Raw genomic sequence first — 72,089 nt, forward strand, 5'->3', positions numbered from 1 at the left:
AAGAAGATATACACACATGTGAAGAGAGAACACTGTCTGACATTGAAGGCAGAGATTGGTGTATGTATCTACAAGACAAGGAACGTCAAAGAGTGCCCAACACCACCAGAACTAAGAAAAAAGCATGGAGCTGACTTTCTTCTAGAACCTTCAAGACAGCATGGCTCATTTTCAGATTTAATAGCCTCCAGAACTGTGAGAGAATAGATTTCTGGATTTGTTAAGCCATCCAGTCTCTGGTACTTTGTATGGAAGTCCTAAAAAACAAATACACCCTCCCTCCTAGCTCTGCCTTTAGGACTGCATATCAGGAGCACTCCAGAGCTCTACAAAATTTACCAAGTGAAAGGCAGTTGACTTCTGAGAAAAGGCTAACATTATATTTTGAAGACATTTTTACATAATTTCTTCTCTGAATTTTCTATAAGGTCACGTGCTTACATAAATATGGTTTTCTAAGCACCCAAAAATATTCATAAGTTAAATCTCACATCTTATTTGCCTGCTTAAATAATAGCGCATGAAGAAACACTCCCTGGTCTAGTGACTGATTCTCAAGATTTTGTAAGGAGGCTGTGATGGTACTAAGAACAAATGACCCACTGCATGTTTATGTGATTGTAAACTGGCAGCCTGAAAGCAGAATCTGGCTCTCAGTCATGTGTTATTTCATTAACACACGTGTTTCTTAGATTTTTTAGCAAGCATTTTGAATGAATTTAGACAGGTAGCCCAGTCCCCACATTCCCTCATGCTTTCTAGACTCAAATTTGTTTAACTTGAAGGATCTGAGTGTTTTACCATACATCATCCACCCTGCTTTGCATGTATGTACCTATCATCTTGTCTGTATTATGCTTATTGAGGGCCAGAAGGGTGTGCACTAATCTGGTCCCTTTGTGTAGAACTTTGTGTAGAATATTCACAAAGTTCTGGTCCCTCAGACCTCTTTCTTTCCTTTCTTTCTTTCTTTTCATGTCTTTCCTGATTCTTTGGGCTACATCCTCTATCTTTAGCCCTGAATTCATTAGTTGGATCCTATACATTATTGGCTTCTCTAATTTGGCTGTGATTTACATGGCGCCTGAGTTTAGGCAATGCATTTGGAGTGGAATAGAAGAGAAGTATACAATGCCATGGCCATTTATATATCAGGAGGCTTAATTTCTCTTGGTATCTCAAGGCTAGTCTTGCACATAGAATAAATAGGGAAATACGTACATTGTGGTTTGATTTGTAAGGATTTGGGAAATCTTCAAGCTTGCAAAAGATCATCTTCAGCTTTTGGAGGATACCTGAATATAATGACCACTTAATATGGGCCAGCAACTGTGCTGAGCATTTTAGTTTATTACATTCTTTAATTCTCATAATACCTAGAGGTAGTAGATACTATTACTAATCCCACATTACAGATAAGGAAACTGAGGTTCAGACTGGCTTCATAAATTGTTCAGAGTTACACGACAAGAAGTAGTAGAGCTTATATTAAGAAAAAAATAAATCTGAATCCAGGATTAAAGTGTCATACGAGGTCAGACAATTAAGTTTGAGAACTCATCCTGGAAAATGTTCTACCTACTTTATTGGTGAATATCACTATGGTCGCCTTCAAAGTACTCTCCTTGGGAAGCTATGCACCGATGACAGTGGTTAATGATACTTCAAAGCAATTTTGGAACTCTTTCTGGAATGGCCATCAGAGCTGTCGTCATATTAATTACCCTTTATGTCCTGAATGCCATCAAAATGTCTTCCTTTCAATATTTCCTTTATCTTCGAGTAAAGAAAGAAGTCACTGGGGCCCAGATCAGGTGAGTCTTTGTGTGTGTGTGGGAGGGGTATTCCAATACAGTTATTTGTTTCCTGACTAAAAATTCTCTCACAGACAGTGCCCTGTGAACTGGTACATTGCCCTGGTACAAGAGCCATGAATTTTTGGTGAAAAGTTCAGGTTTGCCTAACTTTTTCACACAGCCTTTTCAGCACTTCCAAATAATAAACTTGGTTAACTGTTTGTCCAGTTGGTACAAATTAATAATGTATAACCACTCTGATATCAAAGAAGGTTAGCAATATCGTTGTGATAAGTTCACAAACTTAATTTTCAGATCTCGTGTGTGAGTGTGTGTGTGTGTATAAAATGTACATAAGAATATTTACATATAGCCTCTCATACTCTTGGAATTTATTTGTAATGAAATGTTATCCAACTTAAGAACTGAAAAAAGTGACGCTGCTTTAGTTGAATAAAGAGGGGGGTGGAGTAGAGTAGAAGCCCTTTCCACTGCCTCCTCCCCCACACCCCGCAGGGCTCCAGGGATTACAGGTGAAACTATCTGTCAAATGGTAGTTGCCTGTGTGGACAAAGCCCCATAAAGCAGTTTCCAAGCTCTCAGCCTCACATCAAAAGGTGCTGGCTCGGGTAGTAAATGGCCATCAACTGTGATCAGATGGCCATCAGCTGTGGCTAGTTGACTGTCAGCTGTAACCCGTAAGCCACTGGCCACTAATATAACTGCTGTGGCTACGCTAGCAGAAGAGTTGGGGGCTAGCAAGAAGATGGTGTCTGGCAAGCGCGACTGCTGTTAGGACGGCGGGTTGCAAATTATGTAGATCCTGCTTCCTGTGTTTCCAGCCCAGCCACCAGCGAGAATGTATCGGTTTGACTCCCCTATCTATGGCTCCGTGGGTGTTCCTTTTTGGCCTCACCATGTCCTGCGTTCTTATGTGGGGAGCGGGACCAGAGACCCCGCAGGCCGCCCGGTGCGACATTGCCTTTCACAGTGGAGCTAAAACGTAAAACTTTTATTAGTCATTTGCACCTTGACTAATGGATATGAATTAAGGAGAAATGGGAGGAAAAGAGCTGAACACTTGTCCTGCAGGATGGCCTGTGGGGTCTCAGCTCCCGCTCCCGGACACAAGAACACAGGATATGGTGAGGCCAAAAAGGAACACCGACGGAGCCATAGGTAGGGGAGTCATACCACTATAGTCTCACTGGAGGCTGGATTCACATGACGTGTGACCTGCTGTCTGCTTTTCTGCCAACTGACCGACTCGACTCTCCTCGACTTAACTCCCCATCACAGCCGCGGCAGTTATACTAGTGGCCAATGTCTCAATGGTTACAGCTGATGGCCAACTAGCCACAGCTTATGGCCATCTAATCACAATTGATGGCCATTTACTACCCGAGCCAGAAACTTTCCACATGAGGCCGAGAGCCTGGAAACTGCACTCCTGGCTCTGTCCCCACAACACTGTTGCCTGAAAGTGGTCAAAGAGTGAGGGAAGCCTAGTTAACTTTAAGCTTAAGAATACTCAGGTAAAACCTGTAAACACTCAGCTTAAACACTGTTAATAAGAATTAGGGAAGCAATAGCTCAATTCTCTATACTTAGTGGCCCGGGATTCGATATTAGAGTTCCTAACTGAAATGATTATGTTTCACAAGTTTGGACTGTAATTTTCAGTAACTGAGACTCTAGATTTTCAAATCCATATTAACTGAATCATACTGTGCTTCTTAAAACATGACTAACAAGTGAGAGCTATTTTTCTAGACTTTTAAGCTTATATTCAGTAATAACACTCACGATTTGTTGTTCCCTTGTGCTTTTTTTTATGTTTCAGGTGTACAAAACAATGTAATAGTTGGATATTTACACCACTCCCAAAGTGACAACACTCCCCAATCTAGCACCCCTCTGACATCACGTACAGCCGTCACAGTTCCACTGACCCCATTCCCTGCACTGCACTCCACATCCCGTGACTACATACATTTATATATAGGAAACCACAGTTGACATCCATCACTGTTCAGCTTCAGGTGCACACCATAGCAGCCAGGCGCTTACACTATCTATGAAGTGGTCTCCCCAATAAGACAAGTGTCCATCAGATACCCTACAAAATCTTTACATTACTGATTGTACTCCCCAAACTTCATATCCTCGTGGCAATTTGTGGTTACTGATTGTGATTTCTAATCCCCTCACCCTCTTTCCCATCTCTACCACCCCTCCCATCTAGCAACCCTCAGCTTTTTCTCTATATTTCTGAGACTGTTTCTGATTAGACTGTTCATTTATTCTGTTCTTTAGATTCCACATATAAGTAAGATCATATCGTATTTGTCTTTCTCCATCTAACTTATTTCTCTTAGCATAATGTTCTCTAGGTCCATCCATATCATTACAAATGGTAAGATTTCATTCTTCTTTATGGCCGAGTAATACTCCATTGTCTAAATGTACCACAGTTTAAGACGGGGCTGCTGTTAGGGCTGGCTACATTCTAAGGTGACAGGTCCTAGTATTTCCTTTGTGTGAAACCAACTGGACAAATCTGAAACCTGGACAGCATTAGGCTCCGAGCTAATCAATAATACAGCTAATCAATAAGAAAAGACAGTGTTGCCATTGCTGGCTGATCAGTGAAAGATATCACAGCATGGGAAAGGAGAACAGTCAGTTGCTCTGTCTAGTGCACACAAGTAAGCTCTTTTGCTGGAAACACCTCCCTATTCTCTCCAAATAGATTAGAACTGTTTTGTAGTTTGTTAATGATATTATACAGGCAATACTTATTTTCCTATTAAAAGACAAACACTCATTCTTATATAAATTACTTTCCCCTTTGGTTACCTGAACATTGATGTAAAGATGACTATTTAGAGTTCCATTAGGACTATTGTCAAATAATCATCATTATGTTTATTCAGAAATAGCATTATTTCATGCCCAAAATATTTCCTCCCTATTTAAAAAAAAGTCCTTTAGGGCCTTGACATTACTTGATCGTAAAAAAAGAAATGCTTATGCTTTAACCAACAACTATTGAATTCCTGTGAAACAAATTACTTGTGAAATTTCAGATACTTTTTCATTTAGTCATGGCAAAATCAAGGAAAAATCTGTGAACTAGTGCTTGTCATCACTATATGCATTATAAAGTGTACTTTTGTGGTGAGAATACCCCAAAAAGTGATATTTTTATCCACCATCCCTATTGTACAAGTGCTTTGCTCACTCTGCCTTAAGATAGAAATGCGTTCTAGCAGTCTTATTTGAACAAGTTGGCAATTTGAAAAATTAAAATCTTTGAAAAATTCAAGTTTAGGATATGGAGTACTGTATTTTTCTAAAAGAACACGAAAAGTTAAATTAACCACAAAGTGATGACAAAAAGTGTATTGTTTCTACTATTGTAATTCATCTGTGAAATTCAATAGGAAGGTAGCTTAACCTACTTGTTTGAATTGGGATTTGTTTGAATATAAATGTTTTATGAAGAGATGGGAAATAAATAGAAATGAAAAAGTTTTGGATGAGAAAATGCTCTGTATGCTTCATGGATATAAGTTATGATAATGAGTTGAAAAGTAAAAATAAAATAGGCAATAAATTCCATATTATGAGAATAAAGTATATATTATGTCAATAATTAGATTTATTCTGCTTAATCAAAATCCTAGAATCAGTTTGTTAGTAACTTTACTTGGCTAAAAAAATGAGTAGATGTTCTTCTTCTGAAGGGCTCATTGGTTTGCAGTTGTCTATGTCCACATTGTTTACTTTATGCAAAAACTCCGAAAAAATCATTGAGATTATTAAATATCATACAAAATTATTTGCAAAAAGGCTGAATTGAAATAATTCTACCCAAAAGTGTATTAAGAACGAATACAATGCATAAACTTCTCTTTGATTTATTTCACTAAGAGATTGGGTCATCCAGATACCCTCTTGCTCAGAAAAGCTATCTTCATTGTGAAATTCTATCAGTTACTGATTTAACAGACTTCAAATCTCCCATTCTGATCCTTTGAATACTCAAAATAAAGCAAGCCTTAAATTGAAGAGGAAAAAACTCATATTCCTAACAAAAGAAAGTGTGTTCTAGGAGAATGAGTATACGCCAGGCATCTGCCCCTATGAACTTGTTGGACCGTGTTCATAGTGTGGGTAAATGCTGGTAATGAGCAGATAAAATGAATGCCACGTGGCTACCATGCTTGCACATTTTAAGGTTGACTCAATCTTTTCACATTGGGATACACTGAGGTGTTCTGCTTTTTATAAACAGTCTTTTAAAGAACAGTGAAATTACATATTTTGGCAAATCTTTTAATGGCTTTTCCTGGGAAAATTGTGTTCTCAGAAATATGTTAATCTCTTCCAAAGAATCTTTATCTTCCTTACTATTCAAGTGAGTACCTGAAAAGGCAATCAGTGGAAAAAGAATGGCAGCTGGGATATCACCATTAATATATAGGGCATGGTTCCTTTTATTTACAAGGGCACAACATATGGTATTGCATAGGCACCCCATGGCACATTTCTTAACGTTCATATACACCAGGTGTTTTGTTTTTGTTGTTGTTTGTGGTGGTAGTATGGATGTGTGTTTTGATGGTGGTACTAGGAATCACTGTGGTGTGTTAAAACAATAGTCAAATCTGAAAGACATTGAATTTAGGACAAGATAATGTCCCAGTCCGTCTTCTCTTTTTACTTCCACATGATAGGCATTCGCAAGGCAATGTTTTAGATGGGAATGCATGTCAGGATAACTAGAAGATCAGCCAATTTTGGAGTCAGTCATTTGAGGCAAAATAACATATGGAACATTTTACTTCAGTCCTAAGTTATGAAGGTAAAAATATGCTACGCTCCATAATGGATAGCTTATGGAAAGTGTTATCTTTAATATTTCCAATAGTTTTCTAGAGTTTTATGGTTTTTCCATTTTTGTCACAACTTTATGGCTCAAAAATTTACAATGAAAATTTATGGAAAAATCCGTGCAATTGCTATTGCTTTTATTCATACCCAATCAACATAAATACAAATCTCTTTTGGGAGTGTTCAGGAAACAGAGTGACCAGAACAAAACCAAAAGGAGAAAATATTTTACTTTTAAAGAATATTTTTATTATAAATTTCAGCTTCTAGCCACCAAATTATTTTCACCCCAGTTATCACTGTTATAGTACCTTCATTTTCATTCTCTTTGATTGAGATATTTAGGATTCGTATTTCACTTGTACTTTTTTTCATCTTCTTTACACTCATAGTATCTAACTCAAAATGCACATTAGAATACGTTTTAAAAAATATATTCATGTCCTGTATCCAATCCCAATAAGATTCGGATTCAATATGCTGAAAATATGTCTTTAAAAGGGCACAAGTGACTGGAAAGCATAATTATAGTGAAGAAGCACTACTTCCTGAGCTTTAACTTTCTGGGATCACAAATCCATTTGAAGATTCAACAAAAAAAGTAACTTCTGCTTAAAAAAAAAATGAAAAAATGAACATACACACAGACGCATGGTGATGCAAATACATTTTCATGAAATTGCATCCTAAGAATCCGTTGCACCAATATATTAAACTTCCTCATTATGACTCTAACACCTAATAGTGAGTTTATTTTCTCTCCCCTCCTTTAATTTCCCTCTGAATATTCTATCAGCTCCAGGTTGTCACACTCCCCAACCTGTCTTCCATTTGAAGATACACAATACTTGGCTATGTTACATCTAGGTGAAAGTTTAGACCAAGTCTTCAACCAGAAGACGTTTAAAGTAATACAAAAACAAGTAGCCTCAAATTTTAGAGTGCAGAGAAGGATACTTCATACTATCACTCATTGATTAAATACTACACCATCTGGGAAAGGACAGGTAAGGGCTCTCCCTGAGGAAGGGGAGAAAGTGGGGAAAAGATGAATAGTTTATACTCTACTTACATTGGTGCATTGTCTTACTAATAAAAATAGGGTAGATTTTTGGTGAATAGATGCTGAAAGAAAGGATGAGCACATGAATACATGAGTAGTCAAAGAACTGACTAAAAGAAAGAAGCAGGAAGAAGAGACCTTGTTTATTTTGCTTTAAACTCTATGACCTCGTTTTGTCATATGCCAAGCGAGAGCATTAGAAGTAGTTTAGATTCTCTTCCTTTTCAAAAGTAAAATCCCTACCTTCTTCACATCACTCTGTGAATAGAAAGGTGGGGACCTATTCCCTAGTCGAAGGCAGGTATCCAAATTGTAGATCAAATTCTTTCATGGAAAGAGGAGCAAAGAAAAATGGTACTATTGGGGAATGCAAGCTAATGCCTTTTGCAGGGAAAATATTTGATACAAACTTTTTAATATTGATGTAGCTTATGAAAAAATATTTCTTCAACACAAAAATAAACAAAATTTATATCATTTTAACTTCTGAAATAGTGAAGCAGATCTATGTGCCTTTATATGAAACACTGTCCAAAATAAATTATTCATTGAAATAAGTACAATTCAGAAGAAAGAATACTGAATGCTGTTATTTATGTAATGTGTATACATAGAGAGCATCTTTTGAAGAATACAGAGAAACTGATAATGGTGGTTGCCTTCAAGGATGGGAAATGGGTGGCTAGGAGAAATTTTGAAGGGGAAATTTATTTTTCACTGAATTGTTAATTTTTTTGAGTTTTGTATAATGTGCATATATTGCCGATCTATACAATATTTTAAAAATATAAAAATTATAAACTGTTTTAAAGAGATGCAAAATATATTGGTGAATATGTAAAAACAAAACAAAAAAGCCAGAAAGTTTCAGTCACCAGTGGAATTATATTTCAAAAACTATGATGCAGTCTGTTAATATGTCTATAGCAGACCAAAAATACTTGGCCAAAATAAATCAATGGATATGGTATGTGCCATACCTCCCCTATTTTGCTACTTTATCCATCATTGTTTTTTAAACTGTACATTTAAAAACTGTAACTGATATATTGTTTATAAATAAAGCCTTTTAAAGAGATGGTACTGAGTGAAGTTCTTCTGCTTCATTCAATTTTATATCTACAACAGCTTCACAATAATCATCGTAATTTTTTTTCATACTTCAGAGACAATACTGACCCAGCAAGCTGTCAACTGTATATGTGGTTTCCTAGAAGTATTTTTTTCAAGAATTGTGAGGCTATATTAAAACATCATTTAACTATAATACTCTATGTTGCCTTTGTCTCTAAGGTGGTGGTAATCCTGTTAATCAATCTATTAATCCCACTTGGAATGTGATGATTAATTACTAAGAAATGCCTAAATACTGACTGAAATGCAAGAAAATCCAGTTAAGGCGATACAAGAAAACTCAATATAGAAAACAAATATAATTTTTTACTTTATTCATAGCTTAAAATGTAATGCCATACAATTTTAACAATCACTTAAAAAAGGATTTATATTTGCATAAAACAGAAGCAAAAGAGAAAGATATGAAATAAAATGCCACCTTGCTTCAAGTTTTCAAATCAGTATTTGGAGTACTAATATACACCTATATACATTGCAAGTATATTATATAAATATACTATGAGTAATCTTGAATCCACAATAAATATCAAGGAGATTTTTAGGCACACGGCATAGAAAAATGCAGAATCTGCATAATTCTTGAGAGTGCTGAGTGACTCACTCTTAGATCATTTTCACACATATATTTTACACAAAATATACAGCCATCACACACATGATCCCCAGTCACCTCGGAGTCTAACCTTTCATCTCAATATAAGTGCCTTCTTATTCTTTGATACTACTTCTCTATACAGCCATTACATAAGAAAATATTTTGCAGTTTTCTTCAACTAATTGCCTAAGAAGGTATCAATGCTACCAAAATAAGTACAGTCTATCTACACAATATAATCATGGAAATGTGTTGAGAGGCACCAACTTACAGAACTGTTCTTTGTAATACTGGGAGTTACCCTGAAGGCAAACTTACTCATTTTAAAGTATACCATTTTTGAATTGCCAATAGTATTACATCCAGAAATTTTTAGAAACTGAGGTAACACCTGTTTGTTTTTTGTTGTTATTGTTTTAGAGATAGAAATACTTGAAAAAACACCAAGACTATTTTTAAAAATTCTAACGACCATGAACTTCATCACTGTAAGCTTGTCTGCAACTCTTTCTGTGCAAATGTAAACCGAAGAACCCAAAGGAACACTCTAGCTGAATTTACATACACTGTTAGGGTTAAAGATCACAGCCATGGATAACCTGAGATCGTCCTCTGATAAGGGAAGCCTAATGCTTCTCTTCGTTGAGCCGATGTTCATTGACAAAGATGAACCGAATAAAACCCACTGATTTCCCACCCCTGCCAGCTACAAGTCAGATTCTGGCATATCTGGCATATCTGCCATCAAATACCCTATTCCATATCGTCCATTGGGAGCAGTATCCAGAGTTGGTGATCCACTCTGTTTCCGATAAATATTTTTACCAAAATTTGGAGAGGACATCTCGCTTGGTATCTTTCCGTGAATGAGGCTTGCATCATCTCCCTCTAAGTTTACAGGCTCCTTCAGGACCCTTCCTCTCTTATAAGTGACAGAGGCTAAATTACCAGAGCTATCATCTATAAGGTTGCAGCGACGAATGAGGAAGACAACCGGGACGGGGAGTATGGCTAGGACAACCAGAGAGACACAGACAACCATTCCCCAGGTTGGATAGCTCAGAAATTCTTCAGATGCCTGTTAAAGCCAAAAAAAAAAAAGTATTTATTAATATTCAGGTTTGTAAGCAAATAATCTGGGCTAGTCTTGTGACTTGCTTTGTTCAGGAGACTGCTGTGGAAATGACATTCAGCAACTTTCAAGGCTACGCTTTAAAGGCCGTGCAGTTTCGGCTTCTGTTTCATAGAATGCTGCCCTGAATCCATATTGCTCGAAAGAAGTCAAGAATGAAAAATCAGAGAGTGATACTGGCTCTCCAAGTTTAATTAGCTTCCATAGGACCCAAGAAAAAAATAAATCATTACATTTTGTGGTAGATCATCATTAAGCAATGGATACCTGTTACATAAGTCCTAAAATCTAAATTATGCAAGTGCATCTGGGCCAAAGGGGTTGGGTAAAGGATAACAGGCTTGTTCATGCATAAGTCATAAATTTAGTTGTTATTATATAGAATTATTTACCATGGAATAGATCAGAGTTATCTCAGAAAAGTAAGCACTCTAATTTTATAACAGCTAATATATGTTTTATGATTGCATTATTATGTGGGTAATACAGCTTGAGAACAGAATTAAAATAGTGGTTGCTAATATAAAACAGCAATAACAAAATTTTACTTCAACAGTTACTTAAATTATGTCTACATGGCTCACACATATTTTCACTGTTATATAGTATCTGGGATACAATTTAACATATTCATACCATATATGAAAAATATTTCCGATGGTTTGAGCAACATGTTTTCTACTTAAAGGCCGGGTGATTATTGGTTCATCTATAGTGACATAAATAAAGCTACTAATGAGAACCAAGTTACTGTTTCTCATGTATTAAAAAAAAAAAAAATCTACAGTATACAAAAAAAATCATACATTTTTGTGACCAAACAAAACATAAATATCTAGATCCTTGCATAAAAGCAATACCATGCATTAAACAGTAAAATATGCTGTGAAGAATGCAAAAGACAAAAACTTCTAAAATGGCATTTTACGTATATTTTTTTTTACAAATTCTTATTTTGCATTTTACCTTATCTTCAATCCATGCATTATAGCCAGGAGGATTTAATCCCATATTCACAACACTAGCTATTAGCAGTGATAATAGCATTAGAGGAGAAATATATTTCCACATATAGTAGTAATATCTGTTGGGAGCAAAGCCCAGCATATCCCTTAGGTCTTCCATAAACCTAAATAAAAAGAAAGCAAGTTTTCCTCAATTTATGTAATACCTTAAAAATGTGCATTATATCAATGGTAGGACAAGGCTTTAGACATGATACCCCATGCACCTTTTATACTGAATGAAAAAGTCCTATTAGAAGATGACTTAAAAATTAAGAGCACATATACGGTAAAATGGAGCCAGTTAATTACATGCTGTAATTTTCATTTTGTGAAAGCCCTCTTAAACCAATCACTGAAAAGTTTCCTTCTACTGATGACTTTCTTCTCTATGAACACAGTATTTGCAATACGTTAAAAATTCCTTGTCTTCTTGTCTTTATTTAGCAATAATTAATTAAGATCATCCAATATACAATCCATGTTTATATTACCTGTAGTCTCATTTCTTTTTATACTCTGTTCATTTGAATTGAAAGGTCAATACATTGCAACTAATTGTTTGTCAAGCCCATTCTTTTATTTTATTAAATGTATTGAGGTGACATTAGTTAATAAAATTAGATGGGTTTCAAGTGTACATTTCTGTATTACATCATCTATATGTTGCATTGTGTGCGCACCACCCAGAGTCAGCTCTCCTTCCATCACCATCATTTGACCCCTTTCACCTCTTCTACCTCCCCACCCCTTACCCTCTAGTAACCACTAAACTGTTGTCTGTGTTTATGAGTTTTTGCTTGTTTGCTTGTCTTGTTCATTTGTTGCTTTCAGTTTTACGTCCCACATATGAGTGAAATCATATCTCTAGGTTCCTTCTACAAATCTTTTTTGTTTCTTCCAATTTTGTGCTGAACCAGCTGGGTCCTCTGTACTGCAGTTTGCCCGTCCGGCTTTTGCTGATTGCATCCCCACAGTGTTGCTTCATAAGTGCATCCGATCCTCCCACTTCCTGTAAATTAATACTTCAACCTAGTATTGATCAGACTTTCTTTTAAGTGAGCTTACTGAGGTATTATTTACATGAAATACAATTCACCCTCTTTAGGTGTACGATGTTAACACTGTCAAAGCACATGATTATTACACACTAGTTTATCTCCCTTAATATTTATCTAGAGATAAATATTTACTGCCCACACGCCAGTCCTGTACCGATATTTCTGTAGATTTCGGGGTGGTCTAAAGCTAGTTCTCTAGAAGATTCTTCAAACAGGGAACACAATAACTATAGTCCCTAATTTCCTGCATGCTTGTAACTGTTTGTCTCTGGTCACTGTACTTGTATATCATTTTGTCTGGATTTGAAATCTGTGGCTTACATTTTTTTTTCCTTGAGAATCGTTAAGTATGTCCACATAATATTGTTCCAAAATGTTAGACTATCACATTTTTCTCTTACAAATAATTTTGCTTGTTTTCTATTTTTTTTGCCTAGATTCCCCCATTTTTTTCTTTGTTTTGAAGTAATATCCTAGACTATGTCCTGCTGTTGACCACGATGTCCATTTTTTTAAGCATATTGTGCACCCTCTCAACATTCAAATTGTCATGTATTTCAGGTGAGTTTCCTGAATTATAGTTTTTAGTAATTTTTCTGGCCAGTGTGCTGAGACCCTCATTGTACATATGGTGAATCACCTCTGCCTAACTCCTGTTTTTATCCCTTTTTTTAAATCCTCCGTTATTTCTCCTTGGTCTTAAAAGTATTCCTCCTTTCTAGCTTCTAATACTTGTGGAAATAGCCATCGTGCTTATTGTTTTTGTGATCTTTTTAATTTGATATTCATTACTGAGCTGTTTTTCTTTTATTGAAAATTATTTCCTAAGTTATACCACCTCTATTTTCAAATCTTCCTTTCCCTTATTATCACATTTGTTGATTTTTAAGTAGCTGATACATGCTGTTCTTTTGTGGCTTCTATCATTTATTTTAAAATTTATTTCAACTCATTTTGAAATAATGTTAGTTTTCCATTTATTTTGCTTGAGTGTTTTTGTTGTTTGCAGGCATATTATCCTGCTCCTTTTCTCTCTATCTCTTTAATAACTGTTCTTAAGATTTCACCACATTTAAATAACATACATTTTCCTGTATTTTTAGGAGACAGGGAAGGGCATTTCCTGTTTCTGCAAATTAATTAAAGATTCACCTCATAATTTCTCAGTTGTACCTCCTTTGCAATCCTCCTTATATTTATCTGGACTTTCTTTTTCCATTGGCCCTACTGTCTCTCTCCTGCTCAATTCAGGTTTTGCTCCCATCACTTTTTCTTCAGTACAGAGCTTTACCTTGTAACAGAACTGTGGTTTCTTAGTTTTAAGAATTTTTGGAGATCTTGCTGTATGATCTTGCTGCATTTTGATCCATTCCTTCAAGTGAGGGCAAGGACCCTATAAAATTTCTCCTGTTTTCGGTCACTATCTTCAGATTAGCCTATCATACTTTGCAGGGCGAATCTGGGGATGATTTGGGAACTGTCAGAAGTCCAGCTGCATATCCTCTGCCATCTCCCACACAGATGTGGTACCACACGTTTTGTGGCTGTCAGTGATTTGTCCCTTACCTCTCATATTTGAGGGTACATGGGAACGTCATTCCATGGGAATGCCATGGGTATTTGGTTTTGCTCTTCTAGTCATTCTTTCTTTTTTTTTAAAGGAGATATGGGGAGATGCAAGAACTACGCTGTCATTACTTACAGCTTTACAAGAAACGTCTCATTTTCTTTCATTCGTATTGCTCCCTAATCCCTAAATTGCTGTGCTTCAATATATAGTTTTTTTCTGCATTTGAATTTGCTGTCTCAAAAGTTTAGGTTTTGATTGCCTTCTTTCTCACAACCCTGTCTCTGGAAACACAGGCACAAGTGACAGAGAACGGAGAGAAGAATTGAGCTCATGAAACTGTTGAAAATATAAACAGGAAGAATACAAGGTTGCTACAGAAATCTAAAAGATGGGAATATATTTAAATGAGAGCATTTTAGACATGGGGATTCTAAACCTGCTCCTAAGCCAAAATATGAGCTTTGGAGACCAATGGACCTGGTTTTAAATCACAGCTCTTTCATCTTTAATGTATATCTTAGTCTCTCTGAGATTCATTTTGGGCATTTTCAAAAAAGACACTAGCTGTCTTGGAAGGTTGTTGTTAGGCTCCTAGACAACTGTGCAGAGCACACCACCTCACATGCAAGTAGGAATTTAATAGCTGTATCTATGATTAGCATTATTCCTCCTTTTGGTATAAGTATTACTATGTAGCAACACTACTAAAAGAGATATTCTTTACTATGCTTATTGTAAACGACCAAGTATTTAAATGGAAATCTAAATTATGACCTTATTGATCCACAGACCAGTCCAATAACAATATCAAATTACAACACAACACGGTGCAGGTTAGAAGTTGGAGGTAGATTACTAGAGTGTAGAGATAACTGGTTTTGAAATTATGGTCTAAATTAAACTCCTAGCTCGACAACTAACATACTGAGTTTTGTACAAGTAGGGCCAATTTTCCATCTGTGATATGGGTGCTATTAGTTACCACAGAGCATTTTTATGAAGATTAAGGATAAATGCATGTCAGACAGCTATTACTACTATTGCTATCTAGTACATGATTACAAAATGTAAGTTTTCCTACCGTTCGTTGTCTGGAGCTTTTGACAATGATAAAAACTTTCCCTAAGCTTTGTCACAAAGTTCAGACAATACCAACAATGTTCTTTGTATCGTTTAAGAAGACTCTGGTCTTCATTCAATACACCTATTCCTACTTTAAACAGAACTCGAATAAGCTTGATGATCTTATTGCCTTAGTCCATATATGTTAACCAGAGATAACAACTTTAAAAATATTAGACAATGCTTCCAAAGACTTTTTCTTCTGTGAGTACTCTAATGTTTCATGTCACACCAAGTATATATACTTTTCACATTAAGTAGGTATATAATTCAGAGGTTTAGACATCTAGTAAATTCAAATAATAACTCCATATAAATATGAAGTTTATATAAAGTAAATGCTATATACATTTCAGAACAGAATGTATCATTTACCAAAATTAACCTGCCATATAAGGCCTGCTATGTGTAGCATAATAAAATAAAATCCCTCTCATAAAACAGGTTAGCAAAGTAATTAGGAGCATAGGTTTTAGAGTTAAGCAGAAAAGGCTATGAATCCCAGGTCTGCCTCTGTCCAGGTGAGATGAGCAAGTCAATTGGTGTCTCACTAAGCCTGAGGTTTCTCATCTGTGAAATGCAGACAACAATAAAAACTCAAAACAAAAAGGTTCTTAAAACATAGCCAATACTCACTAGATCTTGGAAGTTACTATTTGATAACCAGAATTAAATCAGAGCTCCAGAATACTAGTCTATGTTACCAAGTACACAATTCTATCCAGTTACCTAATAGAGAAATATACTTTATTAAAATTGTTGAATACAGAAGAACTTGTAAAAGATTTGATTTGCTGGCATTTTTCCCTCTAGTCATTTCCCTCCTCTTCTAAATCAAATAGATATTGACAATTAGTGTTTCCAAAATAGAGATGAAAAAATGAATGCATAAAAGTAAATATACTTACTTATCTATGCCATAGACAAAGGATACAGCAATATTCTCCAAAATGACTACAATTAGCAGAGGCAATGTAGCAGAATAATCATCAAACATTGTAACAAAGTAATTTCCAGAGCGTTGCACAAATATCAGGCCAATACAAAATGCCAGAAGACAACAGATAACTGGACAAAAGGAATTAATGAAAAATTAAACCTTTATTCAGAATCAAGTCTTTTAAATGTCATTATGAATTATTATATTGAAACAATAATTTTGTTTTCACTTTTATAACTTGTCAATGAAATAAATAGGCAAGACCTTTCCTAATACTGTGGACTATCACACATTGGGAGTTAGTTACCTGAGTTAGCCCCGGATTTAAGATAAATTCATTCTAAGAGAGTAACTCAACTCATTTCCCTGAGTCTGTGGAAAATTACTTTGAAAGCACAAATAATAAATGAGGCAACACTGAGAAGATTTTAAAAGTATAAATTTCCATACCCTTTTGTCTTTATTAATAGCAAAGTGACCTTTTCAAGGGCCAAATTGTTCAAGGTAATTTCTACTTTCAGTAATGTTTTATAATTTTGGAAGCTATATTGAATTTTTGAATTAATAATGAGGCTAATACAGCACATAATGATTCTGATAACATATTTTTATATTTGATTGAAATATGGTTGTTTTTAAAGCATAACTGGAAAAAAAATCCGATCAGGCATAACCAAAGCAAATCTATACCTTAATATTCCGGGAACAGATTAGTTGGGAAAACAGGGTTGGGCAACTTGATTATCCAAGTAACTAAGAAGAACCATTTAAAAGGAATTTCTGCAGTAGGATCTAAGAAAGATGCAGAAACTTCTGACCATTAATATAAAAACTTAAAGAGATTGCTGAAATCCATATAATATTTCCATAGTTTTGTTAGACCCTTCATTCTCTCATGCATGTTAGTAGAGAAGCCCTCCAAAAAAATATGACTGTGTTCTATTTTTCAACCACTTTTTAGCAAAGGTGAGTAAAAGTGAAAGAAGTAGAGCAGTTCAGGAGGAAAGAAAACAGACATCCCTGCGTTCAAAGACGGGGTTTCCCTACCAATCTCAATAAGTCGGGGTTAAATTAAGCCATCGCTGCCATCTCCTAAGCACTATGCCAGTGGTATGAGTTACATAAACATATATTTTATATAAACTTAATGTAGAAAAGGAAAAGCAACATGTACTGTACTTGGAGTCTATACATATTGAAATATTTCAATGCTTGTCACAGTGTATTGTCTCAGGATGGAAGTAGCAGAGCTTAAATATGAACCATAGCCTATGTCTCCCAATTATGCTACAGTATAAGGTAAATATGAAGAAAGTGCATTCTATGTGGTACAGACAATAAGAGTTTCAGTGGAGATGTGAGAGGAAAAGATAATGTACTATCAGAGAAGACAAAAACACATCTGACAAAGGTAACAGGGGGACATTTCATCAGGGTGAAATATAACTTAAAGTATAAGCATGACAGGTAATGGGAAAAGAGAGTACATTCCCCTTTGCTCTGACCAAACAGGTCTTCTGGTGGGAGTCAGCTAATACTACCTTGTGTGTTTTTCCCTCCACACTGTGTGGTTTTTTTCCTTTAATTTTGCAAGTCCTGATATCTCAGAAGGGTTTGTATATGGGGCAAAGATGAGGAAAGCAGCAAAGATGACTGTTATTTAGCGTGTACATTAGCAGGATATTGACAGCCTTAAATGAAATAGAAACTTCAAAGTAGAGACTGCCTTTTGGGAGAAGACAAAGAAGTTTCTCATTTATGTTTGGCTGAATTCAGGATATTTACTATAAATATTTTTAAAAATTGCTGAAATTGTTTTATAAACACACACACACATGCACACACTTAGCAAGCTGTGATAAAGGTATATATTTGAGAGTTATTTACACATAAATTATTACTAAATCTTTCAGAGCTAAAAACAGAGGTATGGGGAGCTTGTGCACCACTAACCAGCATTCAAGATCACCTACATATTTTCTTCCAATTTATTTTTGCCTCACTTACAAACACTGTTCCTGCACTCTGGTGTGACTGGCTTCCTTATGGTTCCCTCTATCTCTATTTATATATGCGTACTAAAGCTATCCTTGGGCCTCTGAGAAGACTCTTCCACTTTCAAATTCAACTTCTATCTATTTCATTTACAGTTCCGTTATATATTTGGATGACCTTTGTTTCTTCATTTTTATTATTATAAGATGCAAAGTCTCCATTATGCTATCTATCAGTATATTACATGGTTACAAGTCTTATCTATCTAGCTTGATTTTAATTATAAGTGCTATTATTTTTGGAGAAGAAGTTCTCTTATATCTCTGTATTTCTGCTGATTTCCATCCTTTATAACAAGAGGTATGACAATTAAGTTCTAGAACTTTTTGCAGTGATGTTGCTAACCTATTTTTGATATCAGAGGGATTATTCATTATGAATTTGTACCAACTAGACGAAGAGTTAACCAAGTTTCCTATTTGGAAGTGCTGAAAAGGCTGTGTGAAAAAGTTGGACAACCTGAATATTTCTCCAACAATTCATGGCTCTTGCATCATGACAATGCACCAGCTCACACAACACTGTCTGTGAGGGAATTTTTAGCCAATAAACAAAAAAGTGTATTGGAATACCCTCCCTAGTCACCTGATCTGGCCCCCAATGACTTCTTTCTTTACCCAAAGATAAAGGAAAACATTCGGGTGACATTCAGGACATCAGGATAATACGACAACTTTGATGGAGATTTCCAGAAAAAGAGTTCCAAAATAATTTTGAAGGGTGGACTAGGCACTGGCATTGGTGCATAGCTTCCCAAGGAGACTACTTCGAAGGTGACTCTAGTGATATTCAGCAATGAGGTATGTAGCACTTTGCTAGGATGAGTTTGTCAACTCAATTGTCTGATCTCATAGTATATCCCTCAAACACAAGATTTGTACAGTACAAAACTAGCATTATAATAGATGCTTGCAGATGGAACTTATTAACAACCATTGATATTGATAAAATGTTTTATTATCTTTCCACCAAGAGACATTAACTACTAGTAAACCACAATGACTATTTTATATGAGAAGTAAATTTAGGTTTATCAATTTCAGCTATGGCCTCTTTGGAAAAGGAGTAATGGATCTACCTTGCTATAATTGTGTGATTTGTATACAAAATTATACATGAACATTCTATGACTTTATTCTAGTGCCAGTAATTCATGATAAGAATATTACCTATTAATAAAGTGCAACATAATAAATAATGATTAATAAATACTATGATCTATATTAAATCTATCATTTGCACATTATATAAATGTATAAATAATATACAAAGAATATATGAATGTATATGTATAAATAATATACAAAAATAATAGCAATGCATATTAATAAATAGACATTAATAAAACCCCAAAAATAACACTTTCCTATTTGCATTTCTGATCCTTCACCAAGAGTCAAGTAGCCTCGATCAATTCAGGAAAACGTCAAATATGTAAAAACTCACCAGTAAGAATTTCTTTCCTCACTTTGAAAGTGTCCACAATAGGTGTGATAATCCCTTCAATGGTTCCAAACATGCTGCCAAGCCCTAGATTTACCAGCATGAGAAAGAACATCACCGACCAGAAGGGAGATGCAGGGAAATGTGTCATTGCTTCTGTAAAGGCAATGAAAGCTAGACCAGTTCCCTGAACGGCCTGTAAAACATACAAAATAACAATATTAATACAGAGCAATATTAAGTGATTGTGATATATATGATATATATATATTTTTTATATATATGACATATATATAAATATATATCTCATATAAATATATATATAATATTTATATATGTAAAATATATATAAATATATGAGATAAATATATATTTAATATATGTAATACATATAATATAAATATAATATATATGAATATATGAGATAAAAAATATATATATATTATATATATATATCAAAGGAGAGGGAAAATTCTGAGTTAATGCCTGGGAGTAACTGGAAATAAATATGCTGTCATGTTGTCTCTTAAGAAATTGTGCCTTTAAACAAGTTTCAAATTGATGGTATTATCTCATAAAGGCAACAGATAGAACAGAATTAAAAAAAAAAATCTAAGGGCAAGTTAGTAATTAACTCTTTCCTCACAGAATTCAAGGTTTTTATAGTAATAATGGTTTCATCCATAATTTTCTGCACATTATGCTTTATGTTTAGTCTCAGTATAGTTCGCTATCTGAAAGTGATTAATGGCCAATTTTTCCATTATATTTTCCTTTTTGGCAACACAGTAAGAAGGTGACAACCACTTAAAAAATATTTATTAATGTTCATCTATTTTGTGTAATTAAAGTATATGACAGTAACTAAGAAAAAGAACTTAACCGTGACTTGTGGAACACAATTGTTAAAGTAGCCAAATATCATTCATGTGTCTAAACAATCATAATATAAAAATGATAGTCATAATTCAAATTTTGTATTAAATATACCAGGAAAGGTATAGGACTAAGTTCATTTTCTATGATGAAAATCAATTTATAGTCATAGTTTAAATTACTGTGTCTTAATCAATGAAATTGTTTTTTTTTAAGTAAAGCAAAACTTTATGATTTAAGAAATTACGTTTTCTGAAATAAAGAATGTGAATTTTGAACCAGCACAACCTTCCACCATCATTTTAAAGGTCATTTTCCTTAAAAACAAAACAAAAAGTCTTCCAGAGAGTGCATATTTTAACTAAATGATAATTATTTTATTGCTTAAACATAGCCTACTAACTTTGTTTAGCTCATCTCCAATTTGACAGGAATTGAGATGAAGAGCAGGAAACTCTTCTTCTTTCACTTTTTGAATGATGTCATAAACTAAATGATAATCCTCTGTAGTAATAGCTGAAAAGTTGATGTGATGGGGAATAATATCCTGACTAATGTTGCCCATTTTCAAAAATGTTATGATCATTTTCGAATTTCTGAAAAATAGAACAATATATTAATGAAGACTTACGGGTTTGGGGGGGTATATTTTTTTATATAGTTATACCATCAAAAGCCAAAGGAAATTAACATCCATACTCTGCAACGCATTTCTCATTTATGACATTTGCTTTGAAGCCCAGAACTGCAAACACCACCAATGTTGCCAGGACAGAGGTAAAAAAATTGATGAAGGACACCAAGACAGCATCAAAGTGGCAGTTGTTGTCTCTCTTGTTGTAGCTTGAAAAGGCAATGACACCACCAAATCCCAGACCTAAGGCAAAGAACACCTGAGTAGCAGCTTCTCTCCAGACCTTGGGCTCCAGCATGATTTCCAGCTGTTTAAAACGAAACATGATAGAAGTCAGAGGCAAAATAATATGTCAGACTAATCTACATGGAATTACTTGTATTGTTTAAATATATTGTAATACTTATGCATCCAAAGTTTACTGAAATTGGGGAGATAATCTGTTGTTAAGTAAAAATAATGTTTTCATTTAAAAATGAAACAAAGAATATGAATAAGAATACTGTAGACTACAGACTATCAAGCCTTTAGATGGAGATTTTATTTACATGGATATTTTCTACTTATATGGGAATTTTTCGCTATCTTCATCAAAGGACAATTTAAAAGAGAAATGAACTACCTTCAGTTATTTCCTATGTGTGTCTTTGTTTTCTTTCCCAAGCAAACTATATCTATTATCAAAAAAAGTTAAATAATTACTTAACTAATACCGTAAGTTTTGTATTTTTTGATGGAAGTCTAATAGTCAAAGCAGATAGTAATTACAAGCCTGGAAGAGTTGAACTATTTGTGCATTGCATATTCACATATATATTATACATTCATTCAAAAAAGACTTTCCTGAAAGCCTTCCTCTGAAAATTGGAGAAAATGCAACTATATCATCTCCAAGACCTTTTCAGATCCAAATTTCTAAAGTTCTGAATCTGTGCTGAACATATATTTCAAGTAACACTGCATTACTTCTTAGAAAATGATCGAACCTTTTAAATGGAACAGTTCATATTAGCCATATCCGACATAGACCACAAGAAACAGTTAAGTTTGATTTCAGTAACAGTAGTGTTTAAATTGGTATTTTACTTTTTTTTTTTTGTTTTTTTTGCCACCATTGTGTTGAAACAGCCTTTATTGGGAGCAATGTCAAACATATAGGTAAGAACATGAGTTCCAGTTTCAGATCCTGATTCTGCCACTTAATAATCTAAAAATAGTGCAACCTAAATTACATGGCCAGTTCTCTCTGAGTTTCAGCTTCCTCAACTGAAAGACTGGAGTAACAAGATGTACTATCTATCACATTGCCTACCACTCCCTAAGTGCTCAAAAAACGGCTGATGTATACGGGCTAGAATGGCAGGCACACTGATAAGCTCTTTAGACATAGATTATCTCATTTAATTTTCACAATGATCCATTGCTACTATTATCTAAATCTTAGAAAGGTTAAGTAACCTGCCTGAGGTTACACTGTTCTGGGGTGTCGATGCAGTATGAACACAAGTAGATTACAAAATCCATGTGCTCTTAAATATTAGGATCTAATGTTCAATTAATATTAGTTATTATTATTGAAATGTCTACAATATTTTCACGAAACATAATAATTATATTTATAATTTTTGTACAATTAACTAAGAGACACAGATTGTCTGTTCACCGTTGCTACCTTACTATTCTATGGTTAAAATGCTGACCTACTCAACTACAATCAACTGTCTATCTCTACTTCCCCCACTAGATGGCAGAAAGCACCTACTTACTAAAGACATTATTCAGATTGCTGTACTTCCAACTCAGGAACTAAATCTCCATTCAGTTTTTGGAATATTTCATGGGTTTAGGCACTTTTTCACTTACATAAAAAAGGTAAATTAAAAGTAATTAGCAACTTCTTATTGTTATTATATTAATTATCACTTCTTACGTGACCTAATACAGAATCTGATCAACAGTCAATGAAAAGTGAACTGAAGAATTAACCATATTTTAAAAGAGATCCCTAGGCCTCATTTAAAATGTTCGTAATGTTGCAGTTTTAAATATGGGGGTCATGTAAAAGCATTATGTCAAAGAGTTTAAATTCTAAAATATCTATTTAAATCAAATATTTAGAATTATGTTTCAAACAATTGCCAACTTAGAAAAGGTAATATGCCAAAAATCCACAACAAAGCTAGTTGTTTTAAACTCAGAAAACTATATTTTTTCAATATTACAAATATAAATAATTTTGGTCATTAAGTGTGGCTATTTGAAGCTGATCTAAATGATGATACAACTGAAATTTACGAATCTTAACTAGTTATTCACTGACGAGCTCCAGCAACACTAAGTGTTAAACAGGACTTTTGAACTACTCCAGAAAACTAATGGCAATGTTTTTGCCTCTAGGGAATGAACACCAACTCGCAAACAGATACCCAAAGAACTCAGTCTCTTTTACACAGTATCAAGGCAGCTGCCCAGAGTGACAAAGAATTCTTGGGACACTAATGTCTTCTGCACAATCATTTTTCAGATAACTTCCAATTTCTGAACTAATTTTGAAATTGCATCTTTATAGCACAGTGTCTGCCTATGATAGTGGTAGCAGACTGATAGTGAGATGTAACTCCATTTCAGTGAATAACCAAACACATATACGCCTTAAAACTTGTTTTTTTCCCCCCTGTCAAATCAGTATAACAAGTCCACAAGGTTGATTAATCAGATTCAATGTACCTGGTGTTGAGTTTAGCTCTAAGTTGAATGACAGAGCTTCAGTGCTGAGCCCTTTATGAAGCCTAATGAGAATTTCCTGAAATGTATATGTATTTATTAAAGTTACAGAACTTTCCAAACTCACCATGCAAATATTCTAGGAGGTACAAAACCTCAAAACAAAACAAAACAAGAAAACATTGATTTTTCTCTGAGGTGGGATTTAGAGTACAGTAGGGTATTTAATCTGGGTCTATGGATTTTAGGTGATCTGTCAACCTCCTGAGATGCTAAGCAAATTAATATGTTCGTGGTTTTCTTTCCTGGTGACAAAATTCTACTATCGGTTTTTTGGTTCTGTTTGTTTTTTTTCTCAAAGGTGTCTATGACACAAAAGGTCGGAGGGATAGTGGATGGAAGGAGGGGGTTCACAGTGTGAGGGATATAAATGATGAACGTCTAAGTAGTACCTTGTCTTGTACACCTGAAACTAATAAAAAAAAAAAAAAAGAACCACTGGAATAGAGGAGGAACACGAATAAAGACTAAAAAGTTCTAAAATTTAAGTGCAAAAATTATAAACTAATTTAATATAAAAGAGGGATTTTTAAAGTTTAAATAGTGATGGCCTTACTCTAGAACTATTAGGTTGGTGCAAAAGTCATTGCGGTTTTTGCACTTGTTTTAACCTTTTAAACTGCAATTACTTTTGCACCAACCTAATAAAATGGGACATTTAAAATTGGGGATAGATGGATATAATTATAGATATATAAAATCTCTTTATCTAGGACAGGTAACATAAAAGCTATAATTTAAAAGTCTAGTGTACACATATTAGAAAAATCATCCCTTGAACTGTGGGAACATTTTAACAAAACATAATGCTTACATGATCATAAGACTTAAATAGAAATACAGTACATACCTTAGGGGTAAACATGTGACGGATACCATCAATTGAACCACTTAAAAAGAGTGCTCTGATTAGGAAGCATATAAGTACCACATAGGGGAACAGAGAACTAAAATACATGATCTGCAAAGAAAGAAGAATACAAATAGGTGAGACGCACCAGCTACTATATTCTTTTTTACAGGTAATGTCTTCTGTCCCATACTTGGCATTTACCGTTTTTATGACATGATTAACAACACTATTAATAACTTGTATAGCCATCTTATTAGAATGGCTTATAATTCTTGATTTAATCTGATTTAGTTAAGATCTTGAGATATACCCAAAAATACAAACAATCTTCCGTATTTAATTTCCTTTAATATAATCCATGGGTATGGTGTAACTTGAATCGTGTTGATTCCCTTTAGTTCATAAAAAAGCAAAATTTAAGACAGTGAATGGGCACTAACTCCCTAACACATTGCTACTTTTACAGTTTTAGGCAGAAAAAAAAACAAAACGTATTTTCTTCCAGTAACCAAAGTTCTGTTACGACTCTATAAATCTTCTGGAGTAGGGAGTGGTCCCTATTAGGTCTCCTACAGAACTTCAACAAGTAACCACGTAAAAGTTTAACTTTTTGCTTCAGTAGTTTCACCACTGAGGTTGAGCAAATACTTATTATAGAAAAAGAATTGTCCAGACAGACATTTACTGCTTCCTTGCCATCTTCATGTGGGAATCTACTAGATCTCTAAAACTTTTCATGTCTTCTGAAACTTCCGAATTTGCCCCAAAGCTGTCTCCACCCATCTTGGTAAATGGCCCCACCATCCATCCAGTGGCTAAAGTCAAATGTCCAGAAGTAGTCCTGCACTACTTATAGTATTCTCCTAACTGGTTTCCATGCTACCCAAAGATAACTTGAGTTAGCTCATTCCCTAATTAGCACACTCCAGGGATCATGGACTCAGTTGGAATAAAATGCCAGTTGCTCCCTTTGACCCGCAAAGCCTTACACCAGCGCCCCACCTGTCTTCCCCACCACTCTTCCCTCAGCTGAGCTCTAGCCCTGCAAGCCCTTGCTTGTTGTTGGTAGACCAAACTCTCTAGCTTCAAGGCCAGAGAAGAGCAGTGCTCTCAGTCTGCACTTGTCTCGCTCATTTGCACATGACTCTCTTCTCTTTATGTACATCTCATCTTTATCTTCTCCAGCAAATCTTCCCACACCAACAAAAATAAGGCTATGATTTTTTCATCCAGTATTTCCCATCTGGCCCCCACTAATGCCTCACGAACCCTCCATAATATCTTGTTTTGGTTTTTTTCTGATAGCACTTAGCACTGTCAAAATTGTGGGGTTTTTTTTTTTTATGTGTTTCCTTATTAATTTCCAGACTCCCCTATTGGAATATAATAAGTTCTGTGAGGGCAGGGTCCTCCTCTCTCCTGTTCATTACCATATCCCAAACACGTAACACAGTTGCTGGCATACTGTAGGCATATGATATGTATCTGTAGAGGGAAGGAGGGTATGAAGAATGAAGCAAAAACTGCCATAGCAGAGGATGGGTTAGTGCAGGTAAGATATATTGAATCCAATAATAACTATAGATGAACAACGTATAAGTCAACATTATAATTTGCACTTCTACAGTTCTAATCCACTTTATCATCATAAACACATGTGGAACACCCAAAGAAAAAAATATCATGAATAAAATGTCCATTACTTAAAAATCAATATTTTAATTAATTATATTTTAATTAGTTATAATAAAGCATGCATTTTCAATCATTTCAAATTGGTTTAATTCCTTAAGTACTTCCATTCACTTAACATTTCTTTTATCAAAATGCCTTCACATGGAGTACTTTTTTAAACTCTTCTTACCTACTTTCAGCATTCTTTAAATTTGTTAGTCTATTTAAAATTTTAAAAAAGTCTTTAAAAATGTATCTACTTAAGTAGCCTTTATCTAACTTGAATTAAAGATATTCCTTTTACTATTCTTCACAAATCTTGAGGCAAGATTCACTAGTCAGAAGCAAGGATTCACTTTGGCAAAATAGCTATTAAAAAAAAACCCTCAAATTTGCTGTCTTATAAGTGACTTATATCATTTCCATTGATTCCACTTATTTTAAAACTGAAAACGAAGGCTACACACTAAAATAGTCTGAACAGGTTATGATTTTTCCAATAAGTATGACTTACACTCAGCATACTTTTAATATAACTTCAAACTAGAGGCTAAGGGTAGAAATGACTTGTCCTGTATTTGTTTGTCCAGGCTAATCACACTTTTACTACGTACTTCTTCCCTAGGTTCCATAACCAACTGATCAACCAATTCTATTGATTTTACCACAGAAATCGCATATCTTTCCCTTTTTTCCATCCTCAGTGATGTCACTTTTCACTATTATATTGGTTTCCTGGTCATCTTGCCTCTAGATTCTCCCTGTCAGCTCTCCCCTTCATCCCTCAAATCCATCGTCCACACTACTACCAGAATGATCTTTCTAATTTAAAGATCTGATGGTGTCGATGAGCTGCTAAAAATCCTCAAATATTCCACAGTTTGTTAGGTAACAGCCAGTCATTTTACCAATGTCCACATATCCTTTAATATCTGTAGTAAACTTACATTTCAAGTTTCATTTCCCAAGCGCTCCACAAGTTGTATGTAAAAGTCACAGAGGGGTGCTAAGCGATCTTTGGGCTTTGTACATGTTGTTTTCCATGCATCCAGTGTTCTTTACTTTCTGGTGAACTCCTCCACAAACACAAAGTCTAGCCTAAAATTTACCTCCTCTATAAAAATTTCCCCAAATCCATGGTAATTTCAGTGGCTACTTCTATGCTATAACACACTTTTTATATGCCTCTATTACTGCACTTATTCTGCCGTAATCATCTCACCAATTAAAATATGAGGTCCATGAGCACAAAACTGTGGCTTATTCATTTTTTCATATCTATGTTTCTAACCTAAAGGAGATACTAAAAAATATTGTACATGGACAGAATTTAGAGAAAGTTAAGTTTTCCTTTCTGCATACATTCCTCCCAAAATAAGTTCATCTTTATTCTGCAGTCTTTTAAAAATTATATACTAATTATATTATCAGACTCATTTCAATTTCCATTTATTAATTCAATAAGTATTTGAGTTCTTAAAGACACCAATCTGGATTCAATCATAAGACTCTAGCATAGCTTCCTAAAAAGGAAAAATACAATTTTATATTCAATGTAACATGGAGAGAAAAAAACACTCAAAATTTTAAACACTTAAGTAGTATTAAGTAGGTCACATCCTAATTTTATTCTGTGAGCAGGTAAAACACACAAAAAATAATAATCATTAAATTCTGAGATTTATGTTATCTTAAGTCAGCTCTTTATAGAGGTGTCCATATTGTTTTTAAACACAAATTCTTTACATTTAATCCCAGGAGTCTAATCTTACACCAAAGTGGTAGCATGTTGTTATTAAAAATAGGTTAAATTCTACCTGACTATACCTAAAATGTTATATTTTCTCCTTATTGCACTTTATTTTATGCATTGCTACCTGAAATTATTTTACAATTTTGTTTGTCTGTCCGGGCCACTAGAATGGACATTCCGTGAGGACAGGCATTCTGTCTGCCTTATTCATAGGTGTATATCTAGAACAAGATCAATTCCTGAAGCGTGGTAGGTGCTCAATATACGTGTATTAAATGATTGATGAATGACTACATTGTCCAGGAAGTATACAGTTTTAATAATTGGGAAATGAAACAATGACGTATGTTTCTTTGGCTGATTTTGAGACCCTCTGGCCCTTGATAACTGAAATGCCTTTCACAGAAAGTACATTCAGAAAGAGGGATTAGTTTATCAATCAAAATGTTGTATGAAAATGCTTTCATTCTATTCAACTATCGAAGAACATAAAAGTATAAAATCATTTAGTTGGGTTTTTTTCCTTACATATTAAAATGCTTATTATAAACATACTTTCAGAAAAAAATCATTCTCTTTGAGGACATCATAGCCTAATTCTAGCTCTGCCATTTATCAGTTGTTTAATTCTGGTCAATTATTTATTTTCCCTAAGATTAACTTTGCATTAAAATAGGATAAAAATATGCAAATCATCTGGCTGATAAATTATTTGGAGACATAAAAAGATTAAACAAGCTAACACTTACAAAGTACTTAACCCAGTAGTAGCAAGGATGGCAAAGTAGTACTAGTAGGAAAATATTAGAATTAGAAGAAAACTTAGAGCTTCTCATTTCTATCCTTCATGCTGGGGTAGGCACCCCCTTAACAGAGACTGTAACAAAGGGACATACAACCTCTGTTTGACAACCTCCAATAATGCTGAGCTCTCTCACTGTTACCAGCCTTGATTCCTGAAAGGTCTTCCTTTTTTAAAAGATTTACCACCACACCACCACTCTCCATACACCCCAATATTTGACCATCATTCTGTTCTCTGTAGCCCCACAGCACTAACCTTATTCTTTTTATTCAACTATTTGAAGATTGTAATCATGGGGCTGAAATATCTCTTATTCACAATAAAGGAGGAAATAGAAATTTCAGTAAAATTCAGTATTACAGGCATGGTTCAACTGAGGTGTGCCTACCTGGCTCAGAAGAGAATGATACTATCATACTCCTTTTTTAATTCATAAAATTTCTGATTAGCACTGTAAGGTGTGTGTGTGTGTGTGTGTGTGTGTGTGTGTGTGCGTGCGCGCGCACACGCTCTGTGGCCAAGTATATCACAAGTTCACTAATATTCTTTTAGGTCTAAATCCTCTAAATATTTTTGTTATATACTACCCTTAAACAATATTATCCTTAAATCACATTTCTCTATATTGTACTTGTGTGATAATTTATTTGGAAACTTTCGTTTGGCAGGCAAACACAGAGCTTTACATTTATTCCTAATAATTTTTTCTTATATTTAACTCATTGTTTCAGACTGAGGAATTGTGACAATTTATACTTTCATATCTTTGATCACATTACTTACAACTTTCTTCCTATCTGTGTCTACTGCATTATTTTGTCAAATCCTGCCCAAAATCCATTAAAGCCTTCTCATTGAATAAATTATATGTAGTATATAGCTTGTATTATTTTTTTCTAGATAGTTATATCACATGAAATAAGAAAAACAACCAATCCCAAAATTCTGTGGTAAGAAAAGGACGAGTATTTCTTTAAATGATAAGATACACTGACTGAGAAGAAACAAAATATGGTGATAAGACTCAAAAACAAGGATTTTTGGACTTCTCTGGCTGACCACATTTGGTTCTCTTTATATCAAATGATGTTATGTTAGGAAGCACGTAAAGGTGTTTAGATGTAACTTAAGAATCTGTTCCTTTGTTTATAACCTGGCTGTAATGTGTCTCTGACATAGTAGAAGACACCCAACTGAACCAATTCATTGAACTTATTTAACCACACAAAACATTGTCATTCAGAAAGATTGATTCAGATGTGTTATGTACCATATTCATTTCTTCAAAGGAAAAATGGTGTAGAAGTTCCAGCAAAAACATAAATGTAAAATTAGCTGTGATTTACAAGTTAAAAAATCATCCAACATTTTAAACTAAATATGAAATAAGAGGAAGCAGAGGTGAATTAAACTTCTGACTTAAAAAAAGGTAACTATTTGGGAAGAAAAAATGTGACAGTGGGAAACATTATAGTGTTGCAGTGAAATAACATGCAGTGAAGATTTAGACAGTGCTGGGTTTGACTCCAGGTATGGGCAACCATTAGCATGTAACACTTTGGGCAAGTAACCTAACTTCTCAAAATTGTTTTGTATCTGTAAAACAGGCCTAAAAGCAGTCATTAATTCTTAGAGTTTTCTTTAGCATTAAATGGGATAAAGTATATAAAGTATGTATCACAGTGCCTGGAGAAAAAGAAACACGTATTAAGTTGGTGCAAAAGTAATTGCCATTTAAAAGGTTAAAAATAATTGGAGAAACCGAATAATAAACTTTGCACCAACTTACTAATAAATATTGGCTTCTGTTATTGTTCTTGCTCTGATCCTTGTCAGAATCACCTTCACCATCATTATTACTATATGACTCCTACTTCTACTAGTATATGATGGCAAATAGTAATATATTATCCTGGAAAGATATATAATCAGATCTATGCTTTGGAAAGAAAAACATTATAGAGATAGAGTGTTAAAGAGCAGAGAGAAGAACCAATAATAAATGCGGGCTATGGTACAGACCAAAGATATAGAAAACATTAAAACAATGATAGTGATGATGAAAAATGCAATATGAAAGCAAAAGACTGACTAGCAATTACTTTCCTAATGTATTCTTAATATATATTATATGTATATGTATATGTATATGTATATGTATATGTATATGTATATGTATATGTATATGTATATATCAAGGTTTCTAGAATTTACTTAATTTTTTTTCAATCACAGCCTTTTAAAATTTTCCATTTACCCTGGCAGACATGCTCTTTAGTCTCTTTATGTTACTATGAGTTCCTTGTTGAGATTATAACTACTTAATGATGTTCAGATCTTTAAGAAACACTAGAGACTATATTAAAGAGTTTTATGCAATTATTCCTTAGAACACCTATAATAGAGAAAAATAAATGATATAAGACAAATAAAAGGAACACATTCTTCATTCTACCACTTTCCCCAATTTCCATGATTGGAACTAATTGGTAATCAGATAATTAAAACATTAGAGTCAACTGAATAAATAGCAAAAAAAAAAAAAATAGAATAAAAAGGATTATTTTAGGTATCGATAAAAAATTTCAAAGATCTTGATGAAATAAGAAAAGATTATAAATAGCTTTAGATTTCACTATAAAACATATATCTTTATTTATGTCCTTTCCTTAATTTAAACACATTTAAACAAAACAAAACAAAACACCCCTTCTCACCAATCTTTAATTAACTACCCAGAATGACGTGCTACTGGTAATTTGCCCACAGAGATTTATAGCAGAGTTTGAGGGTGTCACAGTACCCAGGAATGGTGATTCGCAGATCAAGAGAGGCTCTAACATACTAACTTTTCCAGAAGACTGAATGCCTTTGATCATAGCCAAGCAAACCATGACCCAGGCAGCCAGCAAGCAGATGGTCATCTTCCAGTTTAAGCCCCCACTTTCGGAAATGGAACTGGAAATATTCAGTGCTTCTCTGTACCAGTAATAGGTGGTGGCAGAACTTTTTTCACATTCTGGCTCTACAACTGTAGAAAGGAAAGTGACACAATCATTTCAGACTATGCAGAGTAATGAGATAATTTTTTATTCCAGTAAGTCTGTAAATCAATTATTAATATTTCCTAGAAAAGTATTACAATTTTGTAGAAGCATTGAAATTCACAATAAAAACTCAACTACAAAAATGTGAAATATCAACAGATATGTGTCCTATTTGATGTTTTTTATTACACATTTCTAAATAGGAATATGTGGGCTTTAGATCAAAATAGTTAAAACATATCAAATTTATGTCCCTTTCATCCCCAGAATTATCTTCTTGAGACAGAGCGACTGGCCATGTGAGACTTGAGCTGCTGGCCATATGTGACTTTTAGAATGGAGCTAGTCCAAAACGACATGTGCTGTGAATATAAAATACAAAGGGGATTTTTGAGATTTAGTATGAGAAAAATAATGCAAATTATTACATTAATAAATTTTACATTAATTGTATGTTGAAATGTTAATATTTTGAATATATTGGATTAAATAAAATATTTCACCTGTTTCCTTTTACTTTTTTAAACTGTGGCTACTAGAAAATTTTAGACTACATATGTGAGTTGCATTCTGTATTTACCAGACATCACTGCTATAGGGAATTGTTTTTTATTTCTATTCTAGGATATAAAAATAAATTATACGAAAACTATGAAACAACAGATCAAAGACATAAAAACAATTACTTCAATCAAATTCTTCTTTTTGTCTTTTGTTTTATTTTAATGAAAATGTAAGGCATCAAGAAAGCTATACAAAATAAAAGACTGTCAAAATTAACAATTGAAGTCTTATAATATTTCACCCTATTGTCATGGGACACAATAAAATAACTTTGGAAGGGGAATGTAGTCAATAATATTGTGACAAGTTTGCAAGGTGACAGATGATTACTAGAATTAGTAAGGTGATCACATTGTAAGGCATAAAAATCGAAATATTATACACCTGAAGCTAATGTAATTAATATAATATTAATATAATATTGTATTAAGATAATTAATATAATATTGTATATCAACTATACTTAAATTAAATAATATAATATTATATATCAACTGTACTTAAAAAAATAATAATGTGGGAAGAGATAATAAAATTAGTGAGTGTCAAAGATCTATCCTTCTGAATACACCAATCCTAAAAGTGAAGAAAGATTGTAATAATAATTTTGAAATATTTTTCCACATTATTTTACAAAAATCTTGAAAGCTCATGCCTTTACTAATTTAGGATTTTTAAATATAAAAACATTACATTGTCCATGTCTTACAATTGTGTGAAGCATTTTTCACCAATGGACACTGATCCCAAGGTAGAGGTTGTTGAAAAGACTGAGAAAAATAAAACAAACTCCAGCCAATGATGACATTGTAGTAGAGAGCCACAAAAAAGCACACCTGCAAAATGAAAATATGATTACATTACTCTTCGCATGCCCTTCCACTGAAACAATGAGATGATATGTTTAAGACCCCATTTAAGATTTTAAAAATCCTCCTCATTTTATTTTCATTGAAACATATGGTATGTTCTAAAAAGATGTTTCTCACAGATCTTAAGAACATGCATTAACAAGATGAACTATATTAATATTTACAGCGTGTTTTGTATATTGGTGCAAGCAAGATCCATGTTTTGTTTTGTTTTGTTTTAAACATGATTAAAGAGCAGAGTAGAATTACTCTCAAAAGTTCCATTTAAATGCAAACTATATAATTACAAACCGTGTAAAAATTATATAGTATATATCATACCAAGAAACTTACTATACAACTTGCAAATCCAATCCCACCCAGTTTAGGGCTTATGTAATTCCATACACCAATGCTTCCTCGCCGAATTCTTTGGCCCACAGAAAGTTCCAGGAAAAAAATGGGAATACCTATTACCAGGAGCAATATTAAATATGGCAAAAGATAGGCACCTACAGAAAAAAGAACAAATAAAATAGATTACATTTTCTACAGTCACAGTAAAGAATACACTAATTCTGATTATCTCAAAGATGATATTTGAAGTTCTATATAGTACAGTTACATAGGACTTTAAACAAAAGCAATTTCATTACTTTAAAACTTCTAGTATTTAAAACCTGAATTTGACTGCTACAAAGTTTGATTAAAAAAATTATGATGAAATAAGAATATCAATGAGAAGTTTTAATTTAATTTAATTGAAAGGATAAATGCCTTCATTTTTCATAAAAATAACTGATTCCTTAAAAATATTTTTTCAAACAGCTTTCATAAACTCCTGGAAATCTTATTCACACATGTTTATGAAGTCATTTATTAAATTTTATTCATCTAAATCATGTATTCCAAATCTGATAAATTAGAAAAACTAAAATTTATGGTATTAAAACTAACTTTTTTCCTTAAATAACAACAGGACAGAAGAAATGGCTGCCTAGACTTAAAAAGAAGAAAAATAACCTCTGCCACAGACAAATGTTATTTTTTTCCCCATATGTTCTTCATATAAAAAGTACACTTCAGAAAAGAGTCAATATTTTGTTTTGCAAAATTCTGTAGAGGGGTAGTGTAATTGACTGAGAAACTAATATATTTAATATCTATTGTAAAATATATGTGCTATTATCCTTGTAGCAAAGTTTTAATGCTTAAAAGAAGTATTATTTTACATCTAAATCTCAAATTAAGACATATGAATAGTGATTTAAAAATGTACTAAATAGTTTCACAATGTTAATATTAAACTCTATTAATTGATAAAGTTAAATATGAAAGCTGTACTCATTTCTACATGAGAATATATATACAAATTACTCATTAAATAATCTCTAATATGGACTTCCTACATTCAAATTTTTTATCTGGAATTTTATCTTAACCAGATACTGTCAAGTGGGTCATGCAATTGATGCTACTAATTCCCTTTTTAAGTGAGGCCATTTATTATATTTTTCCCATTTAAACATTTTTTAAAAAGTGTTTACTGGTATTGAATAGACTTTGGAAACTATTCAAATTGTTCTGGTAATTCTGCTGAAGAGGTAAATATTAATGATTTTTTTTCAAGTTATTTATCTTTGAAATAATGTTATTTATCTCTGGGTGAGAAAGGAAGAGAGGAAGAGAGAAAGATTAATTGAATTAACTAAGACTGGACTCATTGGGAATCTTTCCTCAGTTATGTGTGATGACATACTATTAGATACTGAGCCTTTTCTTCTAACTCTATTACTCTAACCCTTGCCTCCATATTAAAAATAATCAAAGCTAAAATATAACGAAGCATTTACAATTTGCCAGGCACATTTCTAAGCTTGTTGAGCTGTAGTTATTTATTCCGTACAAGAATCCAATAGGGCTAAGGACCATTATTACCCTCATTTCACAGGTGTGGGAAGTAAGGCAGAAGAAGTAAGTTAACTTGTGCAAGGATCATGGCTCGTGTGGGAAAGTGCCAGGCTTCATAGTCAAACTGATTTCAAAACGTAAGCTAGTGATTTCTATATTAAACCACTTATTAAGCTTAACCATGTGCTTTAAGCATAATATCTTCTGACAAATCAACTTACATTGGGTCTATTACTTTTTAGTTCTATTATTCACAAAGCACCTCAACTGATGGATAATATTTAGGCAGCCTGAGGCTGCTGGACTAAACTAGTCAGTGCCAAAATAGGGAATTATCACGGTATTCAGAAGTATTAGTATTCAGAAGATACTAAGTGAATACCCAGCAGGCTCCATGCTATACTTAATGCTGAGTACAACCTTTTGTGCTCTAAGAACCATCTTGGAATGATAAAATCCATTGGTATTTTATAATATCCCACTCTAGTACTTATGATTAGAAGAGAGGAAACAATACTAGCAAGGGCACTTTGACTCCTGTTACATATGAAAATTAGAAAGAGGAGCATCTTTACTAATAAATAATTACTAAATATGAAATCCTTTAGTGCTCTCCAACAAGACAAAAATCGTATTAAATGGAAGGCAACCTGACTTTTCAGCAAAGACTGCGTTTTTCCCTAACAGTGTGTCCAGTAGGCTCATAAGATCACAGGTCTGAAAATCAGAATTCATCCTTTGTCAGTCGTGGCAAATATGATAATTTGTGAGAAACAAAAAGCAGAGTATTACATAGATGCTTATTGCTAATTTGATAAATAATTCATATGTGATGTTACCGACTAGCTAAGAGCTTACAATGTCAGTAGAGTTATATATATATAGTACATCACTGACTTATGAATTGATTCTTACCTCTCAGGAAGATTTATCAAACAGGTTATTTTTCCCAAACCTGTTATTTATTTTGCCTGGTTGAATTAATTAAGCAAGATCTCAAACATATTTTATCACTGTAATAGCTTAGTTTTTAGGGGCTATAAGAAGAAATTTAATATATGAATGGTTATATTATTTAATTTCATTTGTAAGGTACAACTACATCAAAATAAAACCTTGTTTTTATCCAGTCAACAAAACTATCACAAACTAGAATCAAATACCAAAATATTATTTTTATCCTTTGTGTACTGAAGTGAGGTGTATATTTAGTTTTTTATTACACTTATTTTAACAGCTTCCTTGATATAAATAATGAAGTTTCAACACAAATGTTAGTTAGCTTAACATTCAATTTGACTGCAGTATACTATAGAGCTTATGTTTTACAGGACAATCAATAAATTTTTGGTTTTTTCCCCTTGATTTTTAAGACAATGTTTACTAAATAACCCAAGGTAATCATAGCACAAATACAAAAAACTAGAATACCATGTTGATACAGGTATTTTTGTTTAAAACTAAGGATGTTAATTTCTTTAAAGTTTTCTTTGAAACCAAATATTGCTCCAAAATATATAGAATTGGAAACCAAATACATGTGATATCTAAGGATGAAGAATGTCTGGCACTATATTAATTATCCAGTTAAATCCTTTCTACTGGAATCTACAAAGTTCTGGTCAGCATTTGAAGACTATAATCATGCTAAATTATATATAATTTTTGCTTTTTTGAAGAATGAAACAACTTAAAATTCAGAGTTACAAGTCATAGAGAGAAAATTATCTCTGTCTTCCTTCATCAAACTTGTCTACCAGAAACTTCAGGTTTTTCTCTAGAAAATAACTGACAGTTACAAGGGATGCAACCTATGTTAGAAAAGTCAGTAATTTAGAAATATTTAAGAGCACCCACAGAAAGCATTTGAGAATTTATTACCCTTAAAACAATTCTGAGTATTCATAGCAAGCCATCTGCTCCTATGCAAACCTACTCTGAAAACAGATCTGAACTCACTTTCAACAAAGGAGTCTCCCTAGCTTTATAATGGAATTCACAGTTTGTAAAATAATGAGACCCAGCAATAAAAGCAGCTATTTGAGACAATCAATTGCAATTTAGTCAACAATATGTCACTTTAAAATAAAAAGACAAAAAATCTTACCACCCCCATTCTTCTGACATAGGTATGGGAATCGCCACACATTCCCTAAACCTACAGAAAATCCAACTTGGGCCAGGATGTATTGTAGCTTACTGCTCCAAGCTGGTCTTTCATCTTCAACTTCAGATCCTTCTTCAGCATCTGTATCTTTCTCGTCTTGGACATCAACGATTAGTTCACTTTTCTTAAAAGCATCATCAGCTGAGTCTTCATTGGAAAGAAGGTCTTTGACAGATTCAATAACTTCGTCATCTAGTTCTCTTTTTACCACCTTGCTATTCTTAGGCATTGGAAAATATGGGTAGGACTAATTTTTAAAATTCCCTTATGAAAAATTTGTTAATTCTTTTTAAAACTATTTTAGTTGATATGAAGAAAAGATGGAGGAGGCTATCATATTAATCCTTGCTTTAAGGTGATAATGTCATGGATCTTGAAACTGTATGTCCAATATTCTGTAGGTACCTGTAAAATTTTAAGTTGAAAAAAAAATAATATTTAATGAGGAAAAGTATTAAAAAAAACCGAAGACCCTGTCTTCTTAATTTTTATGATGGAAGCTTTTTCACGGTTTTACAGAGTATAAACCGTATGATCACTGGCCTTTCAAAGCTTAATTATTTCCACAAGTGTAAGAATTATAAAGTACACATGAATTTTACAAACATTTTCTTTTAGCTAATTCCTTCCTTCTTGCAAAACTGCACTTTGAGGTCCGACATACTCCAATGCATCATATAAGCTCTGTTCATTAGTAATCAAAATTTGTGATTTTTTTCCTTAATTCTTCCTTTTTCCCTCTCTGACTACAACACTCATTTTATTACTTATAGTATTGCATACACAGTTGCATGACATCCCTGCAAATTTGTCTTATGGAGAATCTCCTTTCATGTATCCACCCATTCACTAATGTGATATTAATTGTGATGAGACGTTAAGGGATATAAATATTAATGACACTTATTTCATTATCAAATAGTATTCCAAGATAGAAATCTCCTTCAAAGATGAGTAATTACTAAGAATAAAAGTGTTTTACAAAGAAACATAGAGGGAGGGGTAGTAGTTGAGAGGGGGAAGAAACATATGCAGCATACAAATGTAGAATATGTCTCAGGAAAGAGAGTGCTATGAAGTTTCTGAGAGATTACTTACAAAACAAAACAAAACAAAACAAACAAAAAACCCTCAAACATTCAACTAATGAAAGATAAAAGAGCTGCCCTTAAGAAAAAGGAGAAAAGTTCAAGGAAAACATATAAAAAAGTAATAGGAATACAAAAAAAGTTAGGTGGATAAATATTGAATACAGGTAAGCAATGGGTAAATCTATTACAGGAACAAAAGGCATAATAGGAACAAATAGAACTAGAATAAATGCTATTGCAACCACATCCAGAGACATGGAGGACAGGCTGAAGAAAACTTCTCAAAAAGAATAAAAGGGACACATTTTTTAGGTAATTTAGAGAAAATCTGAGTGGATATTTAAATTAAAGGTAATCCAACAAACTTAAAATTGGGTACTCAAGCAAGAGAATAGAATTAATAAAACATATTAAAGATAAAATAACATAGGTTTTGCTTAGACTTGTATGTTCAAATAATAATAATAATAATAATAATAATAATAATAATAATAATAATGCAGAAGGGTCAACACTGAGAAATTACTGGGATAAAGATTCCTAGGGATTTCAAGCAGAAATAGAAAAGGGGAAACAAAAAGACTTCTCAGGATATCCAATAACCTCCATTAAAACAGAGAAAAAAAATCCTTGATCTCCAATTTTTATAGTCACTTACTTTCTATTCCAACTATAAAGGCCACAGGCAAATGTTTTTATTCATAAGAAATCTGATGGACCATACTGGGAAGGGAGAGAGAGGGGCTACATGATCACAAAATTTAGCCAACCAAGAGAGAAAACCAAATAACGATCTCATCAACAGAGAAGCCATGTTAGAGAATTGAAGTGAACATTAATTTAAACAAGAAAATAAGGTTTCAAATCTGTATGAATGATATAAATGTCTAATCACTATGTTATACACCTGAAACTAATATATTGTATGTTAACTGTAATGGGAAAACATAAAATTGTTGAAAAATGAAAACAAAACTTGTACCGTGTTAAAGTTTCAAAAACTAAAAAAATCTGTAAAAATTTTACCAAGGGGAAATATATAAATTGAAATTTAAAATAATATAACTAATAAAATCAGAAATTAATATGGGAGGAGATAGAAAAAAATAAAAGCATGAGAATATCCTCTTCTTACATAGTAGGAAAACTACTTTAGATATGAAACTCACAGTCCAAAACAGAATAATGACCTCAACCTCTACATATTTTCATACAATCCTTCTTATTTAATTTTAATGGGATCTTGTAGGAATTAACATTTCTTGCTGGGAAGAGACATGTAATGGTGCCAAACATTTATATCTAGGTTCTAGAGACATACTGAGTTCAAATCCTAGCTCTATCTATCACTTACGGTTTAATGACTTTGGCTAAGTTACTTACCTATGCTTCAGATTCTTCATTTATAAAATAAGGAAAATAATATGCATATCTAATAATACAGTATTTGAAAAATACAGTATTTGGACTCAGTACGTTTTCTTTTATTACTAAGATTATCATCTCTCTTATGGTTGTATTATATTACAACTAGTTTGCTACATATTACTCAATTATGGATAATGCAAATTCAGAGCCAGTGCTATATGTTTTATTAACACTTGTTCTAACACCACTTTTTTAATACAAGTTTTCTATTACTATATAAGAAATCACCTCAAAACTTAGGGACTTAACAAACAGAAAATTGATATGCTCATGATGCTGTGTGTTAGGCAATGTAAGCTAAGCTTAGGTGATCAGTTGTTTTGCTGGTCTTGACTTAGGTCAATTCAGCACTGTGGTCATTTGTCAATTCAAATGGGGGAAGATATTCTAAGATGGTAAAATGGTCTCACTCACATTCAGGCAGGAGGCAGGCTTTCTGTCTGTCAGAGCACTTTGGATTTCTTATATGTAGTCTCTCCAGTGCTAGCTCCAACTTGTTCACATTGTAGCCTTGGAGTTCCAACTCTAGCCAAAAGAAGTAAGCCCAGCATGCAAGTGCTAGTAAAGCCTCTGTGTCACATTTGCTAATGTTATCACTGGCCAAAGCAATTTACACAGCTAATCCTGATTGATTCAAGAGTGGATAAACTCCTTAATGGAAGAAGCAACAAAGTCAGATTGTGAAGAGTATGAGTAGAGGGAAGATAAAATTACCAAAACCTTTGAAAATTATCTTCCACATTTGTCCAGTTAGATTTTCCCTCCCTAAGTAATCTTGAGGAGAGAAACAATAAGAGTCGGCATGTCATTCAATTCCAAAGGCATTATGCCCAGCTGTAACTACTACCGCAGTCAGGGATCCTGGTTCCTAGTTTTCATTCTTGCCCTTTTCCATCTAATTGCCAAGCACATTGTTTCTTTGAGTTCCTGCCACCCTGTATATACAGAGGGTGCCAAAAAAAAATGTATACACATTTTAATTAAGGAAAAAACTGTATTAAAATTGTAATACTCAATATATACCAATACAAAAGATAAATACAAGTCACGTTTGACTTCTGAAATTACAAGAAGTGCTCAAAGTGGTTACCATCAGCATAATTTTGATACTTTTTTTCCTTTCTTAAAATGTGTAAAAATATCTTTTTTTGCCCCCCTCTGTATATATATAAGCTGTGATCCAAAAATACAGTGAATGATTAAATTTAGATTCAGGACATCAAAGCAGTCATGACATCACAACTAAAGACGCTTTCAAAAGAGGACTTCCAGAACTGCTTCAGAAAGTGGCAAGAATGATGCAATAAGTGTGTTCTAAGTGAGGGAGAGTATTTTGAGAAGCATTGATAGCAATGTGTCTTTCACTGTTATAATTTTTAAAATTTAAACATTCACTGCATTCACTGTATTGGTTGGTCATACCTCATATATCATATATATGCATATATATATATTTATATATATGACGCAATATATATATGTGTATATATATATATATATACACACACACACACACACACACACACACACACACACATATATATATTGCTTTTTAGGGAGCATTAATTTCTTGCCAGCAAAGAGCTCTAAATAATACACATATTAAAAATTTCAAAAAAGGCATCTTTCCATTCTTCTATTGTATGTAAGAACTTACATGCATAAAAAATGATTAAAATATAAAATTATTGAAATTTGGACTTATATTTACATTTTTCTCATTCTTCCATTTTGTATTGCTTCAATTATCTTCATGTGTAATTTTTCAGGGAAAAATCTATTTAAGGCATTTAAAACTGAGTTCAAAACCATTTTAAATCAACATAATAAATTTCTAACTCAGTAGTTCTCAACCCTAACCATTTTTTTCTCTTTTTAAGATTTTTTCCCTGCTTTTCACATAAATTTTGAAATCAACTTGTAAATTTCTACCCCTAGAAAAAGAGCCCGCTGGAATTTTGAGTGAGATTACATTGATTCTATAGACCCATTTGGGGAATACTGGCATCTTAAAATATTGAGTTTTCCAACCTATGAATGTTGTATATATTTCCATTTATTCATCTCTTCAGTTGCTCTCTAGAAAAAAAATATATTTTTTACTACAAGCTTTCTGTCCTGAAACAATGCTAAATCAAGTTGTTGGTTTTTTTTAAAGATCCCTTAGAACTTTTATATACATAGTATATAATCAGTAAATAAATGTAGTGTAGCTTTTTCTAATTATTTACCTTAAATTTATATTTCTTGACTTACTGTACTGGCTAGGACATCCACTAAAATTTTGAACAGAAGTGTTAAGAGCAGACATCTTCATCTATGCCCCAATGTTATTAAAAAAGTACTCAATAAAGTACTCCATATTTTACTGTTAAGTATAATATCAAGTATGGATTCTTTCATAAATACTTTTTATCAGTTTAAACAAGTTTCTTTTTATACTAGTTCACTGAGTTTTGTTTTGTTTTTTTTTTTTTTTGAATCATGAATGTTGAATTTAGACACATAATTAATTTTTCCCTTTATTAAGATAAATCACATAACTTCTTAATCTGTTCATATAGAGTATCATATTGATTAGCTTGGTATCTTAAACCAATCTTTCATTATGGGATAAACCTCACTTGGTCATGAAGTATTGCCTTTTTAAATATATCACTGGAATCAATTTGCTAATATTTTGGTAAGGATTCTTTCAACTATATTCAGAGGAATATAGGTATGCAATTTTTTTTTTTTTTTTTTTGTATTTTGCTTCTCTGGTTTTGGTGCACATAAAAAACGTTTTTAAGAGGTATTTCCTCCATTTTCTGAGCAAATATATGTAGGATTAGTTTTATTTCTTCATAAATGTTTTGCAGCACTGATAAAACCATCAGGGTCTGGAGTTTTCTTTTAGGGAATATTTTAAATTAAAAATTAAATTTATTTCATTGACATACAGCTACTTAGATTTTATTTTTCTTGTTATGTTAGTTTGGGTAAGTTGTGCTTTTGGAGGAATTTGTCCATTTCATCTAAGTTGTCAAACTTATTGGTATACAGTGATTCATAATATTTCACAGTTTTAATATCTGTAGGATTTATAGTCATATTCCATTTTTTATTCCTGACATTGGTAATAGGTGTTTTCTTTGCTTTTGTCTTGACTAGCCTTGCTAATATTTTCACTATAGAATTAACTTAAAATATTATGCAATTGTTTCTCTGACATTCAAGACTTTTTAGTTCCTAAACTATTGTTACAAGCTCTTTTGAAATTCTGCTATACTAAATTTTAATTAACACTTCCATTGAAAATATGCAAAGACCTAAAACAGCAGGTAGGCACTTGCATCTTAGAGATGAGAAATGACTCAAATAGACATGCCTGCACTAGATAAATATTGGCATTTGCCACAAGCTTAACATTCTACAATAAAGAACCAGAAAAACAGTAAATTATCTCCTGACTTGGACAATTTCAAATTATACTGAAGAAAAATTTCTTTCAATGTGTGCCCATTCTGAACATTGAATCTGAAATTCATTGTGGATTTAAATGAAATATATTTTCTAATTCTAATATGTAGGATAAAAAGTAAAGCCTACCTGAACAAAAACAAAATGCTAAACCATATTATAACAACCCCCTTCCCTCAAAGTGGCACGTGATGAGGAGTTTATAGTTATGGAATAATTGCAAATGCAACCTGAACATTTCCTTTGCAAATGATATCCCCTTTTCATAAAATATTTCTATTAAGCAAAAAGATAATGAAAATCACAGAGCCAATCTGAGGGAAACTTCTTATAAATGACCATACAAAGCCACAACTTACACTCATAACACTGGTTTGCCCTAAAAGTGAGCACACTTATCCGTAGGGCTAAAATTTTATAAAACTAATAATACCAAGTGTTGATGGGGATGCAAAGAAACTAGATCAATCATGTATTGATAATGGAAACATAAGATAGCACGGCCACTCTAAAAAATAGTTGACAGTTCTTTTTACCCTAATCATAGTTACCATAGTGACCATCAATTTGTACTCTTAGGTATATATCCCAAAGAAATAAAAACATATTTTCAAGCAGAAACTTGTACATAAAAGTTCATATCAGTTTTATTTATAATAGCCCCAAACTGGAAACTACGCAAGTGTGCTTCAATGAGTTAATGGTTACACAAACTGTGGTACATCCTTGTCATGTAATGTCAGCAATAAAGAAGAAAAACTTTTGATACATGCAACAACTTGGATGAATCTCAAGCAAATGATGCGGAATGGGGGTGGGGGGGAACAATTCCAAAGGGATACATATTTCATGATTCCATTTATATAACATTTTTGAAATAACATAATGATAGAGATGAACCACAGAACAATGGTTTCTGGGAGTTAGGGTGAGAAAGGGCAGATGGGTATGCTATAAAAGAGTAATCTTTTGAAATGGTATAATTTAGTATCTTCATTGTATTAAGGGTGACATGAATCTACACATCTGGCATTATTGCAAAGAACTATGCACATGTATACACACACAGCCAGAGAAAATGATCTGAAATAGCTCCCTGGATTACTCCAATATCAATAGGCTGGTTTTTATATTGTACCATGTTACTTTCACACAACGCTGTAAAATAGGGAAAGCTAGGTAAAAGGTGCATAAGACCACGCTTTGCACCTTCCTGTGAGCTTGCAATTATTTCAAAATTAATTATAATTAAAAAGAAACTTCCATAAATTGAAACATATTTTTGTTGACTTCTATGAACTTCTATGACAGATTTTAAATCTTATTTAACTAAAAGTCTTTTAAACACTTAAAATTTTATTAACATATTGAAAATACCTCTGATTTAACACGGTATTCATTTCCTGAGGCTGTAGCAAATTACTAATTTAGTAACTTCAAAAAACAGAAATTTATTTTTTTAAAGATCTGAAAGCCAGAGATCCAAAGTCAGTTTCAATGAACCAAAATTCAGCTGTTGGCAGGCCTGTATTTCCTTAGGAGGCTCTAGAGGGGAGTCGGTCCCTTGCCTCTTCTAGCTTCTAAGGTCTGCCAGCATTCCTTCACTTGTAGCCACTCCTATCTCTCCCACCATGTTTATATTGTCTCCTCCTCTTCTGTGTGTATCTAATCTCCCTCAGCCTCTTTCAAATAAGAACATGTGGGATGGCATGTAGGACTCATCTGGATATTCCAGGATAATCTCTTCATCTGAAGATTATGTTTGCATAGGCTTTTTTCCCAAATAACATGAATGCATTATTTTTAAATAAAAGATATCCCTAGTCCTAGATGGTTTCACTGGATAATCCTACCTAACATTTAAAGAATTAACACCAACTCTGCAAATCTCTTTCAGACAATACAAGATGATATAACATGTGACAATTAATTTGATGAAGCCGGTATCACTCCGACACCAAAACCATACAAAAACAGTACCAGAAAAAAAAAAAACACGATATTATAGGACATTATAGATCTATATCCTTCATGAATATAGACACACAATTCCTCAGCACGATATTAAAAAAAAAAAAAAGAATTCAGACACATGTAATAAGAATTATATACCTTGACTAAGTGGGGTTTATTCTAGATATACAAGGTGGTTCAATATACAAACATCAATAATGTAGTAGACCATAATAGCAAGCTAAAGGGAAAAAAATCATATGATCAATTGATGCAGAAAAGACATTTTACAAAATTCGATATCCATTCATGATTAAAAACTGTCAAAAAATAAATAAATAAAGCCCAACTAAGAGTAGAAGGAAACATTCTCAGCTTGATAAAGATTGTCTGCAAAAAATGTACAGTTGACATTGTACTTACTAATGAAAGACTGAATACTTTTCCCTTAAGATCAAGAACAAGACAAGAATGTTCACTCTTTAACTTTTGTTTACCATACTACTGGAAGTTCTAGCCAGTGCAATAATGCAAGAAAAGGAAATATAAGGTATAAAAATTGGAAGAAAGAAATATTTCCATATTTGCAGACATCCTGATTGTCTACGTTGAAATCCCAAGGAATTTACAAAACACAGACAGTACTTTTACATACTGAAAAGTACAAAGTATTGATGAAAGAATTCAAGACCTAAACATGCGAACACACATACTATGTTCATGGATTGGAAGGTTCAACATAATAAATATGTCAAACTCTTCTTAAGTTGATATGCAGTGTTAATGCAATTCCTACAAAATCCCAGCAATTATTTTTAGATATAGGAAACATTATTCTAAAATTTATACAAAGAAGCAAAAAACTAAAATAACCACAACATTTTGAAATGGAAGAATGAAGTAGGAATAATTACTCTACCTGATTTCAAGACTTATTTTATAGTTATAATAATGAAGACTGTGTGAGGTTGGCAGGATAAACACATAGATCAATGGAACAGAACTCATAAGTAACTCATAAATAGACCCACACAGATATGCTCAGCTGGTTTTTGACAAAGGTGCAAAAGCAATTTCAATGGAGAAAGTATAGCCCTTTTCACAAATAGTTCTGGAACTGAACATTCCTAGGGAAAAATATAACCTTGACCTAAATCACACATCTTATACAAATTTAACTCAAAATGGGTCATGGACTTAAACGTAAAATATAAAACTATAAAACTTTTAAAGACAAATCATTAGAGAAAATCTTTGATATTTTGAGCTAAGCAAAAAGTTCTTAGACATGACACCAAAAGCAGAATCCATCAAAGCAAAAATTGGTAAACTAAACTTTAAAATTTAAAAAGTTTCTTGTCTGTCTGAGAACCTATTAAAGAGGATGAAAAAATAAGCTAAAAACTGGGAAAAAATATTTGCAGACTATACATCTGAGAAAGAACCCATTTTAAGGATCTATAAAGAACTCATAAAACTTAGCAATTAAAAATAATTTAGAAAATGGGCAAAGGACATAAAGAGACATTTCAATGAATATGATGTGTGGATGACAAATGAGCATATGAAATGAGGTTGAGCATTATTAGACACTGGGGAAATGTTAATTAAAACTACAAAGAGATGTCACTACATACTTATCAGAATGACTAAAATATAGTGAGAATCAAATCTGTCAAGAATACCCAGAAGCTGGATCATTCATACATTACTGGTGAAAATGTAAAACGATACAGCTTTGTAGAGAACTACACATGCCACTACCATCTAACCCAGTAATTGCACTCCTCGGCATTTATCCTGAAGAAATGAAAACTTATGTGCCATAAAATCTGTAAACGCGTGTCCAAAGCAGTTTTACTCATGATAACCCTAAACTGGAAACCCAGATGTCATTCAATGGGTGAATGCTGAAACAAACTCTAGTAAATCCATACCATCGAGTACCACTCAGAAATTAAAACAAACCAATGACTGATACAACTTGGATGAATCTACAGACAATTAGGCTGAGTGGAAAAAGCCAATTCCAAAAGTTTGCATATTGTATGATTCCATTTAGGCAACATTCCTGAAATGACAAAATAATAAACATGAAGAATAGATTAGTGGTTAGCTGGGGTTAATGGGGAGTTGGGGGCAGGAGTAAAGTGTCTGTGGTTGTAAAAGGACAACACAGGGATCCTTACAGTGATTGAACTGTTCTGTAACTTGACTCTATCAATGTCAATATTCTAATTATGATGCTGTAATATAGCTTTATAAGATGTTACTTCTAAGGGAAACTGCCTCAAGGGCGCACAAGAACTCTGTATTTTATCTAGCACCTTCATGTAAATCTATGACCACCTCAAAATGCATTTTTTTTAAAAGTCAACTCACTAAAAAACTTATGCATGTTTATGCTGATATAACTGGCTAAAGTGAATCTACTAAATGTCATCTATTGTTCTAGTATAATTTTATTATTAAGAATGTTGAAAGAGAAAATGTTCTTGTAAATTCAGAAACTATGAAAATCATGGAGCCAAAATATCCACTATTATACCTTAATCATTTCAAAACAATGCCTGAACACTGTTTTCCCAATGGTGTTTGGTATTGTTTTCACTTTAGAATATTTTTAATCTATATTTTAAATAAATAATATAATAATATGGTATTTAAGGGCATAGAGTGAAAAATATCTTCTCACCCTTTACACCCAGCTTATCCGCCTCAACCATGCTGTAAGTTACCAAAGTTCTCCACAGATATTTTGTATATATTCAAGCTAATGTATATATATTTGAACTATATGTTTCTTCCTCATCTATCCAACCTGTTTCTTTTTTCACAACTGATACTATATACATAATTCTGCATTGTGATTTTTCACTTAAAAAATCTTCAAAAACTTGCTCTCAGTACAACAGCTTGTTTCATTTTGTGTTTTTCAATGAGTATGATGACAATCCATAGTGTATCATATATTTAGGTATTTCCGATTATTTCCTTAAGTGTTCAAGTAACTAATGACATGTGCATGTCTGTAGAATAAATTTCAAGAGGTGGAACCGCTTGATCAAAGGGTATATAATTTTATAATTTTGGTAAATACTGCTTGTGATCAAATCTGTCTCAATTTTCAATACCATAGCAATGTATAAGATTCCTGTTTTCCTCTGCCTTCTTCAATATAGCGAGAAATCTTTTTGATCTTTGCCAGTTTGATAGGTGAAAAGCTCCCAGGGTAAGTGTTCTAGTCCAAGATAACAATCAATTAATCTTATGTGAAAGGATATCTTAGCACATTAATCACAATGAAATAAAGTGACCTTCAAGACTAAAAAATAGTTCTATCCTATATCAAGTAATACTGTGCATTTACAACCACCCTGCAATGGTCATTTGCATTTGCAACAATAATAAAATAAGTTAAATACGAAAAAATAAACTCAACAATGGATGTAAAGAACCTATACACTGAAAACTATAAGATATTATTGAAAGAAATTGAAGAACACACAAAGACATGAAAAGATATCCCATGTTCATGGATTGGAAGAATCAGCATAGTTAATATGGCCATAGCACCCAAAGCATTATACAGATTTAATGGGACCCTCATCAAAACCCCAATGGCATTTTTCAAAAAAATAGAACAAAAAAATCAGCGGATATGTATGGAACCACAAAAGACCCTGGATAGCCAAAGCAATCCTGAGAAAAAAGAAGAAGGCTGAAGTTAGGCCTGCTCCCTAACTTCAAATGACACCACGAAGCTACAGTAATCAAAACAGTATGGCATTAGCAGGAAAAGAGACATACAGACCAATGGAAAAGAACTGGGATCCCAGAAATAAACCCACATGTATATGAACAAATAATTTATGACAAAGGAGCCAAAAACATACAATGAAGAAAAGAAAGCTTCTTCAATAAATGGTAGTGGAAAAATTGGATAGCCACATGCAAAACAATGAAACTAGACTACAATTTGACGCCATACACAAAAATCAATTACAAATGAATCAAACCTAAGTAAAATACTTTAAACAATAAAATGCATTGAAGAAAACATAGATACTAAACTTATGGACCTTAGTCTCAGTGAGGGTTTTATAAATTGGACCCCCAAAGAAGGAAAGTAAAAGCAAAAATCAATCACTCAGACTATATCAAACTAAAAACCTTCTGCACAGCAAAAAAACCCGACAAAACAAAAAGACAACCAACCAAATGGGAGAAAATATTTGCAAACAATATCTCTGATAAAGAGCTAATACCTAAAATCTATTAAAAAAATTTATACAACTCAACAACAACAAACAATCCAGTTAAAAAATGGGCAGAGCACCTGAACAGACACATTTCCCCAGAAATACAAACAGCCAGCAGATATTTGATAAGATGCTCAATTTCACTAGCTACAAAGAAAATGCAAATCCAAACTACAGTGAGATACCACCTCACACTTGTTAGAATGACTGTTACTAATAAGAGAAGAAATAACAAGTCTTGGAGAGGTTGTGGAAGGAAAAAAAACCTTCATACACTACTGGTGGGAATGTAACTTGGTACGGCCACTATGGAAAACAGTAGCGGGGTTCCTCAAAAAATTAAGAATACAGCTACTATATGACTCAGCAATCCCTCTCCTGAGCATCTACCCAAACATTTTGAAAACATTTATTTGTAAAGATATATGTACCTTATGTTCATTGCAGCATTATTCATAGTAGCCAAGACATGACAACAACATATATGTCTTTCGATGGATGATTGGATAAAGATGTGGTACATACATACAACGAAATATTACTTGGCCATAAGATGAAATAGTGCCATTTGTGACAACATGGATGGATCGTGAGAGTATCATGCTAAACGAAATAAGTCAGACAGAAAAGGTCAAGAACCATATGAACAACAACAGCAACAAAACAGACAACAGTATGGTGGTTTACCAGAGGGGGAAGGTGATGGAAGAGGTTGTAGGAGGTAAAGGTGGTCAAATACATGGTGATGGAAGGAGACTAAACTTTGGGTGGTGATCACACAACACAATATACAGATGATGTTTTATAAACTTGTACACTGGAAACTTATATCATGGTATAGAATATTATTAAGCAATGTCACCCCAATTAATTTAATTAAAAACACTGTAGCCCAGTCTACAGGACTTGTTTTTCACCTAAAAATATTTAGACAATCATAATTGGTGAAAGTTAACATTTAAGCAGATAAATTTGTCTATTAAAAATTATTTACTAAATTTGTCTAGAAGAGTAAATAGAACTTGTTTTATGTTATAAGGCAAATTGGAAATAAATCTAAAGATTCCTGCCATGTAACCTTCAATGCTTTTATGAATCAGACTATGCCTATGAATTTTGTTAATAATGACATCTGCACAGAAACTATTTTAAAATCTATTCTGCATAGGAATATATTATTATATGCAATCATGCATATGTACATAGTAATAAGAGTTAACATACTCTCCAAAAGAAGTTAAGAAAATTTTTCAAAGCTTTTGATAATCAAGAAGGCATGTTTGACTTTCATCATTCTAAGTCAATGATTTTTTAATTACCTGGATGATAACCTCCGAGTTAAAAAGAATGAAAATTTCTTGTGTGTTCATACACAAGTTTATTTTATGACAGGACAAGGATACTTTCTAACATGCACAGGCGCACAGTAAAGTTCAAACTGTGATCACTGAGTAAATCAATTATTATAAAAATAGAGCTTAGATTTGAGTAAGTATCCTAATTTAATTTTAAATTTTCCATACTTGACAAGTAAGGCATCCATCTGATTATTGGTATCTGAAATAAAAATAGTGCAATTCAACAAGTCTTCACTATTTGCTAGGTTTGAATGTTTGTGTCGTCCCCCCTCAAGTTCATGTTGAAGGTCTAACCCCGCTGGCGATGGAATTAGGAGGTAGGGCCTTTGGGAAGTAATAAGACCCCAGGGAGCTAGGTAGCCCCTTTCACCATATGTGGACACTGTGAGAAGACACCATCCATGAACCAGATGCGGACCCCTCACCAGAGGCCAGGATCTGCCAGACCCTTGATCTTGGACTTCCCAGCCTCCAGAACTCTGAGAAATAAATTTCTATTGATTTACACCGCCCAGTTCTTGGTATTGTGTTATGGAAGTCTGAACAGACTAGGTTAGTACCGCTTATTTACTTTATTAATTGGATGACAGAGCACTTATTTCCTATAAACATGCATAAAGACTTTTAATGACATTAAAATACTGTAGCTTGAGTTACACATATAGGAAGCCTAGAGTAATTCTTGAATCAAGAATATAAACGTGCAATCATAAAAAGGAAACGTGTCAACAGAGGTAATCTTCCTTTCAAAACTGTGAATTTCTGTCTTTCTGAAAAAAAAAAAGAGAATACGCTGATTGTTGCATTTGCTGGAAAATCATCAATGAGTTCAATGTAAAATTTAGTGGGATAATATATTTTATTCCAATCAATATGCATGTATTACTGATCATGGGTATAGAAAAGGCACTCTCAAAAATAAAATACAGTCTGATGGTGCAAACCTCCGAATTGAATGAAAACACATACTCTTCAGGAAATTTCAGTCCATCAGCAAGTACATACTACTAGTGAAGCCCAGTACTAGGCGCTTAAGACCCATAGGTCTGTATCTCAGCACGTCTTGCAGAAATGGGGCCTAGGTTGGGTAAGGAGCTGGGTGGGGTTGCCTCGTCAGAGAACGGTATTTTCTAAAGCAAACACATTGCTCCAGGGAACCCGGGAAAGCAAGTAGGCTGTAAAAATTGACAGCTGTAACACAGCTTTAAAAACTGGGGGATGCGGCGCCCAAACGCAGTACATAAAGCAAATTTTTTCAGTCCTCTCGGTTTCCGCGTAGTGATCCGCACAAACGGTACAGAATAACACCGGGTCTACCTTTAAGACCTGGAAGAAAAACTGCCGACAGCGAGAAACGGTCGCAGTGTCATTTGCATAAGCACCCAAACACTGCCAACGTCACCACGCCCGAGTGCGGACCCCGCCTTGTCTTACTCCAATATCTTCCTACGTGGGAAGAGGAAGGAAAGGGGAAAAGGAGAGCTAGACACTGGAGAGCGCGAGTCTGGGGCTTCGCTCTTCGCCAAAGCGGGCAAACGCTGCTTCTCCGCTTAACGGGAAAAGAATTCCCGCTCCTGCATCCTCTGCGACCGAGTGGGGGACACCTGTCTGGGGGCGTCTCCGGCGTTTTGATTCACTTTGACTTACAAGGCTGGTGTGCCTGTCTGTGACGCCTGAAAGGCTCTCCCTACGTTCCAAACCGTCCTCGGCCCAGGCCACGCAGAGAATGAAACGTAGAAACGGTCCGGGTTTCCATTCCTCCCATCCTCTCGTAAAACCCTAGCACCACCACCCTCTCAAATCCCTGGCTGCGCAGAAACACACGGGCTGTGCTTTCTTCGGTAGCCACGTGCCTCGGAAGAGGTCCACTTTAGGAACCTTTACCGCAAGGTGCCTCTGGCACAAGGGAACTGGAGTCACGTGACAATATACCGCCTTTGGATGTCACCTTCGCTACTTGAAAAAGCAAGTAAGAAGCAGATGAGGAGGCTCCTCTCCCCGCCCCACCGCCCACCCGTGCAAGAATCGGCTTCCAACTCGGCTAGAAGCGCCTCGCTCCGTCCCCACCCTCCCAACTTTCCTGTACAACTTGCACCAGTCGAACGCCATCCCTCAGACAAGCCAGACTTGATTTGGAAATGACTAGTCTCTCGAGGATGCTGTGGGCAATGTCCACGACGAGAAGGAAAGAGGGATGGCAGCACGTTTCGCCCCACGTGCTTCCCCCCGCACGCCACCCGTGCCTCCTCCTCCCCCATTCCCCTGCCACTGTTGGTGCACAGGTGCGGGACCCACAGCCTGGGGGGTCGCCCGCTGAGCCCAGCTTCGCCCTCCCCAGGCTTTGCAGCCTCCCTCCCTCTCGTCACCTCAGGACACACTCTCCGAGTCCTTCCTGGGATCCAGCCATCAATTCCGCTCGCGTCCTGCGTCCCCGGGCTCCAGGGTGGCTCACGGTGCACCCCGCCCCACCTAAACCGTGCCCTTGGCGGTAGGAGCCAGTCATTACCGTTAGTGTGTCTGGCCGGCGCTTCCACGTCCCGACAGGAGCAGCAATGGCTAAAGGGTCGGGTCCGGGTGGCTTTCACGGAGGCCGCAAAGGAGCTATCTAAAGAGAAAGCAGCTGCTGGCAAATGGGTGGTGCTCCGGGTGGGTTAGGGGGTCGCTGCCCTGCGCGCTGGCACCGAGAGACTCGCGAGCCCCTGTGTGTCCGCCGGGGAAGAAGCACGAGATGCAGCGAGCGGGTGCGCGAGCGCGGGTGTGTGTGAGTGTGAGTGAGGGTGTGACGGAGGCGCCCACGTGCCCAGCCCGCCCGTGCTGCGGCCGCCGACAGGCTGAGGGGTGAGGGGGAGGCTGAGGGCGGCGCCGGGAGGGAGCCCGGTCTCGGGGCTGGGCGCCGCACCTCCCCGCCCCCCCCCCCCCCGCTTGACGCAGAGGCCGCTGCGGCTCCCCGGCCGCAGACTCCCAGTGCTCAGGGTGGGCCGGCCGAGGTGGGATGGGCCGGGGAAGCCCGCTCCACAGCCAAACAAAACACGTCCTCCTGCCATCGGTCCTCCCAACCCACTCAACCGAAACAGTAGGCACCAGTTGCCAGCCCCCACCCCACTCCCCCCATCCCCAGCCTTTGTCTCAGCAAGGATAACAATAGAAATGGTCCTACCTACCTCGAGCCCTCTGAATATTCTCTGAGAGTTGGTAGTCGGACTAGAAGTGGGTGACTCAAAGAAGCCTCTTCCCTAGCTTTGTCTCCAAACGGGCCATTTATATGTCTTGCAAAAGGAAAGCACTCTGGGCATTTATTTGCTTCTCCGTCAAACGGTGGCCAGAGAGCACTCCGCTCAGTGATTTTGGCCAGGTTATAAAAGGCTGTGTTGGGAAGCTGGTCCTCACCCTCTGTTGGTCCCTTGGCTTCCAACTATTTTCCAAGGTGAAGGCTTACCTACCTCCTGCAGCAATCAAGACATAATCATAGTTAAGCCACGTGGAGAATTCCTAAAATATACGTCACTGAGCACAAAGCTTAGCCTTCTTTAGAAAATGGCTGAATCTTACCCTAAACATGGCATATGCTCCAGGATTAAAATTTATATCCTCGAAACTTACACAATTTGAAATAAATGCTAAAGGAGCTACAGAGGAAAGGTTCAGAGACTTCATGAAGGACATTTTTCACTTCCAGATGATTAATAATACCATTTAAAAATACCTTTGTATATTGTTAGGCCTTCCAACAATCCCTCACGTTTTAACAGTTTGTATCCAACTAAGATTGAATTAAACAATAAGGCCATTGCAGACAGCTTTTTCATGCAGTGAAAAATCTCCTGGAAAGAAGTCACAAGACCAAATTTCAGGTCAGAACTTCACTACTAATCCTTAGCTTTCAAAGCAGCCAAGAGAGCATTTTCTCAGTTTCTTCTGATACCAACTTTAAAATATTATTTTTAAATTAAATTAGATTTGATCCCCTGGATGTCGGCCCCTCTTCCCCTGCCATGGGTAAACAGTCTGACAGATGCCCCATAGGAAAACAACGTAAAGTTACAATAATCTTCTTAAGGAACATCTTGCATAATTTGATTTTTACTTCACATGTTGGTGACAGGCAAATATTTCTATTGATATATATATATATATATATATATATATATCCAAAAAAGTACACAAATTTTAAGAAAGGAAAATTGTATTAAAATTGTAATACTCAATATATATGGATAACAAAAAATGAATACAAATAATGTTTGACTTCTACAATTACAAGAGGTGCTCAAAGTGGTTACCATCAGCGTCCAGACACTTGTGATTACAGCAAACTACTGCTTGAGCAACGTTGACCAAAGTGTCCACTTGTATACTTTTTTTTTTGCACCCCCAGTATATATGAGGTCGGACAATTAAGTTCTCGAGTTGATCCTAGAAAAAGTGCTACATACCTTATTGCTGAATATCACTATAGTCACCTTAAAGTACTTCCCTTGGGAAGCTATGCCCTGACGCCAGTACCTAGACCACCTTACAAAGCAATTTTGGAACTCTTTTTCTGGAATGGGCATCAGAGCTGTCATCGGATTATCCTTGATGTCCTGAATATCATCAAGATGTCTTCCTTTCAATATTTCCTGTATCTTTGGGTAAAGAAAGAAGTGATTGGGGACCAGATCAGGTGAGTAGGGAGCGTGTTTCAAAGCAGTATTTGTTTATTGGCCAAAATCTCCCTCAAAGACAGTGCCCTGTGAACTGGTGTATTGTTGTGATGCAAGAGCCATGAATTGTTGGCGAAAAGTTCAGATCGCGTAACTTTTTCACGCAGCCTTTTTAGCACGTTCAAATAGTAAACTTGGTTAACTGTTTGTCTAATTGGTACAAATTCATAATGAATAATCCCTCTGATATAAAAAAAGGTTAGCAACATCATTGCAACAAGTTCACGAACTTAATTGTCAAACCTCATATACCACGTTTCCCCGGAAATAAGACCTACCCCCAAAATGAGCTCCAGTTAAGATTATCAGGTAGACAGACACATTTAGTACATTATGACGATGTTCCAGAAGAAGATGACAGGACTGTATTTGAATAAATGTAGATTGTTGTACATGAAAAAATAAGGCATCTCCTGAAAATATGCCCTAATGCATCTTTTGGAGCAAAAATTAATATGAGACCTGGTCTTATTTTTGGGGAAACACGGTATCATTATATATACACGGTATCATTTATATATATATATATATATATATATATATATATATATATATATATATATATATATATATATAATTTCCACAATTTCTCTCTCTCCATATATGTGTGTATATATATATATATATATATATATATCTGTATATACACACATTATATATACATGTAATATATAAATTGAGATAAAGTGCAAATATTACCAATCACAACTGTGAAGAATTTTAAGAAAATAAGAGAGTAGAGCAATGTGCTCAGTAATTGGGATTCGGATTTTCTGTGGAAAACAAAGTTATCTTCATGCTTGCAGGAATGATTTACCCTAATGGCAAGAAGGCCTCCTTGCGTGTATGTATTCCCTCCTCACTCTTTTTCACTGATGTTTGACACCTATCTCAAATATATGTACAAAGCTACATGTCACAAATTGTTTGTGGAGTGATACTCTCAAAAATAACTAATGCCAATTTATGTCTTGATGGCAAATAGGAGAAATAAGAAAAGGCATCTATTGAGTTTCCCACTAAGTACCTGGGGCTTTAAAATGGCTTATTTAATCTTCTCAATAAACAAATGAGGTGATTTTGCCTAATTGAGAGATTATACAGAGATGATACTCAGAAAAAAAAAGTAGAAAATCACACAGCTAGTTCAACATAAGAATGGAGATTTAATTCCAGATATGGCTAGCTTCAGAGTTCACTTTTTATATTTTTATTTTTTATGGTGTCCTGTAAGACTGTAGTGAATATGTAGATTCTAACAGGAGGAAAACGGAGAAAAGAAACAGGGCTTGGCACCTTTGAAAATAAGAAGTGGAGTGGGGGTGGAAGGATCCCAAAAGGAGAGTCTGGGAAACCCAATCACAGAGATAAAAAAGTATCCACTTTTAAATTTAATGGTAAAGACCCTTCAAAAATTGAACATTCAATTGCTATCTTGTAGCTAATAATTACTGAGTGCTGTCTCTGTCGCAGAGTGGAAGATGACCACATGATGTTGGTATGGGAGGAGAGGCAGCCCACAGTAGTGGACAAGCAGAACTTAGAAGATTTCAAACTACACGTAAAGGAAGTCTGGTCTTTTTGGCCATGTTGTATTTAATAATGTTAGCAAATATTGATCCCATGTTAAGTATGTGCTTTTGCAATGTAGAGAATAATTTACATGCCTTATTTTTCTTAATTCTTACTCCAACCTTGTAGGTACAGTTATTAGCCACAGGTTGTAGAAGAAACATCTGAGACTTTCGTTGTCCAAGTTCACTCAGTCAGAAGGCATCTGATAGATACTATAAATACCTGCCTCTACCTGAATCACTTTCTGAATTTTACACCTGCTTTTAACCACCAAATTCCTCAATTTTACTGTGTTATGCAAAATCTTCCAAAGATATAGCATCAGAGTTCAGAAAAAATTTCAAGATTTACAAAAAAAAAAATTAAAATGACAATATTAAAGGAAAGTATTGAAATCAATTCATATCATGAAATTATATTAATTCATTTTGTTATATTGTTATATATGCAGTATATTGTGGAAATTCTTTTTCATTCTAATAAAAAATTTTGTTATATTATCATCTATACCAAATGTTATTTGGTTTATAGTTTAAAAAATTTTATGAAACAAACCTCTGCACAATCCCAAAATACTTAGTGAATATTCTATTCACCCTACATATTCATAACTGATGAGGTGCCCAGAGATAGAAGCTAGGCAAATAACAAGATCATCTGATCTTTTTATGGGTAGAGGATCGGTTAGCTAAAGTGACAAATGTCAAAGCAATCAAATCAATTAGTATGGTTTACAAACTCACAACAATGTTGTTTATACAACTTCAACAATCGCTTGAGGAAAACATGACAGATGAAAGGTTCTTCTTCCTTTACCTTTATAAAAGTAAATGCTTAGAGTTTTTTCTGACATCTTTGGTAACTGTATCCATGTTCTTTACAGTCTCCTCTTTCTAAATGTTGATCCCTTTAAGGTTCTATCCTTGGTCCTTATGTCTCTTTACCCTCCATACTCTCCTTGGGTGAATTCATTCACTTTCATGTTTGATCCAACTAATGGTAATATTAAAATATTTCCTTTTATGTAATTAAAAGCTGTAATTGGCACTGACCAAAGGAAATTTATTATAGAGAGGACCAGCGTCCCAAGAAGGAGGTAAGGATGACTGAAATAACAGAAAGAAGGCACTTGGGGGATTCAGGGCACAGGTGTTTTTACAGCACTACGAAAATATTTCAATATTGTTTTCAACTGGTAAAGCTCAACAACGTGTGATAACTGAAAATCATTCATATTGAAGTGTTTGGGGCTTTTGGCAAATACGATTTATCATATTAAAGAAACTCCTTTGATGACTAATTTATTGCACTTTTAAAGTATTCAACAAATATATTTTGGGCACTTACAAAAAAGAGGCATACTTATGGGTGCTTGAGATAAACAGTAATCAAAACAGATAAAGATCCCCAATCTCATAGAATTTATGATCTATTGGGGTGAGGTGAGAGAAGGCAAACAATCACAATAAACATAATGAATAATTAAATAATACAACAGATTAGACAGTGATAAGTGCTATAGAGTAAAAAGAGAAACAAAAGTAGGTAAGCGGGTTAAGGGAAAGGAGGGTGGACTTCAATTTTAAATAGAGTGGACACGATAGATGTCATCGAAATTTTATTGGAGCAATGACTTGAAGGACTTGTAGATGTTGGGAGGTGAATATGTTCCAGGCAGAAGGGTCAATCAATGAAAAAACCCTAAAAGAAATTAACCTGACATGTTTGAGGAACAGAGAGAAAACCAGATATAGCAAATGCTTTTCTTACTCTAGGCGAGCTTATGATTTTTAAACTTTAATTTACATTCATAGATTTTTCTGTTGTTCAACTAACTATGTTTGCATTTCTGGATATAATATACTACTATTTTTCATATAAATTGATGGATCTAACTTTTTCACGTATTATTTAGAGTTTTTCACCTATTTACATAAATAAAATTGATCTGTGATTTGTTTATCTTTCCTTTACAAAGTTTGTTTATTATGGTTATTCTACTTTTATAAAATAAGATCCATCATTTACACTCCTATTCTAGTCTCTCAAGTATTCTTTCAGAAGTTAAAATTATTTCCTACTTGACTGAGCAATGCAGGAGATTAGAAAGAGGATGGTAAATAGAGAAATTTTTAATTTTTCTATTCAGTTAAGAAGTTTTCATTGGGTAAACTTTGGTAATTAATTTATTTTAAATTGTTCATTTCATCTATTTTTTTAAGTATGTTTCAATAAATTTGTTGGTACTGTTTTTTTTTATTTTAAATCCTAGATTACACTTGTAGATATACACACTTCTCCATAATGTTGTTTATTTCAACCCTTTTTTCTCTTTTATAATTAGTTTTGCTAAACATTTTCCTATTAGTCTTTTCAAAGAATCAAAATTTGTTATTGTTCATGATGTAATTTTGTTTTTTTATAGGTTTTCTTATGCTATGTATTTCTATAAGTACGGCTTTAGTTGTAAATTTTGTTCCATGTCTTTAATTAATTATATGTACCTTTTAAATCATTTTAATTCTTCATTGTATAGTTTATAAACATATTTTTGAATTTTATTTTTATTGCTGATCATTTTTTTAAATTAAAGTTTATTGGGGTGACAATTGTTAGTAAAGCTATATAGATTTCAGTTGTACAATTCTGTAATACATCCTCTATATCTCACATTGTGTGTTCAACACCCAGAGTCAGTTCTCCTTCCATGATCATATATTTGATCCCATTTACCCTCTTCTAGAACCATCCTCAACCAATAACCTCTGGTAACCACTAAACTATTATCTATGTCTATGAGTTTTTGTTTCTTCATTTGTTTGTCTTGTTCTCTTGTTGTTTTCAGTTTTATATACCAAATATCAGTGAAATCCTATGTTTCTCTACTTTTCCTGTCTGACTTATTTTATGAATTTGACTCCAAAGGCAAAGGAAGTAAAAGCTAAAATAAATGAATGGGACTACATCTAACTGAAATGCTTCTGCACAGCAAAAGAAACCATCGACAAAATAAAGAGACAACCAACCGAATGGGAGATTGTTGCAAACAACACCTCCGATAAGGGGCTAATATCCAAAATATATAAGGAACTCATACAACTCAACAACAACAGCAAAAAAACAAATCCAATTGAAAAATGGGCAGAGGACCTGAAGAGACATTTTTCCAAAGAGGTCATACAAATGGCCAATAGACATAACGAAAAAATGTTCAACATAACTAATCATCAGAGAAATGCAAATAAAAACCAAAATGAGATATCACCTCACCCCAGTCAGAATGGTTATCATCAACAAGACAAATAGTAACAAGTGTTGGAGAGGCTATGGAGAAAAAGGAACCCTCATACACTGTTGGTGGGAATGCAGATTGGTGCAGCCTCTATGGAAGGCAGTGTGGAGGTTCTTCAAAAAATTAAGAATAGAATTACCATATGACCCAGCAATTCCTCTTCTGGGTATCTACCCAACAACATCTGAAAACATTTATCCATGAAGACATATGTGCTCCGATGTGCATTGCAGCTTTATTTACAGTGGCCAAGACATGGAAATAACCAAAGTGTTTTTCAATAGATGAATGGATAAAGAAGTTGTGGTACACATACACAATAGAATACTATTCTGCCATAAGAAAAGATGAGATAGTACCATTTGCGACAATATGGATGGATCGTGAGATTATAATACTGCTGACCATTTGTGTTGATATTTTAGTCAGATAACTTGATCTTTATAATATCAATTCATTTGGAATTGTTGAGATGTCTTTAGTGGCCTAGTACTGGTTCAATATATTTTTTAAATCATTTCTGTTTGACTCCAAAGAGTGTGTATGTTTCACTTGTTGGGCTAAGTTTATTAATTATGAATTTTAAATATTTAAATATGCAGTCTAGACTTTTGAGTCCCATATGATTGAATGATCTTATTCCAACTAGATTTAAAAAAAATAAAAAAAAATGTATGTTTTGTGTTTTTGCTTTTGTCTTACTTCTATACTTCCCATGAACTTGTATTTGGCTATGCTGTGTCATGTTCTTATACCTGAATAATCTAATGTGTCTCGGGAAATGAGATTCCTAGTTCCATAATGATCACATGGAGTAGAAGAGACTTCTCCCTGTGAAAGAAGGTATTATTAAGAAAAGGAGCAAGAGAGAAAAACCTTTTAAGTAATTAAAAATATGAGCTAACAGAAGAAACCCTACAATGTAATGTATGAAAATACCTTATACAATCTTATACAGTATAGTTACATTGCATTCTGGGAATTGGGTGTTGAAAGTGATCATCAAGAGGACATAAATGCCAGTTCAGAAGGAGTCTGGGCCATCCCCCAGAGTTCCTAAACTGTGAGCGATTGGCAAATTGAGTATATTTATACTCTCCATCTGAATGAGGGTCTGGTTTGTGCGCGCACTGAGTCTGGTGTAACGAGAGCTTTCTCCTGTCGCTGTACAAATCAGGCTGCCACTGAGGTATTTTTTGATTACTGGGTTATCAGTCTACAGGGATAATCACTAAGAGGTTTCCTGTGTCCGCACACATGATCTTTAAAGTTATGTGAGTTACTACTATTCCCATTCCATGTTTGGGGCCCAACAATCTGTTAAGGCAGAGAATCTTGTACCTAGGGTTCTCCCAATCTTATAATAATTATTATGTTTTAAATGATAGCCTGTTTTCTCTTTAGCAGCACATGCTAATACCAAGCCAAAGCTAGTATGGGTATACTGTATGGGTAGTTTGATAAATTACCAAATAAAACCTATGTGCTATCTTTCACATCCCCCCATATGCTGCCACATTTCCTTCCATTCTCAAATCCAATTATGTTTTTTCACTGGAAAGTACATACAAAATCATGACATCTGGAGAATTAAAACCTTTGGGAAATATTTCCTGATGCCCCCAGTTACCCCCAACAGGAAGGATAAATAAGTAAAGTCGCATTAGAACGATCTTCTAGTGAGACTGTCTAAAAGATAATCTCTGTTGTATGAGGAACCCAGAGAAAAACAAAGGCAAAGTTACGCACTGTAAGCGAATGAGAGAAGAAGGAGGGGAAACTGTTGTAGTGAGAAAGGGGCTATCTCATTCATAGGCAATTAAGTAAGGGGCAGAAACAGTAGAAATCTAGATCAAATATCTACAAGTAAAGTTCAAATACTGTAAATCTGTAGCCCTATTGCTTGAGCATACTTTCAACTCATACTTCTTACACTCAGTGTCGCCACTGTTCCTTAGTCTCTTTGCTAATACTAGAGAGACTATTAGAATATTTTTTATCAGCTTCTAGAGTTTTACTAAACCCTTTAAATATATCCAAATTTTAGACTCAATTCGAGACTCCCTTCCTTAAGATTCTGTTCCTATAGAACCACTCTTGTATGAACATTTTAATTAGCTTTGGTTTGGGCAGCAGAACAGAACCATTATAAATGTTAAAGGAATAAGATGTTTAACATAGGAAATAAAAGTTTAAAAATGTGCAATGTAAGGGGGATCAAATATATGGTGATGGAAGGAGAACTGATTCGGGGTGGTGAACACACAATGGGATTTCTAGATGATGTAATACAGAATTGTACACCTGAAATCTATGTAATTTTACTAACAAAGGTCACACCCAAAATTTTTTTAAAAATGTGCAATGTATTGGGTAAGGAAGTAAAGGTCTAGAACACTACAGCCAGAGAATTAGAGAAATATTCACTAATAACTTCAGCCTCAAGCAGTGTAGCAGGTGGAGATTCCGCAGCTCCCAGGGAATTCCAAGAAACCACTGCATCTGGCTGTGTGAATTTGAGAGTTGTGGCTTCCACTTCACTTCTCTCTTGCAGCACATGTGTATTCCTCTATTGGCAAACCATAAGAGTCTACAAATAAAAAATGGATTCTTGGAAATATTATGCCCACCTAAAAGGGAAGTTATAGTGGTATCAAATTGACAACAGCCAATCCAGCACATAGCATCTCTATTCAAAATTAGTTTTTTAAATGAGTTTCATTTTGAGTGTGATAGTTTTGCTAGGTATTGTTATTATGGCTTTGCTGATTCTACCAAATAGATTGGGAAGATTTTGTTTTGTCAAATTGTTGGACAGTGTGTATGTATCTCCTTGGTATTATCTTTTCTTTGGAATGTTGAAATGAATTAGCTCATGAACAAACCATCGAGGCCTAGTAATTTTTTCAGAGGCAATTCTTTCACATTTTTTCCAAGAACCTCCCTAAAAATCTGCCTGTTTAGGTTTTCTTCTTCCTCTTTATTAATTTTAGAGTTCTTTCAGAGACTATATATTCACTAAATATATTCTTTATTTCAACCAAATTTCAAACCTACAATTGTGCATAATGTTATTTTATACTTTAAAAATCTGATTTCTAGCTGTACATACGTTAGTTATCCTTGCTGTACAACTAACAACCCAAGGATCTCAGCTGCTTACAGCAAGCTTTAATTTTGCACTCATATTATATTTCAACAACTGCAGTTTGCTCAGTTTTTACTTCTCTAAAACGTCACACAAATTAAATCATAGAATAGCACTATTTTATTAAGTTTTTTTCACTCAGAATGATACTTTTTAAATGCATTCATCTTATAATGTAGCTCATTCCTTTTTATCACTGAGTGGTATTCTTTTGTATGAATATAAATACACATGATTAGCCATACTCCTATTGGTTGATACCTGGACTATTTCCAGTTTGAGCTATAATAAGTACATTTGCTATAAACATTTTTTCCTACTTTTCATTGACATATATTTTTCTTTATTTTGGGCAAATTTCTAAGAGTAGAATTCCTATGGCATATGGTAGGTATATGCTTAGTTTTATAGGCTACTGACTAACATTTTTGAAAGAGACCTGAATTCTAAATCTGTGCTCTTACTATTATGCTATAGAGCTTCAACTTAGGCCTTGCAGGAAAAATGGAATTTTTACAAATAGAAAATTTAGGGAAATATATTTCAGATCAAGATGTTTCAGTTTAAGAAAACACTATTACCAAAAGCGTGTCCTTGGGAGAGTGAATTTTACTAATTAGAAGGAAATGAGGTATGTGCTTGATATAGTAAGAAATTACAAAGGTAATTAAGTAATTTACTGGAGATCTACTGGATCACAGTGCTAAAGACTTATGGCTTAATGTTATAAACAATTGGGCAACTGTAGGATTTTTGGAGATTTTTGGAGAAGGAGTAATCATTCATTCATTCATTCTCTCCAGTAATATTTGCTGAATTCTAAAGCATATGCAAGCACCACAGTGGTCTTTGTGATATTTTAAGAGGTGCTAAAATCTGAAATATCACAATATCAGGAAAGAAAAGAACATCTCTGAGAAACACCTAAAAGGACAATTCTAAGGATTTTAGAGTTAATTAGATTTAATTTTCTGGAAGACACTAAGAGCCTACTATTATTAGCCAAAGCTTGAAAAATCAGGCAATTGATATTGCCCTTCACCACTACAGATAATTTAAAAGACAATCAGTTAGGGCCAGGAAGATGGAACCAGAATGTGTTTTGGAAGACATACCTTGTAGGAAACACAGTAATTCTGTTATAATACCAAGTACCTTATCATGAAAGATCTAAAGGGTAAGAGTTTAAGTGTCCCAGGTTTTTACATGGAAAAAGCTTGTTTAAACTACTCTGTAATAAACATAAGGCAATTTTAATTCTAACATGATATATCATGGTGTAATTACCTTTATAAGTTATTTCAAGTAATCTCTTAGAATATTTTCATTTATTGTAGGAAATATAACCAAGAAGATCATATTTCCTTTGAAAAAATAGCAATATTCAGGGATTTAGAATTTGATTTCAGGGCTTTTAAAATTAATAATGCATAAATATTGGTGGTTTGTTGGACATAAGACAAACTAATTTTCAGAAATTAAAGACAGAGGGACATATAATAGCATGTTTTTCAAGAAAAAGCAGTGTGTAATCATATTTAATAATGTAAGTTACTTTAATGTTATGCCTATAAAGAATTTTGGAAGATGTGTAAAGCAAGAGAATTTATAGTGAGTCAGAAGAGAATCTATAATCTAATAAACGCTCTACCAGCAATTTTTCTCTTCTGTTATTTCCACACGCCCTTACTCTGAGTCTAATTGTCATATTGCAATTTCTTAGTTATTTGCACATGCTTCTCTTGTGAGTAACACTTCAGCATTATATTTTATGCCCAGCTAAGTAGATTCTAAAATTACATTCCGCTTTTTTCATTAAGTAGATTCTCTATATGATAACACTGGGGACCACCGTTTGATGATCCTTCTCTACCTTTCTGCAGAGCTCTGTCAATTTCTGATTATGCAAAGGAAGAAAAAAATTCACAATTCAAAATAATAGCATGACAGGAGTAAATGGGAGAGACTGGGGAAATGCAACTGGAAAACAGTGCTAATTCAAGAATAAAATGGAGGAGCACTGAGTAAGTCAGGTATTGCCACAATAATGTTGCAAAAACAAATCATTCCCAAACTCAGTGGCTTACAACTAATTACAACTGATTATCCTCATCACATATCTATGAGATGGTTGGGAATTACCTCATCTAGATTGTCCTGGCTCTATTGGTTCACTTCATTCGAGACTGTTCCACATTTCCCTCATCCACCTTAGATCATTAATTTTCAAGGTATGTTTTTCTCATGGCAAGAGGCAGGAGTGCAAAATGGCCAATAGAAACTCCATTCCTCTTAAGCCAGAATTAAAACTGATCCACTATCACAACTGCCTACATTCCATCAGCTAAGGCGAATCACTTGACCAAGCCCCATATAATGGGACAGGGAAGTATGTTTCTCACATAAGGTTGGGAAAGGGGCTATATATTATGAACAATAAACAATCCAATCATCTAAGCAATCTACATATTTCTTTAGCTAGACTTTTCTCTAGAATTTCACAACTGCCAGTATATATTTCTCTATCTAGCTGTCAACCAGGTAGCTCAACTTCTCAATCCTTGACAATTCCAGTCTTACCCAAAGGCATGTTTTAAAGATCTTCATTTGTAGGCACAGAATTACCCAATCCCTGAGTCATCAATAATGAAGAAGGCAATTTATTAGTTATTACATTTCTATTCAGTTTTGTTGTATATATCAAAAGAAGTATATATCGTTGTGCCTGGAATAGGACATGTAGGTTTGCTGAGCATTAATCTCCTTTTCTCTAAAAATTGTTTGCAAGGTGTGAGCAGCTTCTAACCTATGATTCTGTATCAATTTTTCTAAGTGCAAAAAAGGAGGTAGATATAGTTTATTTTTAAAAATGCATTGTAGAGTGTGGATATTTTAACAATATTAATTCCAAATTCCAGTCCATAAACATGGAATATCTTTTCATTTATTTATGTCTTCTTCAATTTTTTCATCAGTGTTTTGAAGTTTGCAGATCTTTTGCCTATTTGGTTAAATTTATTCCTAAGTTTTTATTCTTTTTGATACTACTGTAAATGGGATTGTTTTCTTAATTTCTTTTTTAAACAGTTCATTGTTAGAGTATATAAATGTAACTGGTTTTTGTGTATTGATTTTGTATCCTGCAAATTTACAGAATTTATTTACTCGTTCAAGTAGTTTTTTTGGTCAGAAGTTTAAGGGTTCTCTATATATAAGATCAAGCCTTATAAAAACAGAGACAATTTAAAATTTTCCTTTTCGATTTGGATGTCTTTTATTTCTTTTTCTTGCTTAATTGCTCTGACCTAAACTTCCAGTACTATATTGAATAGGAATGGTAAGAGAGGACATGTTTGTATTGTTTCTGATCTTAAAAGAAAAGCTTTCAGCTTTTTACCATTTCTAATGATTTGAGCTGTTGGTTTGCCATATATAGCCTTTATTATGTGGAAGTATATTCCTCATATACCTAATTTGTCGAGAGTTTTTATCATGAAGTGTTGAATTTTGTCAAATGCTTTTTCAGAATCTATTGAGATAATCACATGATTTTTATCCTTCATCCTTTTAATATAGTGTGTCACCTTTATTGGTTTGCACATGTTGAAACATGCTTGCATCCCAGCCATAAATCACACTCGATCATGGGTTGTGATCCTTTTATTGTGATGATGGATTCCGTTTGCTAGTACTTTGAGGATTTTTTTGTGTCAGTGTTCATCAGGGATATTGGCCTTATAAAGCTGAAAAAAATACAGTTCTATGCACCAATACAACATAAATAAAATGAAAAGTAATTAAATATAAAGAATGCTTTGTTACTGCAATGACAAGAGAAGAAACAACTCTCATTCTCATTTATTTAATCAATAAATGTGATGGAGAATCTAGCTTGTGCTCGGCACTTTTCTAAATTCAAGATTTCAGAGGGCTGAGAAAGTGGACCATTTGCATAAGAAGTGGACCTTAAATATGGGAACAAAAGGAAAAACAAATGATAATATCAATAATAAAATAATGATTTTGTTTTGTTTTGTTTTTTCAAACCTAACACACTCTGCTCTGTTTAAGCTATATATATTATTCCATATGCAACTTTACAAAGTCAAAGAGCATGTTTAAAAAAATACCTATCAAAAATATCAAATTCATGTTTATCATTAAAACCTCATATTTGAATGTTAAAGACACATCTAGTTATTTAAATTGAAGGAATAAAATGTTCCTATATACTTTAACTTAGAATACTGGTGTTTCACAATATGTTCAATGCATATATGAAATGTCGATGATATAGACTCATAGATGAATCTTGCTTTATATTTGAGTTTTTAAAGTTAAAAGTTATCTGATTGTTTTAGAAATAACTGAATTAAAAGGTACAACTGATTGCATATTATAGAAAGATGTATACTGCTCAGATAAAATATAAATATAACAATAAACTTTATTCCATGTTTAGTGGTATAGGTTGAGTACAATTTTTTTCTTCATTATTAAGGACACTAGTATATTTCAGGGCATACAATTGGGAAAGTAGATGCATATATATATTTGAATATATATTTTAAGATAGATAGATAGACGATAGATAGATAGATAGATGATAGATAGATAGACAGATGATAGAGTCATAAAACAATAAATATTATCCTTTACTCTCAAAAGAATGGTCTTTCCATGGAATATAGTAATAAAGTAACTTGCATTCTGTAAATAACTGAATATATTTAATAATTGCTTAGTTTGTGGTTTGAAAAATGTTAGCACAGGCAATTAAAAGGAATAAGTAACTGCAGCATCAGAAGTAGCATTCTTATTTTGTTATGCTTTGTCTTTCTAAATAAATGATTGATATAAATATAATGAATTTAAAATAGTGCAAAAATATGTCAACCTTACGATACTTAATTAGGAAAAATGTATATTTTATAATAATATTACTAAAAAAGAAAAATAAAATTTAGCTTTCAATATATCACACTTTTAAAAACTATAGTTCTAGTAGAAAACTTTTTTCTGCTACATAGAATTATTTCTTAAAATCACTGACTTAGTATAATGGGAAGTGAGCTAAATAAATAAATTTTATGAAGCATTTTAGCATTTAAAAATAATTTACTCAAAATTTTAGTAAATTTTGAATTTTTAGTTAAAAATTGATTAGGAAGATCAGTGATTTACATAAAAACTGGCTCGTTATCATACCAGCTGCTGAAAATTTTGTGAAACAAGTTTCACGTTGGCAAGCAGAACTACAGGCTGTCTTAGATGTAAAAATATCTGCAGGCATGAAAGATGTTCTATGCAGTTAGAGAAGTACAGACCGAAATATCTGAGAATTTATCTTGTGGATTATCTTTCTTCTCAGTGAAGATGGGAACTTATAGAGAAGTTATTAGGAAAGCTTACTTGACAAAGGTTACCTGCCTAAATTGACCTATTCCTGGATAAAAGTATATTATTGGTAAGGGTACAGGATCATATAAGCTTAATGAATGGGCTGGCTACAGAGGTAGATGTGCATTAAACACTTTTCATAATAAACAGGAATCAATGGGTATTTCAAATTATATTCTGAAGTTTCTATATCCTTTATTTCTGAGAGAGTTAAGAATTTTGAAACATCTCCATGTTGTTCCACTTGAATTATTTTCCACTAGATAGTAAAATAGTCAAAGATTGAAATATCTTTATCGACAAAACTTTTCAGATTTTGATTTTGCTTTCAAATTTGACAGGCCAACAACAGAACAAATAAACCAAAACCAAACAAACAAAATACCCAAAAGGATGCTACTGAAATATTTTTCTAATTTATATAATGATATGATCTATTCTATGGAGGATATTAAAGATAATTTTTTAGAATAAAAAAATATAAATTTATCCAATGAACTCAGATTTTGAAAGAGCATATGCCTCAAAAATATTTTTAAACTGAACTACTTACGTTACATGAAGTTCCCCAAACACTTATCACTAATCATTTTGTGCCATGCCCTAAATATCTTCAATCTATCATTTATAATTATTAGTGTTGTGCTTATTTTTTTAACTAGAAAAACTCGGTTTCAATCACATTAAAATTTAAATATTAACACAAAGGTATATTTAAGTCTAGGTTGTATAGGTAAAGTGTGGTTATCCCAATAATGCAAACAAGATTTTTTTTTTGCTTCTCTATTGATTAAAAATGTTATGTCAAAGTACTTCCTACATTATTCCTTACTTCCTCCAATTTTTTGGATTAGTTACATTCACTAATATTATGATCTTTAGATCAAAATAACAAAAAAACAAAAAATTAGGCTAACATAATTAAACAAATTTTCACTTTGTAAATTCAAATCATAATTTGTGTCAAATAATTTTTACTTTAGGTCAATGTATCTTTTCCAAGATCCACATTAAAATGCATATTTACCCCTGTGAAAGGTAAAAACAGGATTTGTATTTTTCAATTTGCTGTCAGATTTGGGAGCTGCATTATTTGGCTTATCTTACTATGTAGCTGAAATTAGACAGGCTATTGGATATTTCTGTTCATTTTGTACTAAATTAAATAAACTTTAAAAACTGTATATACCAAAGGTAATTATTGCAATAATTTTCATGCCTCTAGGTTAATTGTTCCCAGGAATATTTTATTGATTTAAATTCACATCTCTTTCATGGGGCAAATTTAGACTTAAACTAATATTTTAGTAACGAACTATAGAAATGATCCCTGAAAGTATAGTCTTAAACTAATATTTTAATTCTACTCTTTTTTTCTTCTTCACATTTCTCTTTCACTGGTAGTGTCTCCCTGATTTCATATTAGCATCAAAAATACAATTAATATTAAATTCTCTCACTATAATAATATGACTTATGAAAGAAGTAAGTGAATTAACCTTTGTAATCACACTATTTTATTAAAGTAATTATGAGTATCTATTGTCCTAAAACATATCGTTAAGTCTAATGTATATATTTTTTCAATCATAGGAGACTTAACAAACAGGATAACTAAACAAAATTGAAAATTTTCATAAAACTTTCCCAAGTCTTCATTTAATTTAAGAATCCTAATCCAAAAATGCTTGCTGAATATTTTCTATAGTTAAGGCAGAGTGAAACATAAAATATGCACCCTATCCTCAAGCAACTCACCATCTACATGCGAGATAATACAAATATACTTGAAAAGAACAACTAATGCAACATTTTGAGGGAGTGTTTTGCATTACATGACCATTTAAAGACTGTCATCTCTAGCTGAGTTTTTATAAAAAAAAAATTGAACAAATCAAATAAAATTAAATATTGCTAAACCTTCAAAATATATCCAGAAAGTGACTACTTCTGTCTCCTCAGAACTACAATCTCTCTCTCACCTATATTAATTACTCCAATAGCTTCCTAACTAGGTGGCCTAATTCTGACCTTGTCCCTCTACACTTTCTTTCTTTCTTTTTTCTTTAAAGTTTATTGGGGTGACAATTGTTAGCAAAGTTACATAGATTTCAGGTGTACAATTCTGTAATACATTATTTATATCTCACATTGTGTGTTCACCATCCAGAGTCAGTTCTCTTTCCATCACCATATATTAAACCCCATTTACCCTCTTTTAGAGCCCCCTTCCTCCCTTACCCTCTGGTAACCCCTAAACTATTGTCTATGTCTATGAGGTTTTCTTCCTTCAATTTTTTTGTCTTGTTCTTTTGTTGTTTTCAGTTTTATATATCACATATCAGTGAAATCATATGGTTCTATACTTTTTCTGTCTGACTTATTTAGCTTAGCATTATAATCTCAAGATCCATCCATGTTGTCACAAATGGTCCTATTTCATCTTTTTACCACCAAATAGTATTCCATTGTGTATATATACCACAACTTCTTTCCCCATTCATATATCAAAGGACATTTTGGTTGTTTCCATGTCTTGGCCACCATAAATAAAGCTGCAATGAACATTGGAGCACACATGTCTTTATGTACAAAAGTTTTCAGATATTTTGGGTAGATACCCAAGATAGGGATTGCTGTGTCATATGGTAATTCTATTCGTAATTTTTTGAACATTATGG

General features: G+C 33.8%; 1 protein-coding gene across 2 annotated transcripts; it reads right to left on the reverse strand.

The window, feature by feature from the left end:
* Positions 1–9,180: 9,180 nt before the first annotated feature.
* SLC6A15 (solute carrier family 6 member 15) lies at positions 9,181–54,063 on the reverse strand. Of its 2 annotated transcripts, XM_081061292.1 has the most exons (12): positions 53,797–54,063; positions 37,677–38,141; positions 34,013–34,170; positions 33,517–33,643; positions 32,046–32,227; positions 24,962–25,072; positions 21,393–21,634; positions 21,097–21,289; positions 19,821–20,013; positions 16,288–16,447; positions 11,589–11,751; positions 9,181–10,568 (listed from the first exon to the last, which is right to left on the reverse strand). In XM_081061292.1, exons 2-12 carry the CDS (start codon positions 37,963–37,965, stop codon positions 10,197–10,199), a joined length of 2,190 nt encoding a protein of 729 aa, XP_080917418.1. In that variant the 5' UTR covers positions 37,966–38,141; positions 53,797–54,063; the 3' UTR covers positions 9,181–10,196. The 2 variants fall into 2 exon arrangements, with proteins under 2 accessions (XP_080917418.1, XP_080917419.1); XM_081061293.1 differs by lacking the exon at positions 53,797–54,063 and having other exon boundaries at positions 37,770–38,105.
* Positions 54,064–72,089: the final 18,026 nt, after the last annotated feature.

Source organism: Rhinolophus hipposideros (assembly GCF_964194185.1).
Source record: "Rhinolophus hipposideros genome assembly, chromosome: 9".
Lineage (NCBI taxonomy): Eukaryota > Metazoa > Chordata > Mammalia > Chiroptera > Rhinolophidae > Rhinolophus > Rhinolophus hipposideros.

Excerpts from the sequence above, each read along its gene's own strand:
- SLC6A15 (XM_081061292.1), bottom strand. The coding sequence starts at position 37,965 with ATGCCTAAGAATAGCAAGGTGGTAAAAAGAGAACTAGATGACGAAGTT. Across the intron at positions 21,635-24,961 it reads GTCACATGTTTACCCCTAAG|CTGGAAATCATGCTGGAGCC; the intron begins GTATGTACTGTA and ends CGTTTTAAACAG. Across the intron at positions 10,569-11,588 it reads ATGCATGGATTGAAGATAAG|GCATCTGAAGAATTTCTGAG; the intron begins GTAAAATGCAAA and ends TGGCTTTAACAG.